This window comes from Amborella trichopoda, chromosome 2 (genome assembly GCF_054954075.1).
Source record: "Amborella trichopoda isolate Santa Cruz 75 chromosome 2, AtrichopodaSantaCruz75HAP2 v2.0, whole genome shotgun sequence".
In the NCBI taxonomy this organism is placed as follows: domain Eukaryota; kingdom Viridiplantae; phylum Streptophyta; class Magnoliopsida; order Amborellales; family Amborellaceae; genus Amborella; species Amborella trichopoda.
In genome coordinates this window covers 67960293-68015431 of record NC_142337.1, presented here as the reverse complement: position 1 = coordinate 68015431, position 55139 = coordinate 67960293, and the positions used below count along the sequence as shown (strand labels likewise).

Here is a 55139-nt window from a genome sequence, read left to right as displayed (position 1 = left end):
AGATTTAAAAGGTATTTTGGTAATTAATTTTTATCGAAAAATTATTGTTAATACTTTTTATAGGTGCGCTCCAATAAGAAGATGGCACATACCAAATTTTATATTCAGAAAAAATATATTAAAAAACTAAAAATAAAATACTTTAAAATGTCGTATATAAAATCAAACGGTGAATGACTCTCTTGATAATGATAAAAAGTGGATAATAATGATAAAAAGAGGATAGAACGTATAAATTGTATGGAGAACATGAAAAACTTTTCCATCACAAAAAGGGAAAGATGAATATTCCATAAAACCAAAATTACTTTAGTTAAAAAGCACAAGTCCACCTAAATTTAAAAAAAAAAAAAGTCCATCTAAAGTAGACAGTATATTTAGACAAGTCAAAGACATAAAGCCCTCAAAAGGCAATTAAGTATATTTAGTACGTTGTTAGCTTAAATTTTAAAGTACTTGTTGTATCAAAAATAGAAAAGAAGCATAGAGCGCTTGTCAATTAGGCATCCTAGAATCCTACAAAACAGAATGAAATAATTATTCAACTTCTAAATTCTGCCAGAATTTACACAAAAATCAAATCCCAAAGCCAATTATAAGATAAAAAAAACTGATAATTTGAGACACAAGTTGCCTTACATTAGGAAGAAAAGTAGAAAAACAGTCAACATTTTGAGACATAAAATAAAGGGCATTTCAATTAACTGGTTTCACACAACTTTCTTGCCAGCCAAAAACCCTTATACAGTACACAAAGGTGGCCTTATATTAAGAAGAAAACACAAATAACATAAAAAGGGCAGGCCAATTCAATGAAGGGGTTTTGTCTAAACATACTTGCCAGCTACAAACCCCCTAAATCACATACAAATATCATTAACTAACTGAAACTTCCTACTCTGCAACAAATCCTCTGCAGTTTAAGAGGCTTCCAAACCACAAGGAATCACTTGAGATTCACCCCCATTCACAATAGACCAACTCTTATGAGCATCCTCATAGTTTCCAATGGGTAAAGTTTCCTCTCTCCAAATTGCATGCACCTCATCCGTTCGAAATCTCTGGGTAAAAGTTGATTCTTCCAAAGGAGTAGTCACCCCATGCGCATAGGCAAGGAGGCCAGTGTAAGCAATCATGGCACCATTGTCTATGCAATATCTCTCATCAGTGGCAAAAAGCCTCCCTCCTCTCTCCTCACACATCACTCTCATCATCTCTTGCAATCGCTCATTGCACCCCACACCACCCACAATGAGAACGTCTTTCTTGTCGCAGTGTGCCATTGCACGCTCTGTGATTTCAACAAGCATCGCAAATACAGTTTCCTAAAACAAATGATGCAAAGTACATGTTAAGGTTAGGAGGGGTACAACACAGACTTTCTAAGAAGCCACCAATCTTGGCATCTCTCTCTCTCACACACACACACACACACATGTACACAGACACACACACAATCCTGTGCCTCTCTCTCTCTCTCTCTCTCTTTCTCTTTTGGGAGTTCTCAATATCTGATGTGTAATGATAAAGAAGTTTAAAATCAAACCATTCTATCCAGAAAACATCTTATATTACACTCATGCAAGTAACAGATAATCACCCGACTTCTAATAAATTCTGGTTTAGAAGTACAGGTAATTTTGACCATGCAATAACTAGATACTGATAAATTCTGGTTTAGTAGTACAAGTAATTTTGCCATGCCATAAATTCTAGTTTAGTAGTACAGGTAATCTTGATCGTGCAATAACTAGATACTACACATTTTTACAAGACCCAGATAGGATTGAAAGGATAGTAGCATTAAGATGTAATTTCATTAATGCCACCTGATTCTAAGAGCAAACTGAAAGTTAATGCAAAGGGATCGACACATTTACATTTACGAGGAGAGACATGTATCAAGTGCACCAAACAAATGACCATGTTATCCGGAGTGAATTTTTCGGTGAATTTTAAGCAAATGCTCGAAGTAATCCCTATTAATATAAAAATTTCAATTCAAAAGCAGGATATTTTCAGTCGTTTTGAGGCCTTTAACTCTCTAAGTTTCTTCTCACCAGAAAAGAGCTCTGCAGTGTCCTGCTTTAAACTTTGTTAACATTCACAAATGTCTTGGCCACTAAATTATCCACCTTTCCATGCAAAAACATCGTAAAGGTGGGGTACCATATGTTATATCATGCCAAAGTGTTTCTCTGTCATAAAATAACATGATTTTGTAAAGAAAAACCTTAAATTAACATTCTTTTTAGGTACGGGAAAGCTTTTTTTCCATTGGGCAAACTAGCTCAGTTGTGAATATCATGACTCGAATTCAACTCTTGTAATCTAACAATCAATTTCACCGGTACTCGGACTACATATAAATATGTGCACAGGCATCGGAGAGGCGTACAAGAGAGAGAGAGAGAGAGAGAGAGAGAGAGAGAGAGAGAGGGGCAGGAGATTTTAGTTCTACATCAAGGGGGGACAATATTTTTCCTGTTTTATAGAGAGAGAGAGAGAGAGAGAGGGGGGGGGGCAGGAGATTTTAGTTCTACATCAACGGGGGACAATATTTTTCCCATTTAAAACATTTCTACACTTTCACACTTGTTTTGAATTTGGCTCTTTGGAGGTACCTCATTTCTCAACCTAACAGCTGTTTACAGCCATCTTCGGTTCCAAATCAAATGTTTCTAGCATCAAACTTTTCAGTCTTGCTTTTTTTTTTTCTTTAAAACTTTCATGGTCAATTTCTTGTGATTTAGGTTTTCTATAGCATATTGTTTCAACAATGTCATGAAATCTAGCTAATTTTCAAGAATCAGTGGAATTCTGCATTGTATTTTCCAAACAAAACTAAAATCTCCACGTAAAAATTAGGTAAAATTCATAAAATAAAAAAGCAACAATCAATAGAGAGGTGAGTCTATAACTAACCTGAAGAGAGAAGCAGAGATCGGCAGGGGTGCACTCATTGTTCTGGAGCTTCTCTGCAGCAGTGGCTTCGATATAACTGAGGATCCCACTGAATGAGACGTCCATTCCCTTCACAACATAAGGCAGGTCCAGGAACTTTGACCCCTCTTTTGCAAGCTGTAATAAACCACCATAATTAGTTAACCTCATACACGAGAGAGAGAGAGAGAGAGAGAGAGAGAGAGAGAGAGAGAGAGAGAGAGAGAGAGAGAGAGAGAGAGAGAGAGAGAGAGAGAGAGAGAGAGAGAGAGAGAGAGAGAGAGAGAGAGTCACTTATAGGCTGTAAAGAGCACTATACTCAATACACATACATATAGGAAGAAAGAATTTCGCAAAAAACCAGAAACAAGGTTGGAGATGCAGTAAATTTCACCAGAAACCCAAATGCAAGAGACAGAAGAGAGCAAATTTGGCAAAACCCAACTCAAACCAACAGAGAAGAGAATGGGCCGATGGTTTGGGTGTTGGGGATTGGGCGAATATCACCCAAACCTGAAACAGGACAATCTGAACTGAATTACACACGAATTAGTATTGCAAGAAAATTTAAGCCAGAACTCAGCTTATTTCAGAAGGGAGAGAGAGAGAGAGAGAGAGAGAGAGAGAGAGAGAGAGAGAGAGAGAAAGAGACGCATAGTACCAGCACTCTAACAAAAAAGATAAGGGGCAAATTTCACCAGATCAGATACATTTCACAGAAAAAAAAAACACATAAATTCCAACAAACTCAGGTCAAATTGCCATGACTCACGAAAAAAACCAAAGTCCAATAATTTCAACAAACATTTCAACTAATTAAGTAAAAAAACACAATTCAGGTCAAATTCCACCAAATCCAGGTCAAATTCCAACAAACTCATGACAAGCTTAAGAACAAAAATCCAACTTTAATTCATTAAAAAAAAAATCCAAACCCCAAGCTATTCAGCAAAATCCACCTAAGGTAATCACAAAAAACGTCAAATCCCGTCCAAAACTCAGCAAAGTCCAAACCATAGTTGCCGGGATCTCCCAACCTAGGTGGCGATCATGCTCCGGGATCTTGCTCCAGCACTCTAGGAAAGGAACTTTTTAGGGTTGTGAATTTTTTACATTTTGGGCCAAACGAATCTTCTAGCCTTTCACAATCCCCCGATCATGATCCCAACAACTATGGTCCAAACCTAACCTCTCTTTTCCAACCAATTGCACCCAATAAAGAAAATAATAATAATAATAGGAAAGATAAAATAAACACTTACCTGCTCAATGTTATACCCCGGACTTGGATCATTCGACAACTTCAAAACCCTTGCAAACCGATCCAAACAGTTCCCAACTGCAATATCAATCGTCTCACCAAAAATCCTATATTTCCCCTCACTATAAGCAATCACCTGTGTATTCCCCCCACTAACATAGAGCACAACAGGATCCTTAGCTCCTGTAACAACACGACCCATCTCTATATGAGCGACACAGTGGTTCACCGATACCAAAGGCTTAGACCAAAGTAGAGAGAGAAGGCGTGCACCAACAGCACACACTTGTAGTGGAGCTCCCATTCCTGGTCCTTTAGTGTAAGAAATGCATTCTATTTGGTTGGGCTCGAGTCCGGCTTGGGCTAAGGCATCTCGAACCAGAGGAACCAAGTGGGTTAGGTGGTGGTGCGCTGTTTCTCGGGGAAGGAAGCCATGGCCAGGTGGTGTGATGTAGGTGTGGCGTGGATTGGCTAGGATGGAACCATCAATGGTAACGATACCTATGCCAATCTTGTTGGCTGAACCTTCCAGGCCCAGAGCGATCATGGTGGTCCCTCTCTCTCTCTCTAGCTTTTTTGCAGCTTAAGCAGTCATTTCCAGTGATAATCTCCACATTATATTCACACTGTAAAATTGTCACATTATATTCACACTGTAAAATTGTCACAAAAGAAAGAATACATAGTTTGTACTTTGTACTTTGTACTAATGAAACTATTTCAAAAAATTGTCACTTGATACATGAGACTACTTTAGGCAGATTTGATATACACAAAGAGAGACAATCATCTTTACTAACATGGGTTTGAAATCTAAACTTGAAGCTTGTTCCAACTGTTATATCTATGTATTAAAAAATATAACATCCATGAGAAGCATATCCACTCTACAGTGCCCACTTAAGCCTCTCCGCACACTAACCTTGCTAACGAAGTGATATCCATATAGCTCACTAAAAATAAATGATATGCACGCAATTGGTCCTTCAAATTCACAATTGACATTCACCTCAAAGTCCATAGCATTCCATATCATTACACACAAAACCAAAAAATGAACATCTTCTGGAATTCCACTTCAAAAGAAAAGCTGATTCGAATTCCTATTGAATCCAACAACACGCATTAGTTACAATAATGGACTTTCCCTTCTTGCAATGGACCAGTATCGACAAAGGAAACCGAACATGGGGATCGTATTTTCTATGAAGCAAATCATTTAGCATATTATGTTCCACCCAATATAATTCATGGCATAAACATTTATACTGGTTTACCTTCAAACTACTACATTCTGCTTGAAATCAGACAAAATGGTGCAAAAGTACAAGTCCCTAGGACTTTTCCACCACTAAATTAACAGCCAAAAGATAAAAATAAATAACAATTAAACCTGAAATCCAAGCGTCACATTTTAATGACTAAACAGAAACAAATAAATTGAAATAAGAGGATCATTGTGCAGATAAATATTATTATTTACATGTAAATTTGGACATTATAAAGCATAACATTTGAATGCACTCCTTTTAAAGTAATAAATTGGTGAAGTAAAAAAAGGTTGGATATCTGTCAGCTTTCTGAAACTCTACCCCTGAAGCCACAGCAAACTTAGAAATCAAAATTTTCATAAACCATGTTGTCTGTTCAGTTAACTAAAATCAAATATAATTGATTAAATGAAGTAAATTTTGGGTATTAACTACAAAGCCCCAATTTGAAGTGAATTTTTTGGTATCAAACCATAAAGCCCCATTTATCAGAAACAACATCAAAATCACCCCACAAAGATATAATAAAAATAATACAATAAAACATTGCAAAAATAGAAGGGTTTAGGACTTAATGGGCGATTACCTTGGGGGGTTTGTTCTGGGTGGAAAGTATCAGCACTGTAGAAAACCAGTCTTCCAACCAACAAAACCCTACTTTTTCTCTTGATTTAATTCATCAACAGTCTTCTTTGTTTGAGCTCAGCGCCACTCAAATCTTTCACAAGATAGATAGAGAGCTTCCTGGTGTGAGGGAGAAACATAGGCTTTAGAGAGAGAGAAACGCATGGAAGCCCTATTGAGTCAAGTTTCGAAATAAGACTTTCGAATTGGGGAAATTACGGTAATACCCGCCTGTTTACTTTTGATTCACAATTACTTGCCGCCGTTTAATTCGATATGAAATTCGATAATTTGGATGTGTTATATAAAGTTGGAGAAAATGTTTTTTGAAGTTTGAACTTGTTTAATTAAATAAATGTAGCCACTCAATTTCACATTCAAGATTAAAATTATTGTAGCCACCCAATTTCATATTCAAGGGATAAAATTATTGTAGCCACCCAATTTAACATTTAATGGTCAAAATTAATGTATCCAACTTGTATTAAAAAAAAATGGTCTCATTTTATATTTAATTTTTCAAATTTTTAAGTTTAAAGCGATTGGGGGATTTATAAATAGTTGAAAATATCGAAAATAAAATAGTTTAAATAATGTGTTACAAGGCATATTAGTTTCAAGATTTTAAATATTTTCTTCATATCTATACATCTTGTTGAGGTGAAAAAGATTGATTAGATTTATGTTATTTTTTTCAATATTCAAAACAACCTTTATTAGTTTTTTAGGAGCTTTTATCGATGCACTTAAGCTTGAATTAATGGAACAATGGTTGAATGCAACACCCTACTTAATCTTTTGAGATTGTTTATAAAGAGATCATTTACTTTTTGTATAAATATGTCATAACTATACTCACTCATTAGATGTCAAATTTGATGTCTTAGAAGTGAGTCACGAAGTGTGAAATTTATTTTTTAAAATTTTTATATTAATTTAGTGACGCTCTTATTACCACCCGTCTTGAAATTTAAATGACAAAATAATTGTGACCTTCTACAAAAAGTAAACAATCTCCGTAGATCTATAATATTTTAAAGACTTTGTAGCGTATATTTTCCCCTATGAAGCTTTAATGCACCTTAGGCCTATGCTATAGGGTATGCAACGAGCTCTAGACTACTAAGGCTGCAAAGAGCATGGGTTGGACAGTTGGACCTCACGCTGGGTCCAACCTAAGGTAACGTTTTATGACTTTTCCTACAGTGTCCCTAGGAAATCGCTCTTGCTGTTGATTTGATAGGGTGAAAATTGGAAACCCTTTTTGATAAATTGTACTAGTAATTTCACGTGTTAGATAATGGAAAATCTTGAAACTGTCTATAATACTGTTTATTATATATTTCATTGAGTTTTTTAAAATAGTTTGTAATTAAATAAAGCTTATTCCATTCATCCAACATAATACAAAATTGAGAAAAATCGAGGTTCAATTTTTTTAATAATAATAATAAAAAAAAAATGGCAGGTCGATTGACATACAATTCTTAATAATACATTGAAAATCAAATCTTAGTCCACAAAAACCACTTCATTCTAGCCCCAAGGCAACAAAACAATCGGCAATACACAATCCCTCGTATAAATAAGGACCTATGTAAAATTTATCAGATGAGCATTAAGAAGAATATAACATAATTTCATTTTGATTGTAAGGTAAACTTAATATACAACAAACATTCAACATAAAACATACTATCTTTATAGAAAAATTACAAAAAACACCTTAAATTGCACTATTTATGCAACTTACCCCATCCCTACTTTTTCTCTCACTTTTTTCCTCACAACAACCTTTCTTCGCAAAAACCCCCCAAAGTAAAAAGTTGTTATTTTTTAGACGGAAATGCCTTTCTCGTACAAACCAGATCAATTGGCGGGTCCCAAGTAGCGTATTGCCGGAGCGTGTTCTCATATGTCGAAGCACTGTGGCTCAGTGCTTGCAATGCCGAAGCGCACTTTCAGAATATCGGAGCGCATTTTTAGAATGCCGGAGCGCGTTCTTATACTACCGGACCGCGTTCTTCTACTATCGGAGCGTTGTGGCTCCAGAGCCTGCACTGCCTGAGCGTGTTGTATTGCCGGAGTGCTGTGGTGTGGATAAATAAAAAAGTGTGAAACAAGAGATAAAAGGACATGTGAAAACAAAAAAGGGTAGTTTAGTCTCTTTTTTTTGTTACTCTTGGGTTGGACGGTTTTTTACAAAGAAATGTTGTTTTGGGGGAAAAAAATGAGAAAAAAAGTATGGATGAGGTAAGTTGCCTAGATAGTATATTTTAGGGTATTTTTTGTAATGTTTTTTATTTTTATTTGTATTATACAATAATGAACAACCACAATGTAATTGTAATTATTTTTTATAAGTTCATAAAACATATTATGATTATTTCTTTTTTATAAGTTCATAAAACATATTATGATTATTTCTTTTTTATAAGTTCATAAAACATATTATGATTATTTTCATACTTTTGATATAATAATGAACAACTTCAATACAATTGTAATTACTTTTTATAAAAACCTAAAAAATTAAATTTTTGATAAATTTTAGTGATTTTTTTAATTTTGTTTTTGTTGAGAGCTTTCGATTCCAAAGACCGATTTACCGATCTGAGACGGCTTTTGCTTGGGTTGGCAGGTCCGCGTCATCCATACGGTTTTTTAAACCTTAGCTTTATAAAATCCCGGTTTTTTAAACCATAGTTTTACACAATCAAAATGTTCGGGGGAAGCTATAAGAGGTAGATTTCAAGCTCCCCTCCGAACCCATTCAAGGGCGTCTGACGAAAGGGATTTTTTCGCATAAAAGATCAGGTAGATTTTACTCCGTTGTCACTTCCCTGAAGGTTTCTCTTGTTTAATTTATTTGGTTATTTGCCCTTTTAGAGGTCCGTTAATGGGAGCTCACTCTCCATAACTCGTCAACAAGCATTTCTTCGAATGAATTTTGGACTATGTATTTTCTCAGAGAAAGTTCTATTGAGTTTTCGTCTTTCTGTTCGTTTTTCTTGCACGAAAAGATCTGTTTTGATAATTGTGTTGATTTCCCAAGTATGGGGCTCTTCCCGAAAAGATTAACTAGGGTATTGCAGTCAACCATTGTTCCATTCATTCATACGCAGGTATACAGGCAAGCTTCTTCCGGTAAGCTTAGATGATATAAAAACTAGACATTGGTGGGAAGTCCAGGAAATGGAGGGCGGAGGCTTTCCTTTGTGAAGGCATATATAGAGAGAGTGCACATAGAGAAAATAAGCCATGGTTTTTGTCTGTAGAAACATCTGATTCAAAAGAAGCTATTAGGGTTCTGAATAGTATGGAAGGGTTGAAACCTTAGCCTAATCTGCAACCTCAAACATGAGGATTAAATGGTGAGACCATTGGGACAAACATGGATAGTTTTCACCAAACCCTAATTTGACACGTAACTGTGGATTTTGCGATCTCTAGTCCTGATATGGATTGGACAATGCCAATACTTGTAATTTCACGAGGCTCGCAGACCCTAGTACGCAAAGCATACCAAACGGTTTACTCTATATCTTATGAATCCTATTCCATATTGCTATATGAATCGCAAACCCTGATATGTGGAACTGCCGATTTCCTTTCACGGTTTGCTTACGATTTGCAGTCTTTCCTGTGATGGGAATCTTGCAAACCCTAGTATGTTCTATAAAGAAAGTCTTGCATATTTGTACTAGTAAAGCCTTCCTATGGTGCAATATGGATCACTAAAAATCTTAACTCTCTACTTCCATAGTCAGTTCTGTACATTTCAAAAAGTTTGATTCTCACAGAACCCAATTTGTACTGGATAGTTTGACTTGTACTGATCTCGCAAAACCTAATCTGAAGACACATATCACAGAAGCTCCAATTTGTAATAATTCCTCCATGGTTTTCTGAACCTCTCTCTCTTTTTTTCAAATTTTGTTTTGTCAGAGAGTTTCTACAGAAGGGAGGAGGATCCATGGATCGAACAACTAGAGGTGGGGGACTGCTTGAAGGAGCCTATAGGCTTCTCATGCGCAGGAATTCTGTTTATGTCACATTCGTCATTCTCGGTGCTTTCTTTGGAGAACGGGTACATTTTCCAAACTCAAATCAGGTGTATTGAATATTTCTATTATGTATATTGTAATAATTATGTACTTTGTTGATCACTTTGATGCCTTAATTAGGTGTGTTGCATACTGATAATATTTTTTTTTATTGAGTTTGCGCCATGCTTTCATGTGATATATGTAATTTTCACAAATAAATACGATTACTTTGGTGAATTTAATCCTCTGAAATGCTCAATTTCGTTTAAAATAATATTTATTTTTTGTTTGTTCTGGATTTTTGTGGTTTGTCTCTTTCTTTCACTGAAATAGTTGATAATAATCAGAGTGGTAAGTTGAAGGGCATCTGAATGGGACATTTACTGCTTGTTACAAGCTTTTAAGATGCACCTATTTTATGAGAAAAAAAAAAATGTAATGTGGATGTTAGAAGGAAAGATTAATTTAAACTATTGGAGTTCCCTATAAGATAGGCTTTACTTTCCAATCTCTCTCCAGAAGTTTGTTGACGTGAAGTGTCAAACAAGTTCTTTTCTATGTGTTATGGTTCAATGCTTTGAAAATATAATCCTTCACAATTTTGGTAAAATGGAAATGCCCTCCTTTACCACGGATATCAGCCTGAAGTGACAAATGCAGTGTACTGGTGGTATTCAGCATTTTTGTGAAAACTGCATGGAGAAGATGTATTTTATTTTACTTTTTGATTAGTGGATAAGATATTATCTTGAATGTATTATTCCCTGATTTCCTGATGGACTTTGGGTCGTCCAATAATTATAACAGGCTTCTGTAATGATATCAACCACGTACCACAGGAGGGAAGAAAACTTGGTTGTAGATGGCCTGGGGGTCTTGACTTTGACTAGAAAGGACATGGTTCGATAGATTCTAGTATTCTACGAATGTAGTTTTGTTTACACCAATTAATTTTGTAATTCCTTCATTAATGAGGTTCTACTATTTATCATATACAATAAATAAACATATCTAGTTATAAAAAGGGGGAAAGAGTAAAATGATGGAAGCATTTCTTTGTTTGTGCTGTTGAAGTTACTAAAGTTACTAAACTAGCTAGATATGCTTAATGCCATGCAGTATTTTTTTATTCAATGGTACTTTTATTTGTGCTCCTCTGAAATGCCATACTTTTACTGTCAGTAGAAACTTATCTGTGAAGCTGTTTCTTGGGTGCAGGCGGTGGACTATGGTGTTCATAAGCTTTGGGATTACAACAATGTTGGGGTAATTTTCTCTAACGATCTTTTAGTTGTCTGAATATCTGGAACCCTATTTATTTTAAATTGGCTGGATAAGTCCTGGTCTTTCATGTTTAGGAATTTTGGTTGAGTCATGGTGCTTATTCCTTTCTGCCTTATGTAGATGATCACGTATTAGTAATGATAAGTATTCATTTATATGAATAGCTTTCTTAATGACAAAGTTCCCTTTTGCTGCCGATTAAAGGAAAATGACTTTCCTCTTCCTAAAATGTGTTATGATACTTTATTTGAATAAGAAATGTGTCATGATACTTAACAAAGTAAAGCATCTGATACAGGATTTGTTGAGCCTTGGAGCATAAATGTCATAATATGCCATTGATGACCTTTGACTTGGTGAATTCTTTTAAAAATAAATTTAGTTGAAACTCCTCTTCACTTGAACACTGAAGCATAAAAGGCCATAAGACATTGTGTCATGATACTTAACAAAGTAAAGCATCTGATACAGGATTTGTTGAGCCTTGGAGCATAAATGTCATAATATGCCATTGATGACCTTTGACTCGGTGAATTCCTTTAAAAATAAATTTAGTTGAAACTCCTCTTCACTTGAACACTGAAGCATAGAAGGCCATAAGACATTGTTCATGACCTTTAGTTTGTACTCAACTTTGATCATGAATCTACTTGAAACCTCTTTTATCATTTTCTGTGCTAATCGTTCTGTTCTGCCTTGGTGTCAGTTTCTTAAAATTTATAAAGTAGCCATTCTGCGGTGTTTAACATAGACACCAATACCGACAAGTGTTGGTGTCTATAAGTATCAAAGATATCTAATGTGTCAGCCTAAAAATCCGATATTGCTTGACACATCCATACATTTAATATTTTTAAATTAATAAATATGTTGTTTGTTAGTATACAAAATGTATAGTTTTCCCTTTATAACATATAAGAGGTGAAAGTGGAGGTATACTTGACAGTGGTATGGTAAGTAAATTTTGATAGGTAAAGTGTACCATGCCCTAGCCGACCCAAAAATGGGATGGGATATGGATTGGATGATGATGATGAAGAAAGTGCACCATACCCTAGTGGTGTATGAATATTATGTGACGTAGAACCTCCACAGTATGTTTCCAATGACAGTGGAGATTGACTTCGCCCGGGTGACTCATCTTGTTGCGAATTATGGTTAACCTCCACTGTTTAGACACAAACAGATGATGGAGGTCCGGGTGGTGTGCGATCTATCACAAGCCATTGGTGTATAGTAAGCTTTTCCTTTTTGTAAAAACATACTTTTTCAAAATGCTCAGTTTGGCAATGTGGACTTAAGCATGGAGTTCAAAATTCAGCCAAATCTTTGAAATCAGGCTTCTTAGTTTATGAATACTATTAAATTTTGAGGCCAAATTCAAGTTGACCTCCAGTTTTAATTTCGCTTCTGGTCAAATGTATTCTAAAAATCCTGAAATTTGAACCTTGGGGTGGATTCATATAAGATGCGGTGATCAGTAATACCTGGAAATCAGATCAACTTTAATTTTTTTTTTTTTTTTCAGAATCTAAAGGCAATTCTGAAGCTAGAAAATTCTCTTTGTGACCAAGCTCAGGGGACAATATGTGATATATATATATATGGTTGCAACCTTAAAATGTAGAATTAAGGTGCCCCTCAGACATCCATTGGAAAAGGCTCGCTGATTTGATGTTAGGAAAACCTCTCATTGATCATCTCGACATCGAGATGTATGAATATGAAAACAAAAAAGATTTTTGAGTCTCAAAAATAGTACAACTTGCAACACATTATCTGGACCGTCTATTTTCAAAATTTTCATTTGTTTATAGATCTACTTGATTTGAAGAATCTTTGGAGTTTAAAATTTTATAACTAGAGATGAAAATGGATTCTCAGATCATCCTAATAATTTTTGACACCTAAATTCCATCTTGTTATAAATTTTGGAGGTGTGCCTTACTTGGATTGTTTAAGATTGCAACCTTATGCGTACCACACCCATATGTATATTATATAGGGTGATCTGTGATATATGTATGTATATACGTACTTAATATGTATATGGGTTGATCTGTGATATATGTATGTACAAAAGTATGCATGTATGTATGTATATGTATGTACATAATTATATACATATGTAAAAGGAAGATTCAGAGGGGTGTTATGTCAAGGAAAAATGTAGAAAGGAAAAAGATAGGAAGAGTTAAAAGGTGAGAGAAGAAAAGAAGACAGATAGAAGGAATAGAAGATTAAGGCGAAGTAGGGGAACTAGGGGAAAGATGAAGAAGATGAGCAATATGATGAAAGGGAAGAGAGAATATTTACGCAGTATCCCAAGATCTGCACCTTCTTTAGCCAAATCATCATCTGTTGCATTGGCTCCCACCAAATATGACAAAAGTTGACTTGAAGAGGCCTGCACAAGTGAACTATATTGTCAACAATGTGAGACTATCTCCAAGGACAAAGAGATTTCCTTGAAGGCCCTAGGATAACATTTTGGAATCTCCTTGTACCAGAAAATGTTTTCCCCAAGATGGGTCGAATCTTTTCGTTCCTTCAAGAATGGCATTTGCTTCAACCTGAGATGAATCCCAAATGGCATGAGAACCAGAGAAAGTTCATCGTGTGTCCCATTTTGGATTTTTAAATATCCCCCTGTATCCATTGAGGCCGGGTTTCCTAGGGGAGCACCCAACATAACACCTGGGCTTGGGGACATCCAAGAGGTGGATCTAGACCTGAAAGGTCTGAACAGGAGAATGTTTGTACAATTGGATCTGAAGTTTGCTGTACAGAAAAATTTAAGGCCTTTGTAGTTTCTGGCCCAAGAGATAGTGATCTCTCGTACATTGCTGCTGTGGCATGTGCTGTTGTTTCGTGCCTCAAAAAATTCGGAAGTTCTTTCTTCCCAAATGGCCCATAGGTGGCGAGGATGAAAGGTTTCCACAAGAAGAGGCCGATTGTGTAGGGAGGTGAGTAGAAGGCTGTGAATAGCTTTTCGATGGAGGTAGAGGTGTCCCAGAGCCAATTGAAATTTTGTAGGTGCCTAGCCCATACCAAACTTGTAGTTAATCTTTTACTGTAGAAAAGCTTTACCAGACTGTTGTCAATTCCAGAGTCATTATAAATTGTTAAGAGGTTTGTTTGGATGAGGAGACTAGTGCAAGATTATGGATCGTGATTGATTTGATGTTACCATGCATGTGCATGTGCAAGTGTATACATAACATTAGTGGCTTTCTAGGATGTGAAACAATAACATCTGTTTTTCTTTTTCCCGAACATTAGTGCCTTTTAGAATTCATGTGGTATATGGTTGCATTATGCTTGTCGCAAAGTTATTGTATTTTAAATACTTCTTGTTCAGGGACTGCTATCAATGGCATGTCCATATTTTCCTCCCTGTAGAAGTTCTTTCTTTTTCTTTGTTGCTAACGATGGCTTGCTCAATGCCCCTAGTGATATATCGATATGGCTAGGAGGGTCTTGTCGTGCCACAGTGAAAAGGAATAATGGTCTCACTGTCATTGAGGAACTGGTTACCATTGACATGTACATTTAATATGCTGTGCAGTGCAACATTCTTTCCTCTTATAATCTCATCTTTAAAACTCTTAATGTTCTCAAAGATGCTAAGGATTTCTAATCATCACCCCACGAACTTGTTTTTCGTGCCACAATGAGTCGATGCTTGTGAAATCATAAAGCTCTCCTGCAGTTGCTTCTAATCAGGCAGAGCTCTACACCTAGGGCAGCATACAAACAATCGTACTGTCTTGTAAATTGTTGCCCTCTGCAACCTCTCTCAATACAGAAGATTGTTAGGTTGGTAAGCAATATCCAAGCAGCGCACTAAACTAAACAAGCCTAGTACTCCTGAAATGGTATCTTTCATGTTCCCAAGCTAGAAAATAATTAGGAGCCGCTAAACTGCTTCGTTACCAAAAGCTTCAATGCTTCTGCTTAAGGTGGCAATCTCCTGAAATTTGAGACACTTGCTATGGAGACCTTGTCAAATGCACCCTTTTACCTTGTCCATTTCAGTATGTATAATGAAGTATAACCTTGACAACCTCACTTGCCATGGCCAGTGCCCATGAGAGATGATGAAAGTTTTTTCAGGTTACAGTTTCCTTTGTATAAGTAAATTATAGCACGTCCTTCTTCAATGGAGATGGAAGGTTTTTCATTTGTTCTTTCATAGTTCAATTTCTCTTTAAGCCAACACTCCTAGTACCTTTGATACACACATTAAATTTATAGTTCTCAAATTTTCATCACTAATAAATAGACATGCTAAATGATTTCTTGCTCCTGCTGGAGCACATCGTCCATTTATTTCTTCACATAAAACACAATCTAGAATTATCTGCAGGATAGAATTTGTCGTGATGTAACATCTCCAACTCCAAGGCTGACCTCAATACAATTTTTTTCCCAAATTGCGCTCTTCATGGGCTTGAAAAAAATGATGTCTCAAGATTGAATAAGGACTGTCCAATTTTTGTAAGCTGAGACTTACATGTTAGACAAGTCAAAATCCAATATATTTTTTCAAACATGTCAAAATCCAATATTTTTCTTTTGAAAATAATCGAGTGATCCTTGGGTGGTTCCAAAAATTTCAGGTTAAATTCTCTCAAGTAGGTCTTTTGCCAGAGGGAGCAAGTGTAATTATGCTCCCATGAAAGCATAGCCTACGCGTTTGACAGAAATATATATGCAGTTATTCATTTGTTGATCATTGGGCATCAATCTTTATTTTTTTATTTTGACTTGGAAGGGGTCTGACCTTTGCATGAGATTGCATCTTTTTTATTAGCTGAACCTTGAAAAAAAAGCACGATGAAACAATTCAAATACAATATGTTAGATTTCTTGGACTTCGTGACTCACCTTAAGCCATCCAATTTGACATGAGTGGAAGGATTGTGACCTCTATGTACAAAAGATAAATGGTCTCTTGTAGACAATTCCTTGTATTATACCTAAATTTGAGAACCCTCTAATTATGTCACCTACTTATGCAATTGTTTCACGAATTATGTTTGCTTCCGTGTTCACATCTGTGTTTTGGTATACCTAGATTTATCATGTAATTCTGTTATCCCTGTTCACCAAGTGTGTTAGACAAAATAACCTGATTTTTGCTTAGACCTCTAACAATGGAAGGCTTTTTTTATACCTAGAATCTTTGTTAATGGGAGGATGGTTTTTCTTTAAACAAGTAATAATAGGGGCCACAACCTGCCAGCCCCGGCCCCAAAAATGTAGTGTGGGACCTGGACTCGACTGAACCTGACTGAAAATTTAAAATATCTATGCATTTAACTATATTTAAATATATTTCACATATTGGGATCTGAAAAATATTACCGGACCCGGGCTTGACCAGAACCAGACTCGAATAGTGTTCGGGTCTAAGATTTGGACCTGCACCCAACCCTCGGGGTCCAATTTTTGGAGCCATACCTGGACTCTGATGGGGTCCACCCCTCGGGCCTCTGGGTCAGGTCCGGGTCCATTGCCACCCCTAGCAACTATGCGTCACTATGTTATTATTTGTTTGTTAAGAGTCTCATTTCTCCAATAATACCGTGCATGAAATATTTGAAGAATCAATGTAACAAACTATTTGATAAATTTATTGAAAGCCATTTTATACACATACTTGGACATTTTAGGTGGCCACTCATTCTATCGTAGAATGCATTGGATATTACAGGATGCTCTTTGCCGTCCTACTTATTGATTGACTCTGCTGGTTTTCGTTATACATGTCTTCAATATATCTTTCAGAGTTTTTAAACCAGGGATTAATACCTTACAGTGTCTTCAAAATATCATTTGAAGTTCTTAAACCAGGGATTTATACTGATTTTTAACTGTTCCTAAATGCAGAAAAGGTTCGAGGACATTTCAGTCTTGGGAACAAGGACCTCCGAAAGCTGATCTTTTTTGCTTACCCTTTGACCTATGGCCAAAAAGCTAAAAAAAAAAAAAAAAATGTTCCCTGCACTCCAGTATGCTCAAATCATTTCCGATGCATCGAGTTTGAGTTTTTATGCGAGAACATGAATTATCTGTTGTATTAAATTGTTTCTGGATTTGGCATTGCTGTTCTGAATAAGTGTTTCCAATGCTTTAGTGCTTGATCCCACTGGCATTGATTCCCATTTTGGTTACATATAGGTAGTACAAGATTCTTGGAGAACAGATTAAAAAAACTCTTCTTTCTCTGAATTTAGTGAATTATATTGCATTAAGTTATATTTGGTCTATTCGTGGATCTGATGCTAAGCCTTTGCTTTCAACAAGAATTTGAAGCATGCGTTTGCTGGAATTTAGAGGAATTGTAACTGGCGTTCTACAGCTTCACTTAGAGAGATAGAGAGACAGCCCCTGAATTTTTTTAGTGCCTGATGATCTTGTAGCCAAAGTGTACTCTCTAATATTTACCAAAGGAAGAGAGAGAGAGAACCTGGGGATATAAATCGTATTGTAGTGACAAAGGTCATAAAATAATCTTTGGCTGAGCACTTTGGAACTTCCATGTGCTCAGACCCGCGCAAATTCGTGGCATACGTTTAATGCAACTTCTTTTCTCTCAAATGAAGGCTAATCAAATCCCTTCCCAAGTGTTCAAATCAGAATCTATTTTTGGATCAGCCATGTGGTGAAATAATCCAGATCGGTTGAATTGAACAATCTAGCCATCATCGTTAAAGCTTTTTTTCAATTATTTGAAGTCTATAGAAATGGTCTTTAAACTTTTTTTTAGACCTCTCTCAAGCCTGGTAAAAGAGGTGGATGGTTAGGTATGAAGCTTTTTGTCAAAACTTTTCATGATTATTGAATCTACATTTTTTTAAAAACAATTTGGCAACTACTGTATTAAAAATAAATGTACACAAAAAATTCAGCACCCATAGGACGAGTGCTCAAAATCAAAACCCCAGTAAGGGACCCAAAAAATCTGAATCTACAATTTGGATATGAATTAAAAAAACGACTAAAAATAAAAATGGGTGGAATGGAGTGGTTCTAAGGGCCATAGATTGGATCATTCACTCACCGAACACAATTGGGATTTGGTGAGTCCAATCCGGATCACTATTTTTTAATACCTTTCTCCCTTGTAATTCGAGATATTATAAATTTCATACATTGCTATTCAAAAATGTCTGCTTATACAGATCTCTTTGAAATTCCTACTTGCTTATGCAGAAAAATTACATAAGACTTCCCCCGGAACAGCCAAAAAGTGGAAATGCTTCACATTGGCCAAAATGAAGAGCCATGTGAAGTCAATCTAATAACATCAGCTCCCAAATTAATTTAGTCATCTCATAAATTTCCAAGGGTTGCCAAGCACACTTTGATATCATCACAATAAAGATTGCACAACATTTGCTCTGACAATTTGTTAAAGAAGTTCATGGACATTACAAATCATCTCACCAAAGATGCAGACGCTTTCTTTCAACATTTTCAAGACGAAGTTCATCAACATTTCTCAAGACGAAGTTCATCAACATTACACTCAAATATTATTACAAGAAACAGTTATCAATTGATCCACAAATTGATGGAAAGTAACCTGCTGAAACAAAATGCACACAAGTCATTTGATGTGATCTCCAAAGTGAAGCAGAAAGATATGTCTAAATCAAAGACTGATGCAATGAGATGGACACCCATACCAGAGCAATTAAAACATCAGCTTTCAGATGTCCTTGTTCCCAAGACAGGAATATCCTCGTACCTTTTCTGCGGATTTTCCAAATGAGGTTAAGACAAACTTCCACTGCCCATACTAAATATCACTCACAAGTCATGTTTTTCTAACCACCACAGCTATAACAATACCCCTCTACACTCAAAATAGAAAACGGAAGGAACATTAAGTTCTTAAATAGTTTATTATACCAAAGTTTCTTGAAAGTTTTAAATTGATTCAAGAAATGTCTGGATGATCACAGCGATAGACATAAATGACTAGTCATTAATGGAGATTACGGAGTAAGATAAATAAGACCCACAACGACCCTTTTAGATAACTTGTAATGAAGTACTCCAAAACAGAAGTGAAAAGTTGTACAGCCATGATCAGAAGAACATAAGTAGGAGCAATGCCTTATAGCGATCTGACAAACATCTTTAACCAAGAAGGTGTTTGATCGAGCCAGAAAGCCAAATTACCAAGTCCTAAACCGGCCAATATGCTTATTCTCGAACAAATACAATACAATTTTAAATTAGTCTTAGAAAGATCAGGATTTACTGGGAAAGGTTTGAGGTGGATCTCTTTTTCGATTGCATAAGGAGGGAACGGGGCCTGAATGTGAAATCAATATAATCTCAAACAATAGGAGTATTAAACAGAAAGTTTAGAGGTCATACCCCAACATTGTTGTAATCCCAAAGTTTATGAACAGCATAGTCCACAGCCTGTAGCAAAAAACGACTTCATAAATTAGTTTCTTTTGCCATGACATTTGAATTCACCACAAACAAAACTAGAAAGGAAGTGAAAAAGACAGCATTCACTAAATACTCCCAACATATCTAAGTGATACAATAACTTAGGCCAAATGATGAAAAAACAATGTTCTTTGCTTCTCCCATTTTTTGCTTCTTCCTGGTTCGAACCCCTGGACTGTTATGTCCACTGGTTCATGACTGAACTGGCTTGTACAATGATGTTAAAATATGTAGATCTCCGCCCTTTTTTTATTTTTGGTCATTTTTTCATCTTTTTGGGTTTTTTTTTGTCTTTGTTATTTTTATAGGGTCATTATGATATTTTGACTAAAATGAGTAGGATTTGGGGTTTTGAAAATCAATTTTAGAGAGAAGACAGAGCCGGTGATTTTTTTGGTCACCGGTATAACAACAAATCATTTGAAAGTCTCCTTAAACATTCAGCATCTCCACCTACCCCACATTTAGGCTCATCACATTTTTGTGGCTTGGTATAGGAGTATTTGGTGATCATCGTCGCGATGCATTGGCTATTCAATCGGGGTGGAATCTGTGATGCCAATGAAGCCGAAGCCCAATACTTATAAACTGGCCTATGGTTATGCAAAGTGGCGTAGGGTTTGTACAGTCAATGCCACTAAATGGGCTAAAAACCTCCTAAACTGCCCTTGGTGATTGCAAGAAATATTCACGGGGGTTCTATAGATCACTTCAAAGTTAACAATCTCATTTTCAACATTCTTGGAAAGAATGAACCGCCTCGAAGACACTCGAGCAAGACAAGGGGTGCTTAGGCTGTTAGGCACAACCTGTCCATCTTTGCCTAAATGGATTACAAAACACACTTCTTTTTGTTAAACATGGGGATTTATGGTGTCATTGAGGGTATGACCCTTGATAGAGCAAAATGGTGGACTAGGATTTGTGTCGCCGACTCCAAATAGTTGAGAAAAAAGGCTCTGATGATGATGACGACTTTGTTAAATCAGTTTTATTCATATATTACTTGTACAACATTTTTGTCAACATCTTTTTCAACCATAATTCAATCAGCACAATGTAGTTTCCCTATCAAAAAAAAAAAATTGATGGGGGAAAAATAGAACTAAATTAATTAATTCTTAGTTCAAATGAAGGTCATCAGGTAACTGTCACCACATTTTCCTATCTCAGTACATAACAGCAACCATAGAAAATAAAACAGTAGACACCCCAAAGATCAAGAGAACGGGGAATAACACAAATAAAAAAAAAAGTTTATCCATGACAGTTCTTTAGACATTTGTAAAACATAATCCACGCCCTAACTCATCACTTCCCCTTTCCGCTTTTGATAATGATAATGAAAATATTCAAAAGATAAACTGAAGTGGACCAAAATATAAGAAGACAATTGCATAGGTGGTTCACTCTTGTTCTTGGGTAGGTAAAAGGTATTTCAGTCTCCTCATGCTAAAGCTATATAGTCAAAGACAAAGAATGAGTAAATCAGATGATCAAATTGTCATTCAAATGGTCATATTTATTTGTGATATACAAAAACCAATCACCATCAGCATGATGTAAACACAAGAGAACACAAATATCACATAGAATCATTTATTAAAGGACCAAATGCCCATAAACATGAAACAAAGAATGAAATTTTATTTAAATCAAATTATCTTTCTAGTTTGAAATGCACCCTTTCTCCGAAGAAAGCACCAACAACAATGAAGGTGACATAAACCGAATTCCGACGCATAAGGAGTCTATAGGCTCCTTCAAAAAACCCTCCGCCTCCTCTAGTTCTTCGATCCATCGATTCTTCTCTCTTCTATGGCAACTCTATGGTAAAAAAAAAGAACTGCAAAAAACTGAAAAAAAGAATTGCATAAAATCACAGAGACTCTTTATATTGGAGTTTGTGATATTCATTTCATAAAAAAAATATAAATAAAAATAAAATTGAGTTGCCAGATTCAAAGACTCAAATTAAGCACAAAATTCTCAATACCCACTTTCTTCAGAATATGGGTTTGATATTACAGATTCAGGTCTATACGAAAACCATGAAAGCAAAGCATGGAACATGGTTTGTGATCACAAATTGCAGGATGAACTAGGGTTTGGTACGATTCAAATGGAAGTTAGGGTGAGGATTTACATGGTTTGTGATCACAAACTGCAGGATGAACTAGGGTTTGGTACGATTCATATGCCAATTAGGGTTAGGATTTCTAAGGAGAAATAACCATAAAGAAAACAAATTTAGGGTTTGACAAAATACCTGCTTCTCCAATTGACTTCAAGAAATGGAGAGAAGGCATTTGCCCCAGTTTTATTGGAGAAAAAACTGCGTAGGGGTATTATAGTCATTTTGAAAAAACGGTGTAATTATTCCAAATATAGCCCTAATCATCTGTTTACATTGTTGTTGACAAAGGAAAGAAGGCGAAGGGCTGTTAGGGTTGTTTTGGTAATTTTGCTCAATTTAAGCTGCCTTATGCGTGATTTTGCAGGGCCATTAACGACCCCACCAAAAGTTCGAGGGAGAAACACTTCATGGCACTGTAATGGCTTCGAATTGCAGAGACTTGGTGGGGAAATCTCAGCTTCTGTCTTGAAATCTCAGCCCCTTCGCCAAAATAGCGTCTAATTGTGAGGGGAGAGTAGAGGGATAAAAATTGGATTTTCCTATGAGGAGAGAGAAAGGCATCCTTGTGATGGCATCTTTGTTGTTGCTGGTGGACAGGAGAGAAAATTTGGGTTTTTTGGCCGGAATCTCTGGACATGAGAGAGAAAGTTGGGTTCTTTGGCGTGAATCTTTTGCAGTGAGGCGCCGTTAAATTGAGTCCTTGGAGTGCTGAGATTGAAAGAGGAATATTGGATCGTGAAAAGTGATGGGAAAAGTAGAGAGAGAGTAAGAATACACATTGAAACTCAACAAATACGCAGTGTTTAAGCCAGACTCGCCTGGAGAGCCCATGATAGTCTGGTGCCGAGTCCGGCTTTTTAAACACTGGCAAGACACTTTAATGGCAGTTTCACGCTCACCATGTCTCATCAAAAGACCCATTTTGAAATGGGTTTCCTTAGTTTCTTCTTTTTGTTCAGTTTCTTGCACAAGCCATGTTCAATTAGGCCCTCAAAAGTCCATAAATCCCTCAACTGCCATGGATTTCGAATCCTCCATTGATTTCCTGAGAGATAAGCTCTTGCCCAACAGATTAATTAGGGTTTTGGGTTCAACGAGTGATCCAAATTTAGCTGTTCAGATATTCAGATGGGCCTCTGTTCAAAAGCGCTTCCATCACACCTCTGAGACCTACTGTCAAGTGATATTAAACCTTGGTATTAATGGGAAAATTGAGGAAATGGAAGGTTTTCTTGATGAAATGATCAAAAGGGCGTGTCCAGAGACAGAAGATAAATTTGTTTTTGTGATTGAGGCCCTTTGTAAAAGACACAGGTTGAAAGAAGCTCTTCGGGTTCTCAAAAGCGTGCACTCTGTTAACTGTAAACCTACTTTAGTACCCCATAATCTTCTTTTGAAATATATGGTTGAAGAAAATGATTTGAATTCTGTTTGTTTTGTTTACAAGGAAATGGTAAAAGCTGGAATAGTGCCCAATGTTGAAACTTTGAATTTTATCATTGAAATTTTAATCAAAACTGGGAGGGTAGATTATGCGATGGACCAGTTTAGCCGAATGAACAAAAAGGGTTGTGACCCAAATATCCGAACTTTTGAAATTCTTATTGGTTATTTATGTGAGAAAAGTTGTGTAGATGATGCCTTGAGAATTTTAGATGTAATGCTTACTGCAAATTGTAGCATGAATTTAAGTTCTAGCAATAACATAATAGGTAGCCTTTGCAAGGTTAATAAGGTAGATGAAGCAATTAGAGTACTGGAACTAATGAAAGGTTCGGGTCTTTCTCCAAATGTGCTTACATACAGCCTTCTGATTGGGAGTCTCTGTGAAACTTGCAAAATTGATGGTGCAGTAAGGCTCCTTAAGGAGATGATAGGTTCTGGATTTACCCCAGATTCTGCAATTTATACGTTTTTAGTTGATGGGTTTTGTAGAGAAGAGAAGTTCTCGGAGGCTATTGTCACTTTGGAGGAAAATTGTGTGACTTGGCTTGCCCCCTATGATGCACTGTTGCAAGGGTTTTGTAACAAGTCTATGTTTCAGGAGGCCATCTTCTTTCTCCAGAGAATGATTGGATGTGGTTTTGCTGATAGTGTTTCGTGGAACATTTTGGTTAGAGGGCTTTGTACTAAAGGAGAAACTGCGACTGCTATGAGTGTCCTTAATAGAATGATTGTTTCTTCTTATCAGCCAGATGGTGGCACTTATTCTTCACTCATCTTGGGTTGCTGTAAAGTGAAGAATTACGAAGATGCTTTAGAGATCTTTGATTGGGTTATGAACAAAGATTGGGTTTTGGATGATATTGCCTATAGTGAACTTGTCGATGGCCTTTGCCGGGCCAAGAAGATTCAGGAGGTGGTCAAAGTGTTTGAGTATATAACCAGGAAAGGATGCATTCTCAATGTTTCATTGTTTAATAATATGATTGGTGAATTTTGTATGATAGGAAGAGTTCGTGAGGCCATCAAGCTTCGATCTTCTGCATTTTTCCATGGCATTTCCTCTGATGCAACAACATATGCGACAATTATCTCTAATTTATGCAATGAAAACAAATCGAAGGCTGTTTTGGTCCTTTTCTCTCAGATATTGAAGGAGGGATGTGTTTTAGATGAAAGAATCTACTGCCTTCTAATACAGGCCTTTTGCATGGATGACAAAATTAATAATGCAATTAATTTGTTAAATAAGATGAACAGTGATGGGTTTTCTCCAGATAATGAAACACTTATAACAATGCTTTCTTATTTGACGAACCATGCCAAGATGCACATGGTGGTTAACATTTTGGAAAGAGTAGTTTCTGTAGGAGAATACCTAAATTCCTCCTTATATAATGTGATTATCTGTGGACTATGGAAGGAAGGTCTAAAAAATAAAGCTTGTGATTTCTTGGATAGGATGGTGGAAAAGGGATACGTTCCAGATGTGGCCACTCATTCTTTACTTACTGGAAATGCTTCCCAAGAAGACTTGAATGGTTTTATGGAAACAACTGAGGATCCTCTCATGGATGACGTGGTTAGCAATATATTGGTTGAAGGGCTGGGAAACAATTAATGATCTTATGCTTGATGGATGTTGAGTTTCTAAAGCTTCATGTAATCCCTAATTAGCTCCTGCCCGTTGGAAAAAACGGAAAAAGATAACTTCATATTTAGGTCACTGGGGTTGTCGACAATTACCTGTTCAGAGTGTCAATGCCAGAATCCTAGGGTAGAACTGATTGCAAGCAACCATGAAAAGGAGTTTAGCTTTCAGCATGTGTAGGCAGTGACTTGATGGAACTATGCTGGCTGTTAAGATCTTGTTGGCAAAGTTGATTAGTTTGTTGCTCTCAGGTAAAATCTGTCCTTTAGTTGAACATTATTTTTGTTTGGTAGGCCCACTAATCTGTGTGAATCTGGACTTATTTACTTCTGCAATAGACTTATTCATTGTTGGATGCGGAACCTGACCTTTTTTGGTTCCCAAGGGAAAGTTATCAAAATACATCTAAGTTATTAACTATTTAACATTTTACCATTATGTTTTGGTTTAATTTCAAAATACACATGATTTTGAGGTGGAGCAGTAGAAAAGGGGTAAAATGTTAAACAGTGAAAAATGAGATTTTTTTTGATAAATTTCCCTCTTCCCAATAAAGATGCAGAACCTGACCTTAATATGTCTCACATTACTGTATGTTATATGTTTGATCTTCTTGACCTTTACTTAGACACTAAATAAAACAATACTTTTCGTTTTTGGGCATGAGATTGCCTTTGTTTTACCCTTAACTGAATTCAGGATGGGTGCAACATAAAATTTGTTAACAGTAACTTTATGCTTCTCGGACGATTCATCAGTTTTTTGTTGTTTTGGTTTATCATGTTGTGCTTGTTGTTATGTATGACATAGTTATCAGGTAGAAGTTTGGGATACAGGTCTAAAAGCAATTCTAGTTAAAGATGTGATAGAATTTGTTTTTTATTTCCTGGGCAAATATTGGGATTTTTCTGATTTGTTTCAAGGGTTTTAATGGTGCTGCGGATGGCCATTCTTGGGCTTCTTACTCTGAGGTGCTTGAGCATCTTAAAAGATTCCTCATTGAGGATGCGGCTATTTGAAACTTCGGTATGTTCTTTAAGATAGTGTTTCTTTCTTCTCTCTCACTTTTTTGGGAATAATTGAAGAAGTTTTTTCTTATCCTGGATAGTTGCCTTTTTTTTCTGAATTTGGTTATGCTGGTTGCATGCATGATTATTTGCTTCTTCACACTTAGACTGTGTACCCTCTTGTGTTGGGAATCTAAATTGTGTATCAGCCTTCTATGTTAGTGGAGCAGTTTGGCCCCTACTAGCTATGTTGTGGTTTTATCAGAAGTTAGGCCTCACTCTTCACCTGCTACTATAAAAGCAGTTTAGCTCTATATTGGACATCAGACTGCTTTAACAGAAACATCTGGACTCGTTCAATTGAACTCAATTTTTATGTTAACCCTTGCATTATTCATTAAACCGAAGTTGGACTGTATTAAAAAATTTATATTTTTATGATTGATGAATTCTTGAATAGTTTTTGAGTGCCAGACCCTGAAGCAATTTTATTTAATAGTATAACATCATGAAGTCCTTAAGTATTGTGCTTAAATTAGGTTGACGCCCCTTTGGATTGTATATTCTCTCGTAATACACACACACACACACACAAGGATATAATGCAAGGTTAGAATATTGTTATAAGGTTAATCACCTTTCTATCAATCTGTTGGACAGTGATGGAGGGAGAATGCGTTCTAGCAATCATGTAATTAATTCAATTTTATATTCCACTCTGTTGATTCTGCTTAATAACCCATTCCCTAGCACAACCACGTTCATCTGTATTTTGAGAGAATTCTCCCCTCCTTTGATGGCTACTTATCAACTTGGCACCCTGACTGTCATTTTGAGCAATGAGGCCTGACATTTATAGTCATGATGACAGGCTTGCACATCCTGGAAGATAGACACTTGACGGAATCCATGTAGGGGAGAGGCCATAAAATATTTTAGTGTCCCAGTATTCTTGTTCGCTTCCTTTCAAGCTAAACAGATTAAGTTGGTCTTTGATAACTTTCACTGCAGTTTCCTTGGGAAAATCCGTACGGCTGACTTTCCTGGATTCTGGGAGGTAGGTAAAAATTGGTAGCTTGAAAGCTGGGAAGCCTGTTTGATAAATTGTGGTGCTGTTATTTTCACCTGTTTGGAATTGGGAAAGCTGGAAACTACCTGTCTTAACCATTCATTATGTATTTCATTGAACTGATGTGTGGAATACATATTTTCAATAAGATTTTCTTGCTAATTTACCAAGTTACTAGCAATTTAGGTTCGCTAATTATCGCAATAATGCAATTGACCACCGGGTAAAATGAACCTGAGCTCTTTATTAGCTACCCCTACACCCTCACAAGTATATATCATTTCTAGCATAATTGGAAGAGATAAATTGGGGTTCTGCAACTGATCTCACTATTGTAATTGAAAAGTAGGGTAATCATAAGTTGACACTCCTTTTTGTTTAAGAATACTAAACAGAATTTTCACTATTAATACAATATTCGATTATACCCACTACCGATGTCGTATGCAAAGCAACAAACAAAAACAGAGAAAGATAAAACAAACAGGCCAAGAGACCCATTAGTTTCAAGAAAGACGATAACAACTGGAATCCATAAAGAATATGAATGATCTTCCACTTTCTGATTGTAAGTATCTCAACATGAGGAGTGAGATTACAAGAAAATTGAAATCCAAGACTACAAAGGAGATGCAACAGAGAAAGTAGGGGAAATGGTCAATGCAATGGCAACAAATCAGAAAGAAAGAGAAAACATGGAACAAATAACTTGACAAAAGACACAGAAACACCAGAAACAGAATAAAAAAATAACCATGTAATGAGAAATTTTTATTAAAGGGATTGTATACAATGAGACCATTTACCTTTGATTCAAGGAGGTCACCATTACTTATAACCATTCGATGTGAAATCTGATGGCTTGGATGTGTCACAAAGTTCAAGAAACTTTCGTTTGAACTTTGAGTTCGATCAATGCCAGAAATCTAGCCACCCACATTCACATCCAACGGTCAAGATTAATTGTGACCACCTTGTACCAAAGATAAATGGTCTCATTGTATACTTTTCCAAAAAATAAAACCTAAATAAAATAGAAAACTACCAGTCTTCACTACCAAAGATTCAGAAAATTGCTGTTGGTTCTTTTTCTACAAAACCAGCAGCAGATTCAATCTAGGTTTCCATATAATTTGATGTTAAAATGAATTAGAATTAATCCAATAACTTTAATAAACATAGATACTTATATTAGGAATAATTTGCAGCAGAAATAATCACAAAATTTCGACTGTTTTATCACATTTTAGACTGATTTTGCTAGTGCAAAATGCAACAGCAAAAAACACTGAATTTGATCAAAATAAATGTTAATTTGGCTACTTAAATTCACTGAAAATCCATATGAAAGATTTCTAGTTCTTGAAATATCATATAAATAAATCTCTAATAGCCAACAAGAAAGATAAAATAAACTCGTATAGCCAGCAAGAGAAAAAAAAAACACCATATAACCAGCAAGAAAAAAATGAAAAACCCAGCAATGAACCAGGGAACCATTCACGATTCACAGCAAAAATCCAGCATGAAAATAAATAAACTTATATAGCCAGCAAGAGAAAAGTTATAAACCGTATAATGAGCAAGAAAAAGAAAATCCAGCAACAAACCAGGTTTTGCGCAACAAAAAACCAGCAAGAAAAAAATTTGTTCTTTGACATTAACAGGAAGAAAAAGAAACCTAAAAAAAAGAGAACTCTTTGTATATTTGGGGTTTCTTTTTCCTTGAGCTTAATAAAACCTAAATAATAAATAAATAAACTATCTAAATACAGGGTTTTCCTTCTTTGAGCATAACCAGGGGAAAAACAAAAAACAAATATAAATGCTCTTTGTAGATTTAGGGTTAATCTTGTTTGAGCTTAATAAAAAAAAATAGAACGCAAGTCAAAACTAAAATCTCTTGTAGATATGGGGGTTTGAGGAACACAATATATTCCTCTGAGCGCCTAGTTTCAGGGCACCAATGGGGAAGATGAGGGCAACAGAGCACCTAACTTCAGCACACTGCAATGTATTGCTGCTCAATGGTTGAGCTTCGGTGAGAGGTAGAAGGGCGAGTGACCATGGAAGAATGAGAGAGGCTCAGGGCTCCATTGGGTTTTATCGGGCTAGTGTAGTGTCTATTTTCCCTGAAAGTCGCATTGCAGGAGTCCCCATGCGCGGCAACATTACTTAAGAGAACAGTAACTTGGGAAACATAAGAGTTCCGACTTTCCCCAGTTTTGCTGCTCTCAAACTGGGGAACCACAGTGCAGAGGAAAGTCTCCAACTTTCCCAAGTTTACGCCGTTATCAAATGCGGCCCAGATGTTGAGGGAAGAACATGAAGGAAATGCTTATGGTTCTATTATTTTGTTGTTGTAGATCTAACTGCTGTTTTGTATGGCCTTCTAGCCTACCCCAATGGATGCAATCCCTATTCATGTGACACTTTAGTCCACTCCCTATCTATGGTTTGCATGCCAGATTTCCAGTAGTAGGCCAACTGCATGAGCAGATCATGGTCACCCTTCTTCTTTAGAGGCAAAAAAGAGCTCTAAGACTGAGCAATGCAATTCATGGCAGCTGCTGTCACAGTGAAGTTTTGTGTCTTTCTAATTATATTCCACGATGTGCAGTGCACGTGTAACTCAGTAATACTGTCAATATTGGCCACAAATCTATATACATCTTTGATTGTCTTCATTTAGTGCAACTTGATGCATACCCCTTTGATTGATCAATATAATTCTTATTTTGCTTTAAAAAAAAAAAAAAAACAGAGTGCAGTATGTCATCTAATGTAGCTTCGAACCATTTGTTCTTTCTCAGCTAAAATTTACAGAGCTTAATGTGGACTTGTTCAGAATGCTTCAATGTATGGAGTGGGAACCAAGTGGCTGTTTGAAAAGGTAGGTGGAGTCGAGTGAAAGTGCTTGTGGTGAGGCTGGAGTTGCTATACCAAAGCGATTCACATATAGTGAGGGTCCAGTTCATCATCCTTTGCCACCAAATCCACGAAAAGCCATTTTGTATCTTCCAGCTGTTACACAGTTCACTTCGGTAACTCTGGTTGAGTAAGCTTAGTATCTTAAGTATAATCTGTTTGCTACTGCTCTATTTACTTTGTTTCCCGTGCATTGTTGTTGCTGCTCTCTGTTGAACCTGGGGTTTCATGAGCCGAAAATCCCACCAGGTATTTCAGGTTAACTAGAAATGGAATAATAAGCAAAAAATAGTAGTACTGGAAATGTGTTCTATTCTTTTCATAAAATAAAATATCTGTTTGGAGCAAAGCACGTGCACGTCCCAGAGGCAGGCATCAGTTTGTGTCAGCATTGTGTAACATGCCATCGTTGTCCTTGTGTTTGACACCTGGTGCAAGAGCTCGTGCTGCAACAGGCCCAGAAGCAACTCCTCTGAAATCTTGTTGATGACAATTCAGGTAATTGTGAATATGGAATTGCGGGCGAACTCCTCTTCAAAAGTAATATGCCTTCATGACTCCTGCTTGCTGCATGTCCAAGGCCAGAGGGAGGCTGTCAGACCGGAAGTTAATGAGAGGACACATGTTTCTTATCACAGTCATATTAACCTGAGAAACTGTTTAAGACCCTACAGCCTTTGTATTTCTTGAATAGCTCTGTGCCCTATCTCTTTGTAAAGGGCGAGCTCACTATGTATCCCTAGAGACATCTTTGGTCGGAAGGCTGGGAGCTAGTTAGTAATAATGTAATGCATTAATTGTAGCTTGACAAATACAATTTGTGGATGTATGTGACATTGTTCTTATCTCACTTCTAGCAATATGTGATTATGATCCAATCCTTGTGAAACTTTAGGTACATAAGACTATCTATCTTTGGCACAAAAATGTCACAACCACTTTTAGCTATAGTATGTAAAATTGGGGAGCTCAGGGTGTACCAATTGCTGCCAGTTCAAGTCTCAGGCTTTGTGTGGAGAAACAACGCTCCACTTGTACAATTTTATATCAGATGAATTGGGGTGTTTGTGACCGTTGTGTACAATAAGTAATGGTTGCATTGGAAGTGCACTCCCATTACTTTTGGCTCATGAATTTTATGTCATAGATTTAAGTTTGAAACTAGAGCCACATTCAAGGTGAGGCATGCAAGATCATGCAGACTAAAGAACCATTTTGTTAGAAAATTGGTTCTACCCCCACCCCCCTTCTCTCTCTCTCTCCTTTTATTTTGTTGGAAAACAATCTCTCTCTATTTCAAGTGATAGAAAAGTCTATAATGTCATTACATGCTCTAACTCTCTTTTTTTCTATCTTCTAATGAGTTCAATGGCCATATGGCATACTATTCTCATGTGAATTGCATCATGCATGATCTTAAAGCTTACAAACCTGGAAATGTTAAAGTGTCTGTCGAATGTGTATTCTTGTAAGGAAAATTGTTCCTTACAGTTAGCAATGGGTTGGGTGGCCTCGTAGCAAAATTTAGGGCCGGGCTACAAAATGTGGCGTGAGGGTCAGGCTTGGACAGGGACCTAGGCTAGCCCCATTTTTCCCTTATCTTTTCTGTTTTTATTTGGGTCTATTGGGCCTGGACAAGGGCCAGGGCCTCTTCCACGCTGTTCTGGCTGGACCAGGCCCGGGTCAAGGGACTAGGGCTGGGCTAGGACCAAATTTGGTTGGCCCAACCCATTGCGGTCACACTACACCTAAAAGTGGCTTAAAAGATAGTGTACACTATAATAAGATAAATAGTTTTATTGTATATTTTCCCTAAAGAAAAAGTGTAAAGCTTTTGTTAGACGCATGCAATCTATTACAACACTCGACATAATTATTGAACCGATAAGGCCACTAGAATAAATATATAGCAAGGTATTCAAATTCCTCCGGACTGGGGTGAAGGAATTTAAATACACTTGATTTAAAAACGTTGAGGCTGAAGATTTTATAAGCTAATGGTGTAGGTTACAGTATAAAATTATTGGCTAAAACTAGTATTTATAGAAAATTTTCTAGACTGAAATTTGGTACATTTTGATTTTAAAAAATGAAAATAATAATTATAGGTTCTTGAAGGCCAAGATGGTCCATAAAAAATCATGACTCATTTTCTCCTTGCCTTTGCCGTGATTTACATTTCCTTTTTTTTTTTTTTTTTGGATGGTCTAGATGATGTTTGCATGTGTGAAATTTTAGGGTCAAAAACCCCCTCTAACAGAGTTGTAATACATTGTGCTCAGCAGGGGTTAACTAGTTTCTTTACTTTTTTTAAATTTGGAAAAGGTTTATGTAAGGTTGACACTTTAGAAGAATTAAGGTGCACACCAAAAATATCTTGAAAATGGTTGTTTCGATATTGGAAAAACATCTGATCGATCATCTCAACAAACAAGATGTCAAAGAAAGATTTCAAGTCCAAATATTGTAATATTATGATACATTATTTGGACCGTTAGTTTTCAAGATTTTCATGTGATTATAGGTCAGCTTGATTTGAACCATTTTTTGAGTTTAAAATTTTATAATTAGAGATGAAAATAAATTCTTGTGCCAACTTAAGAATTTTCGACACCAAAATTACACCTTATTATAAAGTTTATATTATATTTTATTACAAAATTTGGAAGTGTGCGTTGTGTTGATTGTTAAAGGATTCAAACCACACCCTTAAATTTTTAATATGAAAAAAGTTTATATAAGGATGCATCTTTATTTTTAAAAGTAAGTTTGCATTAGCCTATACCATTCATTTTATTTGATAGATGCATATTTGATATTGTATCAAAAGACATGTTATTATTTAATATTTTTTTAAAAGATATATCAAATTTACACTGTTCAACTAAAATAAATAGTGTGTAACACTACAACTCCACTTCTATAAATAAAATTGCATCTTTATACAAATAATACTTTTTTAATATTTATATCCCTAATAATTACACTATCTAGGTAATTTATAACCCTTAAGTTAATGAGTTGGATGGTGAAGGGTAAAGTTAAACTAGTGCGCTAGTCAATGAGACCCATTTCCCCTCATCATTAGCCAACACAATGATGACATGGCACGCACCCTCTTCAGTAGTTTCTTATTGGGCTTGGTGGCCACGATGACCATGATAAACGGTCCGGATCAAATGAAATGCACAATGCTAGAATCAAGACCGCTCAATCCACAAGAGATTGAAACCACACAAATCCTTTTACTCTCATCTGTATTTAGTTTCACAGCATATATATATATATATATATAACACCACACCCACTACCTAATCAACCACAAAGAGCCATGGATCGTTGCCGGCCTCATGCGCTCCTAGTAGCCCTCACAGTTGTGCTCCTCACTGCAAGACCCTCTCGGAGCATGTGCCCCGCCTGCACCGTGTTGTGTAGTGGTGCTCGCGGCCCTTGCGGCATCACCAACTACCGTGGCGCCTGGCAGGATGGAAAGTCATGCGTTGTCTCGAGGGTTGAGTACCCAAGCACCGAGGAAGAGCTCGTCGCCGCTGTCGCCAACGCGGTGCGCGAGGGCCGCCCCATCAAGCTCATGGGCCCCATGTCCCACACTGCCAATCGCTTCCCGTGCCCTGGTGGCGACAAGTCCGGCGTGCTCATTAATACCAGGCATGGCTCAAAAAACTTTCAAACAGTTGGTTACATGATTTATGTGTTAGCTACATTTGTTTAACTGAAACTAAATATATGATATTGTTGATAGCTCACTGACCGTCGTCTAATTAAATATCAGATGATCGGTTCTAAAACTATGTGTTTGGCGACAATTGAAGGCATACCCTTATTTATAACATGATTACAATCATGCCTGGTAGATGGCACAACCATGTAAAGTGCATTTTAGGAGCTTTTTTGTTAGACATGATGCCTGTTATATTACGGTATAAACTGTATAATACCCCGTTGTAATGGGGCTCAAAAACTCGAAACGGATCAGATGCAACATCCGTTATAACACCTGTTATGTCTCTTTCTTTAATATTAATTATGTCTAATATCGTTTGAAAATATCCTGAGAGTCTAATCAAATTTAATTTCTAAGGCATGTCCCATTATATCCGTTATATCTACTGCTTTTTTGAATAACGCTTATGATAACATCCTCTTAAGGAATTCAATCTCACTGTAACGGCCGCTATAGATCCGTACCTGTCACGACCGTTATAACGAATCCCCAAACTTTGTAGCAGGGACCTCAACTCGTTCGTATCCATCGACCAAGCCGAGCTCATGGTCACAGCTGACGCAGGTGTTAAAGTGCGTGACCTCGCAGCGAGGCTCGCGAGCTCGGGCCTCACGCTCACGCAAACACCCTATTTCGACGCCGTCACGATCGGGGGAGTCATCAGCATGGGTGCGCATGGGAGCGGGCTCAGGGGCGGGGGCGGGGCAGTGCATGAATACATAGTCCGGTTGCGCATGGTGGTTGCTGCACCACCAAACAATGGGTTTGCTAAGGTGGTGGAATTGGGTGGTGATGATGAAAGTAGGCACTTGTTCGATGCAGCTAGGGTTTCAATTGGCACTCTTGGGGCCATATCAAGAGTAACATTGAGGGTGGAGAGGATGTTCAAGAGGCAAGTGTTTTTAAGTGTTAAAGGGGATGAAGACTTGGAAGATACTCTGGTGGAGCATGGTAAGGAGCATGAGTTTGGCGATATAACATGGTACCCATCACTAGGTAAGGTGGTGTATCGGATCGACGATCGTGTGTCTAACAGCATGCCTGGACATGGGAGAAAAATGGAGATGGCTTTCAGGCCTCAGACTGTTGACTCCATTGTCAAAAGACGACTTCAAGGTTCTATTGTTTTTATTCTAATCTAAATCTCATTTGTGTATATCATTAAAATGATTTAAACATCTCAAAAAAAAAAGAAAAATCCATCAAAATACAAATAAACTATTTAATATTCTATCCTTACAATTATTCTAACTCATAATTATTTGTTTTTATCGAGATTTAAAAAATCAATAATCCAGATCGCAAATCCCCAATCGGGATCAGATTTCACACTAGCCGTTCTAGATCCTTTCATATATCGGATTCATCCAACCCCCTATTGCATGAAGTTTCAAAATTTTCAACCAAAGGGTAAGGGCCCAAATCCCCATTGACTTCCCACTTTTTGAGAATGGCCTCAAGCCTTGATGGTAGTATTGTTGAGTCTTATGGTGAAGTATATAACTCCATTCCCACCAAAAAGTAGGGGCCTAAATACCTACTAACTTACCACTTTTAGGAAAAGAGCCTGGGCTTAATTGGTTAACGCTTGATGATATACAACGCTACGTCCTAAACTCAATTCTTACCAAGGGTAAGGGCTCTCTCCCCAATGACTCACCTTCGAGAAAAAAAAAAAAAGGGCAATGACCCACCCCATATTTCTCCATGGATGAAAAGTTGCGTCCTCCCCACCTAAGTGTAAAACCTTGTATTAGGACTTTTTATATAGGCAATTTAAAATTAAATCAAACGATATGGGTAACGTGTTAAATTATTGATCTCTCAGGAGTAATTTGATCAGTTTACCAAAAAAAACAATGGTGTGGTCAAATCAACCAACTTATCCACAATGTGTTTACCATTCAATATTATTTCAGTTTGAGTTTCTCCTCAACTACCCTGTTAACAGTATCAAAATGTCCATCTACTAAGTTTGGAACCTTAAACGGATAAGGGTATTCTGATAAATGACTGGGACCCAACTATAAAAATGCCCTTTGATGCTTTGGGTTCCGAACCCGGAATAAGAGAGTTTGATAAGAATGCCAAAATATGAAAATGCCCTTGTAGATTATGGAGAAGTGTTTTGTACTAACCCACTATTAATAGGGATGAGCTGTTTCTCTTCTATTAATATTTGAAAAATGCTACCAAATATGTTTTTTCTAGATCAATAAAGATCATGTGGAGATCTTCTCTTAATAAAAATAGCAGAGCATCCACCCTAAGTTTTACTTATTGAGGCCCATATTGAGGCAATACATATTAGCTAATATCTCTGTCAGTGTGTGTTGGCGCAGAGGAGCAGATCCAAGCTAGCAGAGACTCCAGACAGCTCTGCAATATCTCCAAAAACCAATTTCACCAGGGAATCCATGCTGGTGCAGGGTTTCTCAACGACGGAAAGTCCTTCCATGGCTTCCCGGTGGTCGGGTTCAATAACATGATGCAATCCTCCTCCGCCTGCCAAGCTTGCGACCAACATTGCAACAATGACGATGGACAACTCTCCGGTGATGATCAAGTCTGTGCTTGGGACCCACGGATCAATGGTAGCTTCTACTTCCATTCCTCGATTGCAGTGCCTCTGAGGCATGCCGCCTCCGCCATCGGTGACATAAAACGCCTTGCCATCACCAATCCTAACACGCTTTGCGCCGTAGATTTCTATGGCGGATTGCTCATGCGCTTCCTCAAAAAGTCCCAGGCTCATTTAGGCAACAAAGAGGACGCCATCCACATGGAGTTCTTCTATTACAGGTCTCTTCATCATCCCTTCACAAGCGTGTTTGGATGGATGGCTAAACATGACTATAAGTACGGGTGGCAACAGGCCAGGCCTTGCCCAGGCCACCCTTAGCTCTAGTCCGGTATGGCTTTGACCTGGCTAAAGAGGCTCTGGCCCTATCAAGACCCGGCCGGACCAAATAGAATAAAAGAAAAATCTAAAGGAAAAATAAGCCGGTTAAGGCTAAATGAAGTCAGCCCTATTACAGTCCTGGCCCAGGCCTTGGCCGTCGTACCCTTGGGCTGTTATATCCCAGCCCTCAGGCTACATTTTGTAGCCCAAGCCCTAGTTTTTTAGGGCCAGACAGAACAGGGCAGGCTACCCGGTGCACTGCCACCCTAACTATAAGCATTATTTTAATATAGTGCGGAACATATACACGTTTATTCAAAGGGCTAAAAAATGCAATTTAGGACAAAATAGGAAAACATGTTTTGCCTTGGTTCACACCTATTCAATCAATTCAAACTTGCCTTTAGCCTGATTGGCATAAACAAACCATGTTAGGCAGGGAATGGTTTCAAGATGGTGGTGTATCACCGCTTGAGTCTGAGTTAAGTGTCTAGGTTTTCATTCCCACTAGATTGTGGTATAACACTGCCTGATTTTCAGCTATGTGTATATGTTATCATTGCCACTGACGCATTTAGAAACCACTAACTATTTGTAAAAATGGAGTGTGTATTCCCAAAAATAAAAAACAAGCTAATCCACCTTATTTTGTTTTTTTGGCTTGATTTTATATTAATGAAAATGGGAAGGGGGCCGACTTTCCCTTTCGATTACCCAAAAAATAAACTAACTTCTTTTATTTCCCTGACTACAGCTCTCGTCGGCCCGAGGAGCCGCGATGGAATGAGCACATAATGGAAGAAATGGAGCAAATACTGCTGTTCAAGTACAGTGGAAGGCCTCATTGGGCTAAGAACAGGGTCTATGCTTTCAAGGGAGTCACAGAGAAGGTAGCAGACTGGGGGCAATTTGTTAAGGTGAAGAAGGAGATGGACTCTTTGGGCTTCTTCTCGAGTGCTTGGTCTGATACGGTGCTGGGGCTGGGGAGCATCGGCCGGGTTGAGAGAAGGCGCCCTCGGTGTGCTCTCGATGGGCTTTGTGTGTGCGAGAGTGACCTCGATTGTGCACCGGAGGCGGGCCTTGTGTGTGCAAATGGTACTGTATGGAGTCGTGCCCGAGTTTGCCGGCCGTCGAAAATTTAACTAAAAGAGGTGTCACTAAGTGAGGCTCTTGTTTCTTCATGCTTCACTTACCTAGTGTTTGCAATGTCGATGTCTGCAACCTGTTTGTTGTTCTGCGGAACCCGAAAGTAATTTGGAGTTCTTTTGCTTGTTCCTTTTTTGGGTAAATTTTTTTTTTTTTTTGTTTTTTTGAAGAATTTGTAGTTATTTTTGGGGTGAACAATCTACCCGAATAATAATTACATGTTTTGCTTGCACTCTATGGTAATTACTAGCGGAATGTATACAACAAGAACATTTATTTATGGTGTATGTTGGTCACAATCATAATCATATATGACTGTCAAAATAAAAAATTTGTTTGATTAAGGTATATCACAAACTTTGAAAATATCTATTTATAACTTTAAGCCCAAGCAATCTTATTTACTTTTGTAGAAAGTTGGTTGCAAGCACCTCTAGCTATCAAAGTCATCAAATAAAACATTTGATTGGGGTGTCACAAGCTTCGAAAACTTCTATTCAAAACATTAGGCAAATTGATGGTATGCCTCCCATTTTCACATTCAGCTTCTTTATACTAAAAGTAAATAAACTTTGTATAGGTTTTTGTTTAGGGTGCGGTTTGTATAAGGTTGGGACCTTAAACCATCTAATTAAGGCATACCTCCAAATTTTATCATAATATGTAATTTTGGTGTAAAAAATTCTTAAAATTATCTCAAAATCTATTTTCATGCCTAATTATAAAATTTTAAACTTTGAAAGCGAATAAAATTAAGCAGATCTATAAACATATGAAAATCTTGAAAATGGACGGTGCAAATAATGTGTTACAATATACATTATTTTTAGGACTCAAAATCTGTTTTTTTTTCATATTCATACATCTCGATGTCATGATGATCAATTAGAGGGTTTTTTAACATTAAAACGACATTTTTCGATAGAGTATTGAGGTGCATATTTAATTATACATTTTAAAGTTGCAACTTTATATAAACTTTTGCCTTTTGTTTAGTAACAACTATTAAAAATAGCAATACAACATGCTATGTAGGCCTAAACAAACTAATCACTTTTATAAAAATGGCATTGCTCCATCCGAGCAGCCAATGATGTTGCTAACATCGTGTTATATGAAGAAAAACAATACAACATGCAAGAAGACCCTTGATCGCCAACATTTAAGAAGTTTTTTAAAAAATATTTTTTATTTTTTTTTAAAGATTTGTTAAAAAATAATTTTTGAGGAAATTTTTTGTAAATTTTCCTTGAATATTAAGGAATTTAAAAAATGTTTATGATAGTCTATATTTTATGTTAACGTTGTACTTTGTCAAAGTGTGTTTAGTAACTTAATTTTATCTCTTTTTTATATGGAAAAAGTTTATATAAAGATGCAATCTTATAATGTAGAACTACAGATGCACTTCAAAACCTTATAATTCTTTGTATATATAGGTTTGTGCTATGCTTTGAGCCCCTATACTTTTTCAGTTCTTACTATATTATATATTAAAATATATTTGAATAAAAATTTACTAAAATATTTTTATAAATTTTAGGGGTATTTCTCGCTAGCTATTTTATTTCTTTCCAATCATTCTTTTTATATTTTTAACAGGTGCATAATGTGAAAACTACAAACATCCAAGACTTGGGTTGGGAATTTATTAAAATATCCAGATGGATTATTTAATATTTTTTCAATTTGCAACTCTTTCAACTCAAGATTATATATTTATGTGTGTATTTTAAAATTAAATAAAAATATATGGGTAAAGTGTTAAATTGTTCATCTCTTCTTATAGGTTCTTTGATAAATTTCAATTCAAAGCCCTTGTCTCTGAGGTGGAGTTTCCATCCCCACATATGTGTGTTAGATATTGGACGGGCTTGATTAGAATCAACATGAATTGATGATTCAAATAAATATTAAAAAATAAAAAATAGAATATAAAGTTGATGATTCAAATAAATATTAAAATAAAAACACAATATGAATTATACATTGACCGAATCAATCCAAATGATTGATCCAAACAAATATTAAAAATAAAAAATCAATCCAACTCGATGATACAAAATTACAAACAAATATTAAAACTAAAATATAAAATATGAAGCGAGACCGAAATGTAAAATATAAATTTCAAAATTCTGTGAAAGGTCATGAAGTATAAAGGATTTTCCAAAATCTGTCCTATTTGTATGCCATTTTTACCTCTTCACATTGCATTACTCTGTAGTCTGCGCATTTAACCAGAGAAGACACACAGAGAAGGGGGAGATTTTTGTGCGGGAAAATGAAGGGCCAGTGGTCTCTCTGGACTAAGATGCTCTGTCATCACGTAGTTAACAAATCTTCGCAAATGTCTCCCTCAATATGTTCAAGATTAGGGTTCCAAACCTGCGATCATCGTTTTCCAGACTGGAACTGGGCATCATTTTACTCCTCAATGGAAAAGCCTCTGCGTTTATATTCAACAGGTATTCAGAGATCACTTAACTTAGAATATCAATACATGTTTTCCTTTCAATTGAGTTCTTCTCGAATAGGTTTCGCCATTGATTGTATTGAACAACAAGTAGGTATTCTACTGTATAACAATCCAAACTGGTAAAAACTTTGCAATAGGATTACATGAATGTAATTTGAACTGGTCCGAATGTAAACCCTGGTTTTTTTTAAAATTTTGTTTTGCTTAAACCCTAGTTTTTTTTAAAAAAAATTTATTTATGCTCTTGATTCCGTAAATCTGGATAGACAGTTCAACTGTTCGGGACTCGCCTAAGTCCACTTAGACTCGGGAGAGTTTCTTGTACAACTCCGGGCATATAATTTTTTAAAAAAAAAAAATCTATTTTTTAAATTGTAGAAATGTTGTATAATTATTATTTTTTATATGATTTTGATGTTTTTGGCAAATATTGGTGAGTGTTTTGTGCCATAATCCTTTTTCTTTTTCTTTTTCTTTTTTTTTTCTATTTTTTGAATTTTAAAATGTCCCAAATTGTAAATAAGTTTTTTTTAATTCCATTTTTTGTACTTTAAAAAAGCTAATTTTAACTTTTTAAAGTTGTTATTGATTTTATTTTACTTTATCTACCTTTTTTTTGTTTTTTCAGATATTTTTTATTTTTTTTAGGGCCTTTTGGCCCTGTGCAGGAGTTCACCAAGCTGAGTTTCAGAAACTATCATAGTTGAGTTAAATTTTATGCTCTCTTCTAATAAATATTTAGATAGGTAGTTGTTCCTGACTGTCTTAATTTTTTCACCAATATATATATATATATATATATATTTATTTATTTATTTATGGGAAAAGTTTATATAAGGTTGCAACCTTAAAATATAGAATTGCATATGCACCTCAAAAATATATCGGAAAGACTGTTTTAATGTTGAAAAACCCTCTATTTGATCATCTCGACATCGAGATGTATGAATATAAAAAAAAAAAAATTTTTGAGTCTCAGAAATGGTGCATCTTCCAATACATTATCTAGACCGTCCATTTTCAATATTTTCATATGTCTATAGATCTCTTTGATTTTAACCATTTTTAGAGTTTAAAATTTTCTAATTAGATATGAAAATAGATTTTAAGATAATCCTAAGAATTTTTTACAACAAAATTACATGTTATGATAACATTTGGAGGTGCGCCTTAATTGGATTGTTTAAGGTTGCAACCTTATAGAAACCGCACCCTATATATATATATATATATATATATATATATATATATATATAGTAATGATCCTATGAGACCCTCCCACACCCATGTGTGTAGGACCTTAAAGGATCACCATTAAATTTGGCACAGATCTCTAGAAAAGTCAAATCCCACACCCATGTGATAACTTTTCTAGAGATCTGTGATAAATTTAATGATGATCCTTTAGGGTCCTATATACATGGGTGTGGGAGGGTTTCATAGGATCATTACTCATATATATATATATATATATGGGTTATGTTAGGATGTTCACACTTTAGAGCATTTTATAATTGTGGTCAACAAACTTTGGACACTTTATATCCTTGTTTGTATATATATATTTGTGCTGTTGAAATGCTTTGAGTTTTGAATGAGACAGTTTTCATGAAATTAAGGGAATTTGAACAGGTCTCCATTATTTAATTCATATTCAGAACATATTAAGGGTTCACAGCATAATTATTCTGAAATTCCAGATTTGGAGCCTCAATTATCATCAGACCTCATCAGAATTATGGAGCAAAGACTGTCCGCTATAGAATATCGAAATGCCTACCTTCAAGATATAATTGCCAAGGTAACCAACCTAATGATTCATTTATTGAATATGGCAATTATTTTGGTTTTCTTTGGTTAATGGTTGTCTCTTCTTCTGCTTTATTTAAAAGACACTTTCCCTAAGTAAGTTCTTCTAATGTCATTGACCTGTATGGGTGTTTAATTCATCTTTTATGTTGTTCCTTCTTAAGAGTTTTGGGTTCCAAATAAAAAAGAATAGGAATAGACTTTTATATGCAACCATGGTAGTCTTAGGTAACCTAAATTGCTTTGCTTTCTTCCAAATTCTACATCAGTGTTTCAAGAGTCAACCGAGTCTAGGCACAAAAGAAAACCCTAAAAATATTTAAAAAAAGTAAAAAAAATCACAAAAGATATGGAAAATACCATTATGTTATTTAGAGATATGTTTTTAGATGATTTGGATGGTCTTTAAGATGATTTGGGAACTTTCTTATTTATTTATTTTCTTTTTCTTGTTATTGTTTTGAAGTATTCAAGGTATAAATCAAAATATTCAATAATCCATCTTTTGTGGATTTTTTTTCAATTTCTTTAGTATTCTAATGATTTCTGTTACCTCTTTCAACTTCTTTAATATTCTAATATTCTAACTTTGTTTTTTTTATTACGTTATTGGCGTTGTTCATACCTTGGCCTAGTCCACTCGGACTCGGCCGACTTACTTGCCTAGTCCTAGGGCCAAGTACCTTAGCCCAGGTGAGCTTTAAAACACTGGGCTATATTATGCTCTTTCGTAAGGAGAGACAGGGAATGTCTCATTAGTTATAGAATGTCAGGAAATGAAGATTAATTTGTTCAATTCCATCAATGGCAAAAAGGGTTGGGATAAAGTGTCTGGGTTGAGAGGGAGATGCTTTAACCTTAGAAAGTAGTCAGGTACCAAGTCAAAAGGGTACTCTTACTGACTTAGATATAACTGTGAGGCTTCTAGTTCTACCAATTAGGCAAATCCATTCATGCAGTCGATAGAAACCAATAAGACGTATAGCCCAATTCATAGTGGGTGGAAACATGGGTATCTTTGCCAGCGTCTCACTGTTCACCTGTATCCATCAATCTAATTATACATATGGTTACATACATGTGAGGGTTGGCGAATTATACTTAGAAACATATATTTAATTTGATAGATTCATACACATTTATATATATGCATACATATTTATATATATTTATACATATATTATTCTAAGTAGCTTTTGATGAGGTCTAATATAGCGTGGAAGGTGTAACTGATACACTTGTTTATAATTCCATCATGAATTCCTTCACTTGTTTTGTCTAGATTCATTGTTGGAGGGGACTCATATGGGGTGCACATTAGTTTTTTTTTTTTTAGATTAATTATTGAGATGAAGAGAGCGTGTGAGCAAAATTTTGGGTTATACAAATGCCACAAACATGGTTTTCTAGAAGTGTGGTTGCATTATACTATGATACAACCGTTGCATGAAAGCACTGCCCATATATATATAGGAAGATACTACAAAACGCCTATAGGTGAAAATGAACAGTGATTTCGCCTACCCTCATCACTGTCCAAAGTTCATCACATGGTCACGATTGTTTAGCAGTGTTTCATTTTTCATTTTTTTAATACAAATCATAATGACCTGAAATTTGGAGCGTGTGTTCATTAAAAATAGGCAAATCTACTAAAAATATCAAAAAAATATTTTACATGAAAACAATTGACCAAAATACCCCCAAAATGTTTCGGGGGTATTTTAGTCAATTTTTTTTGGGAATTATTTTTTTTATATTTTTATTAGGTGCGCCTCACTAAGATGTACACACACTTCAAATTTCAGATCATTCCGATTTGTAGAAAAAAAATTGAAACACTATCGGACAGTCGTGATCGTGCGATGAACTTTGGATGGTGATGAGGGTAGGCAAAATCACTGTTCATTTTCCCCTATAGGCGTTGGGATGAATTTTTCACATATATATATATATATATATATGTGTGTGTGTGTGTGTGTGTGTATATATATGCATATAAATATAGATATAGTATGAGACCGTTTACCTTTGTTACAAGGAGGTCATTAATACTCCTAGCCCTCTGATTTCAAATTGGACCACTTGGAGTGTGTCATGAAGTTCAAGAAAATTTGCTTTGAATTTTGAACCTAGTCAGTGACACACAACCAATCTGAAACTAATGAACAAGACTAATTGTGACCTGCTTATACCAAAAGTAAATAATCAGGAAAATATGCACTTGGTTCAGAGCAATTGCTAAGATAAAGGTATTGAGCATAGCTGATCTTGCCTTGTGCATCTTAGTTCTTGTGAAGGTGTCTCATTTAGTTGCTTCATAGTACATCTTTGATCTGAAATTCTAGGAAGGAGATTCTTAGCTAAATGTGGTTGAAATAATTTCAAATTTGTTAATAATTGTCACGTTTGCAATTTTGAAACTCATTGGTCATGTATAAACCACAGATTTTACCAAAGCTAAAAGGGAAACTACAGAGCCAAGTGGCTGAAGTAGGGGGAAATAAAATCCCTCAATATCCAAACAAGCAGTCTTTTCCTATGCCATCAAACAGTAGTTTACTGAAGCATATTTCCATTGTTGTGATGCTTTCAGTATAACTTGTAGTGATGTTAATTTGGGGATTCATGTTTCAAATGGGATCTTCATAGTTCTTCAGCATTTCATTTTCTTTTAAACTTTTACTCGGATTGGGTTTTATGCATTTTCCTTTTTTGAGATCTTTATATGTGATGCCTCCCTGTTTTCCTTTCTGTTAAATTTGGATGCTTACTTAAAGACAGCCAGAGGTCTCAGCAGGAGAGTTTTCAAGTGCCAACAAGGAGCTTAAGAAACTTGGGGGTTGTATGGACCTTATAAATGAATTAAGGGCAAAGCAGAAGGTAATAATTTATATTTGTTAGCCTTAGTTAGTGATTCTTGATTTGTTCCTATGAGTCATTATTCTGAAATAAACATCTGTGTATGCAAGGAAAAGTAATCATAAGCACATTGAATCGATACTGGAAAATTTTGATGCACCACAATGATTAATAATGGCTTGTTGTAGCATCGTGTTATGTATACTCAGTTTAATCATGGTTTCGTTTCATCTGCTGCAGCTTAGTTTGTTTCCTTGAAGTATCACAGTGTTGTTGAGTTAAACTAAAATAGCTGTGCCATTATTTGCTATGACATAGATAGCAAAAACATATAGTGCAATGTTTAGACAGTGGATTTATTCAAGGTTGTATTGTTGGTTTAGATGACTTTGTGGCTTTGTGACTAGCTAGAGGAATCAGCATGTTCTGAGGTTGTGAAACCTAGAACAGTGTTGAATAGTAAATGGGAAACTTTCTATGGACGGGGCAATTGTTTTCTACTGTCATAGCAGATTTATTAGTTGAATGGTGGTTCTTACACTGGCTACGACTCTTGACCATCTATTTGTGCACCCATCAAACACCCATCAGATCGATAATTTAAGAGCCCTTTAATCAGTTTTTATTTTTCTGGAGTAGATCACACGGTGAATCAAGATCTGTTTGCAAATTTTGGGATCCTAAAAATCCTCTTAACATACTTTTTGGGGCTTCCTTTGATTCTGTAGAAATGGGCGTCCATAGATAGCTTTTTCTAATAGTGGATCCTGCGGAAATTGAGATTCAAAGAATTTGCATCAAAAGTAGATCAAGGTTTTGGTGAATTCAGTTTCCCATGTCCACTCTAGATTCCAAACAATCACAAGAATTGCATCTTTTATGGTTGTTTGATGTTTTCTACTCTTTTATTTCTTTGTGAATTCTGGTTATGGAAGCTTTCTAAGTGGATAAGTTCATCTCCGTAGGAAATTCATAGTTTGAAATCATTAATGGATGAATGCCCTGATGATAAAGATATGCGTGAAATGGTAGTAGAGGAGTTAAATGAAGCAGTGGAAGAGGAAAAGAGGTTGCAACATCTCCTGCTCAAATCCTTGCTACCGAAGGATGGTGCTGATGAAAGGGATTGTATATTGGAGGTGAGAGCAGGTAATGTTATTATGAGATTCACTGCATATTTCAACTTGCATCAATTATTCAACTGCTACTCTTCTTTTCGATATTTTATTTATAAGCAGAAGTCCCTTTAATAGTTTTGTGAAGCTTACCGTTGTCCATACCCTTTGAATTTTTGTAGGGACTGGAGGTGAAGAAGCATCATTATTTGCCATGGATCTCTTCAAAATGTACATTACTTTATCTAAGTATCCTCAGCTTTGTATGTAGGGGTGTCACCTACTGAAATGGAGAGTTGGTTATTTTGATGTAGTCTGTGTTTTTAATGATAAATCGGAGTCAGGTATGAGAGATACTCACAAAAGAGGGGTTGGAGATTTGAAGTCGTAGATGTAATGGAATCTGATCTTAAAGGCTACAAGGTTTGACGTCGATCTCACATTTGGAATTCGTAGTGAGAATGGATATTACCAATATTTGTTGTAAGCAAGAAATTTTAAGTAACCCCTTGTATTTGATTTTTAGAAAAACCTGTTACATATTTCTATTTTACAGGAAGCTAGTGGAGCAATTTCAGGACCTGGAGCATATGGAAAACTTAAATTTGAGAGTGGCATCCATAGAGTGCAGGTATCCTCATCACTAGCCTTTTATTGATGTTCAAGTTTGACTTTCTATGTTCCCAGTTTTCATTGATCTGACCTTTTTATTATTGTTTCATTTATATTCTCCTAATTGGCAGCGGGTTCCAGTAACCGAAAAATCTGGAAGGGTGCATACCAGTGCTGTCTCTGTTGCTATCCTCCCTCAGGCTGATGAGGTGCTATATATCTGTCTTTTTTGAAGGTCCTTAGTAATGTAATAGGTTGTTTGTTGGTGAACAACTCATTTCATCTTGGATAAAGAAGTCCCAAAATCCAAAATTCTAGATCTTTTACACTAATGTATTATATTATGTTCTTTTGCTGTTCAACATTTGCTCCATGGTCTATCAATGCGAAATTGCCACTTCCGCATTTGTTGTGTGTTGAGGTTTACACTGTTTGTGTTTATGTTTCTATCTGGAAACTAGTTGGTGTTCTTGTTGAGGTCTTATACAGCATTCACCCTTATCTCTCTCTCTCTCTCTCTCTCTCTCTCTCTCTCTCCACATGCATATGCAGGTGGATGTACAGCTGTGTAATGAGGATTTGAGAATTGATACTTACAGATCTGGTGGATCAGGGGGTCAGCATGCAAATACGACTAATAGTGCTGTTCGTGTAACTCACATTCCTACGGGAATAATGGTGTCAATTCAAGATGAACGATCACAACATATGGTAAGAACGATAATCATCCATCTTGTGCAATTTCCAAGCATTTGCTTTTGTGAAATAGTACCAAACAGTTTCTGGCATTAGAATCTAGGTTGAGTCAAGACGTGTGTTATTTCATGTTAATTAGGTCTCCTTCTTTTTGTCTTGGTACCCCTTTTTCCTCATGATATCTCCTTGGATCTTTCATTTTGGACTCATTTCCAGTGATGATCGGACTATTCTTCCACAAATATGTTACTTGCTTCCATTTACATTACCATTTTGTGTGCTCCCATTCCTTGTGAGTTGGTTAAAATATGCTAAAAGCAAGTTTGAGGATGAGTAGCATCTGATCATTTAATGTTAGACTAGATTTGCTACTGCTTTGCAAAAAATGGTGGCTGCTGAGTTTTGGTATTAAAATATTGGATCCATCATCAATGTCACAGGGGTTAATCCAAATTATTGATCCATAATGAAAGAACAGCCTCCAAATGGTCATTACTTTGTGAAGATCAATTATTCATTCATTTAGTAATGATTTTGAAAATTGGGGGCACTTCTTCATTTTCTGTTGAAAAGGGGCTCTTTTGACACTTCAGAGAAGGATCAGAGTTTGAGATACTTTCCCCTTCCAGTTCAACTGAAACCAAATCCACGAAGATTGTATTTATGTGTAGTTTACTTTCCTTAGGTGGATTACACCATAATCTAGAAATACACATTGAAAAGCAGTGTTCATTGCTCCCAGTCCCAAAGTGTTCTACAAATTCTAGCTCAAAGTAACAAGAGTTATTGACTTGGTCTGGACTCTAGAGCCACTGAGTTTAGTTATGTACGATACCCTTGGGTTTAGTTATGATATCCTTATCTTCTAGCCTTTTACGTTCTTCTTTTGAAATTAAATTTCTTTTTTGGATTTCTTGGGTGCCTTCCACAGAACAAGGCCAAAGCACTGAAAGTTCTATGCGCAAAACTATATGAGATGGAGAGGACTAGAATTCAAACAAGCCGCTCAATACTTCGATCAGAGCAGGTAAGCAAACTTCCCTTCTTCATGGATGCCCAGTGAAGTTCCAAACAAAGAAATGGTTATAACAGCCGTTTTAACACTTACAAGAAATAACATTGCCATTATGGCAGTCATAACGACAATGGTGGTTAGCCGGTTTTACCACATAATGTTTTTCAATATTACCTCTATTTTCTATTTTTTTGAATCAATAGTGTGCGCTCTGAAGTTTCATGGACCTTTAGAATCTATCTCCTCCCTAATGTTTTTTTAAAAAAATAAATCAGGTATGGATAGATGGATAGTTTAGATTTTTTTCCCTCTTTTTTTTGTATATTTTGCAGATAGGTAGTGGGGATAGATCAGAGCGCATTCGCACTTATAACTTTCCTCAAGGGCGTGTGACTGATCATAGGGCTGGGATCACCTATCACTCCATAGACGATGTTATGGAAGGGGAGAGTTTGGATATTTTCATCGATGCTCTTCTGTTGAAGCAGGAGATGGATGCAATATCTTCATTCAGTTCATTATAATAGTAGGACAATTATAACTGTGTTTATATTTTTTTATTTTAACTAGCTTTTTCAGCACTTAAAAGTAAAATAGGGACTATTGGCTTTCTACATTGATTACATTTTAGTCAAAAAAAAAAAAGGACCAAATTTTAGCAGGATTTTGGCTTGAGAAAATTTTGGAGTATCAGCAGATAAAAAAGCAGTCTGTGGTAGTCTGCTAAAGTTTTGTAGAGCCCATATTATTGTGTGTTCCTTGAAAAGATAGCCACTTAACTTCATAGGAAAATGACCTCATTACTGGATGTTGAGATAATTTCATTTTAATTGTACTCTTTGTGTGTGTGTGCGCACGCACATGCACGTGCTTGTTCTTTCCCAATTTTTACAGCTGGATTTCTGCCACGGCAGGTACTTTGCAACTGTGTACACTAATATATATATATATATATATATATATATATATATATATAGAGAGAGAGAGAGAGAGAGGTTGAAATGTAATTTTAGAAAGAGAGAGAAGGGTTGAAAGAGAGTTCAGCTTCTTGAAACGTAATTTTTGTTTGGAGTATCTAAGATATATATATATATATATAGAAAAGATGGGATTAGTGAATATATGAACCCAACGGTCTATATTGAATCTGGACCGATCTGACGATCACAGATGTTTAGTAGTGTTTGAATTTTAGTTTTTTTTTTTACAAATCCAAATCACTTGAAATTTTAAGCACGTGTTCATAAAAAATAGGTAAATTTTAGAAAAATATCAGAAAAATATTTTATATGAAATAAATTGATCAAAATATTTTTGAAAAGTTTTGAGGGGTATTTTAGTTTTTTTATTTTTTACTAATAAATTTTTTTTATATTTTTATTAGGTGCGTTTTGATGAGAACATCACACAATTAAAATTTCAAGTGATTTGGATTTATAAAAAAAAAAAAAACTAAAATTCAAACATTACCGGACATCCGTGATTGTCAGTTAGATTCAATATGGGTCGTTGAGCTCATATGTTCATATGAATTAGTGGGTTAATCTCATATTTTTTTTATATATATATATATATATATATATATATATATATATATATATGGAAGTGTTATTATTGTTTGTTGGTGGGGATTTTTGTAATTATACAATCTCGGTTGGAGATAGAGAGGGACGGTAGAGAATGCTCCTTGAAATTTAGTGTCTGTTTGTCGGTGGAAATTATTGTAATATTACAATGTCTATTAGGGGGAGGAGAGAGAAAGGGAGAGAGTGTTTCCTCCTTGAAAGTTAGTTTTTGTTCATTAGTGGAAATTATTGTAATTTTACAGTCTCTAGAGGAGAGAGAGAGAGGGGTAAGGATTTCTCCTTTTGAAAAGCCATGTCTTTTTGTTGGTAGAAATTGCTGCAATTTTACGTTGTCCAGAAATGATTGACCTTTTCGTCATGCGTTTTGAATCAGTGATACCTCTATCAATTTGACATGCCTACTTTTCAAAACTTGCGACAAATAAATTTACGATCTATCACATTACTGGCTACTCTTTGAAACGCCTTTAATCCAATCAATCACGATAAGATTCTGGTTACCAACTCCACTAAGACCAAATTATGCTTTATGCCAAGGATAGCTCTGGACTTTCATATAAGTTAATTGTGTTTTTGCCATCGGAGTTTGGTCATTTACCTTAACTAAGAACCTTAACTATAATTTATATATGTTTGGGGACGTATAGTCATTCGATCTTAGTTGGCATTAAGTCAATCGTATGTTAATAGAGTTATTTTTTTAGCTCAACGACTAATGTCACATTATAGTTAGCTCGCTGTGTTAATTCGTCATATTAAGATGTAACAATTTTATTTTCTACTGATCTTGACTGTGTCTATTAATGGTTCTATTTATACAATATTTAAAATGTGCATATAGTGTGCTCCGACAATAGATACTATATATTGACTCACTAGTACAAAAGATGCTTTCTCGATCTAAAATTTTGGATAACTTTAGAATACCTTGTCTATGTTCAAAAAGAAAAAAGATTTTTTTCCAAAACTTAGGTCTTGAATTGTCAAAATCAACTTTTTCCTTTTTGAAATTATTCATATATACTATTTACAAAATCTGGGATAAAAATAAATAAATTTAATTATCCCATCAAATATACGATCTATGTTCATTTGGCAAAAATACTTTTAGGGTACAATTTTAAGAATTATTATTTTTTAAGATTGTTCCTTAGAATAAAAATAATTTAGGTGTAAAAATTAACGACATCTATATAATGAGATCATTTGCTTTTGATTCAAGGAGATTAAAATCATAAAAATTATATTTGAAATCAAGTGGTTGATGATATATCATTGGTTGAGCTTAAAGTTCAAAATGAAATTTTTTTAATATTATGATACATTTTTATCTAATGAATTTTATATCTAATGGTTAAAAATGATTGGGATATCTTTGTATAAAAAAAAAAACACTTATAATATACATTCTAAAAAATTAAAGTCATACAAATACGACTAATACGGTTTTTAAATGTGCGTTTCATTACATCATCAAAATACTATTGTATGAAATCACTTGAATGTGTACTTCATTACATCATCAAAATACTATAGTATGAAATCACTTGAATGTGTACTTCATTACATCATCAAAATACTATAGTATGGAATCACTTTTCTAATTTATATTGCTTTAAATATAAGGCAAGTAAAGAATAAGATCATTTACTTTCGATACTAAGTGGTCATATTAATCTTGACCATTGGATGTGAAATTGGATGGCTGTAATTATTCTATTGATCCAACCCATACTTCAACAAAAAAAAAAAAAAATTTGAACTTTACGACGCATCCCAACTATCAAATTTCAGTGGAACTGGGATCACTTTGATATAAATGGTTTCTTTGTATACATCCCTTTCCAATTGGTCTTTGCTCGGATTTTGTCAAGCCGTACTGGGCTCAGACTTGAGGACAATATCCTCGATCCACAATTCCAGATTATGCCGGGCTTGGTCGGGCCCGATAAGTATCAAAGTGTTGGAAGTCCGATAAGCTAGAGAGAGAATACCCGCTTATTTTCTCTCTCTAAACCCTCCAAAGTTGGCACCCTTCAGAACTTGAGCGAGCATCAGAGAACCAATGCAGAAACTAATGGTACTACTCTTTCCCATTTGTCCAAACGCTAAGCCTAATTTAAGATTCCACGACACCGAGAAAGAAACCCTAACCCTAAAAAAGGTGGAGACCTGGTATCTAGGGTTTTGAGCTGGAGTCCTCTAGGGTCTGGAGGGGGCGTTCCCAAGCTCTGTACCGATGCAACGATGACGGAGGATAAGCCACGAAAATGCAGCCTCTGCAAATCTCAAGAACTTCCATGGCTTTTCAATGTTAAGCACAAAGGTACCTTTTGTCGTCTCTGCACTTCTTGCTTGCTGATATCTCATTTAGAAACGTTTTGCCCTAGTTGCTTCGAAGTTTACACTGAGGAGGCGCCATTAAATGATGGCGTTAAGTGCTCAAAGTGTGTCTCAGTTTCGCATTCGACATGTGTTTCTCCCGAATGTTTGCCTGCTTATGCCTGCGCTCACTGCACAAACCCTAACTTTCCTTTCACGAATAATGGTGATTCTAATAAGAAAGGGTGGGGAATTGATGGGAACTTTTGTTCTATAAATCCTAATTCTACTCCAGCCATGAATCTCTCGACTGCAAAGGTTATTGTGGCAGCCGCTGAAATTTCTTCTCTCTCTATGAATAGAATTGCAATGGCTGCTAGGGGTGAAGCTGATCGAAGAGCCATGGATTCTTCGATCGCAAAAAGAAGGGCAAGAGATGCTCTTGTAAAATCCCTTGAATTAGGAGAAAAGGAGGATAGAAGGGTTCAAAAGGAGAAGGAGGAGAAGGATAAACATGGTGGAGTTTCTTCGTCTACTAATGCTATTTTGGGTACTCAGAGCTGTGTTAAAATGGAGAGGGAAGAGAAACAGAAGCCTTTTCCTGCTTATGTTGTTGGGCAGCAACACCTTCAAAACCATGTCCAGCCATCACAAAGAAGTGTACCATTGATGAAGGGTTCTCCCTCACCTGCGAGAGATGGAGCGGAGGCCTTTGCTGTTCGATAAAGGTGAAATCCAAAGATGGGTCTTTTTTTTTTGTTACATGTTTTGCCTTTTTTTTTTCTCTTTTGTAGTTTATATTGGAATGGATGACAAGGCGACCAGCTAGAAAGCTGGTTGGCCTTGTTTGGGTAAATAGCTTCTTCCTGTTGCTGTGGTTGTGTATTGGGAATGTTCTTGTTGTTGTTTCATTAAAGTTTAGTGGTAATTTTATAAAGTTAAACATTTAGTTTTTCCCCTCCTATTTGATGTAAGCTCTTTTTATAATGATTTTTAATTAATTACTATTATTATTGCTATTATTATTTTGCTGCTTTTGTGGAACTTGGAAGCAGCCATGTAGGAACAGTCTTTTGGTACAAGTGGAAGTCAGAAATTCTCCTAATCTTGTAGATACAGGGACAAAACTTATAGGATTTATTCTAAATATTGATTGTCGTTACGGGTACAAGGAGTCAAGGAGTCACATGAATATATACTATCACAAAGAGAACAAAAATGATGCTAGTCGACTAACATACCTTACTTAGATGGAAATCTTGGAATTGTGAGCACAATTGATAAGAGTCCAGCACAAGTGAGAAATGTGCAGTGCAGATTCTTATAGGCTATAGCATCCTGAAAATATGTTTATCCTTCCAAGGGATGAAAGTGAAAGAACCACTTATATAGAATGGGTAGTATAAGTCCCAAGCCCAGTTGCAGTGACAAGTAGTGAGACCTTCATGTAATAGAGGAGAGAGAGTATATAGTGGGACCTTTGCAGTTCTTATTTTTGTGACTTTTTTTTAATAAAATGGGTGTGGACCCTCTCAAAACACCTCATGAGTTTGACAAAAGAAAAAGAAAAAGGTTTTAATCGTCCCTATGTGACAACTTCATTATTTACATTTGGGTTCTTTTAGTATTTTGGATATGGTATATGCTGTTTAATTATTTTCTTCATTTTACTTTTTGAGGGTAAGAAGTAGGCCATAATGTTATTTAGTCATTTTTTTTTGTTTAATGGGGAGGCCAGAGGCTACATACACCATTACCCCAAAATAATTGCAATAAATTGTGTAGACGCAAAGAGAATAAATGGGCCACAAGTAGTCTGTCACCTTTTTAGATTTCAGGAACGGCGGAGTCTCTTGGTTGTAGCGGAGACAATCAAGGAACTTTGGATTACTATTAGGGTATGGTGGATTAGATGGGCCATAAAATTGGTGATTTGAACTTGGTCAAAGCACAATAATTTGGGGTCTTGGGTGAGTGGAAAGCTCAATCCCTATTGGAGTTATCAAAGTGGTTAAAGAAGAACAATTAGCTAATCTAACAGAAGAGGACAAGCTTAGGAAGGTCTCTCACAAATTATGGGGAGATGTGGTAGAAATCACTAAATCATCTAACACTAGAAATGCAGCCAGCATTTGAAGTTTAGGTTAAGTGCTTAAACGGGTTATAGTTTGGGGATAGGGTAGTACTGGATACGATCAAGACTTGTATTAGGGGTAAGAAATCAAACCTTCACAGTTGGTTGTATGCCTGAAAATGTGGAAAGAAGACTCATGTTGAAAGTGATAGAACTCTGGTCCTAGAAGATCCTTTTTTTAATGGTTACTGGTCTTAGATGGTCATGCATGGCATTGTTTAAGAATCTATGGAGGTTGTGGGATGTGATTTTTGAAGGAGGTTTTCTTGAGTTTGTGTGAAGGTGAGGATCATTATAGATATGAATGGAGGTTCATCACTTTGCTAATGAATGTTGAGGGCAATTGACATCTGTGACTCTCAACAAATCAACTTGGTTGGTAGCAAATATGAAAATATTGGTTGAAGTTCTAATTGTGAGGGCAATGGATGCTTTGTATGAGGGGCGTGTAGATATTGACATGGAATGAATGTTAGTATCTGAGGCATTAGGCATGAGAATGGGAACTGCAAGGTTGATATTAAGCATGTTGTAACTATGTGGTCTGGTATACCTCAACCACCTGCTAGGGGGG

General features: G+C 36.0%; 6 protein-coding genes across 31 annotated transcripts; 5 read left to right on the top strand and 1 right to left on the bottom strand.

Moving 5' to 3' along the window:
• Nucleotides 1–670: 670 nt before the first annotated feature.
• LOC18430103 (Actin-like ATPase superfamily protein) lies at nt 671–6217 on the bottom strand. 2 transcript variants are annotated; one of them, XM_088859737.1, is made up of 4 exons: nt 6062–6217; nt 4206–4857; nt 2926–3081; nt 671–1325 (listed from the first exon to the last, which is right to left on the bottom strand). In XM_088859737.1, exons 2-4 carry the CDS (start codon nt 4749–4751, stop codon nt 921–923), a joined length of 1107 nt encoding a protein of 368 aa, XP_088715863.1. In that variant the 5' UTR covers nt 4752–4857; nt 6062–6217; the 3' UTR covers nt 671–920. The 2 variants fall into 2 exon arrangements, with proteins under 2 accessions (XP_088715863.1, XP_006840328.1); XM_006840265.4 differs by having other exon boundaries at nt 4206–4830.
• Nucleotides 6218–8826: 2609 nt separating this feature from the next.
• Nucleotides 8827–17696, top strand: LOC18430104 (ubiquinol-cytochrome C reductase UQCRX/QCR9-like family protein). Its single transcript, XM_011623557.3, has 4 exons — nt 8827–8916; nt 10048–10189; nt 11367–11414; nt 17328–17696. The coding sequence occupies exons 2-4, from the start codon at nt 10076–10078 to the stop codon at nt 17376–17378; spliced, it is 213 nt and encodes a 70-aa protein (XP_011621859.1). The 5' UTR covers nt 8827–8916; nt 10048–10075; the 3' UTR covers nt 17379–17696.
• A 4666-nt stretch (nt 17697–22362) lies between these two features.
• On the top strand, nt 22363–31023 carry LOC18430106 (uncharacterized). Of its 7 annotated transcripts, none has more exons than XM_020664750.2 (4): nt 22370–25392; nt 26065–26167; nt 30031–30275; nt 30644–31023. In XM_020664750.2, exon 1 carries the CDS (start codon nt 22877–22879, stop codon nt 25109–25111), a length of 2235 nt encoding a protein of 744 aa, XP_020520409.1. In that variant the 5' UTR covers nt 22370–22876; the 3' UTR covers nt 25112–25392; nt 26065–26167; nt 30031–30275; nt 30644–31023. The 7 variants fall into 7 exon arrangements, with proteins under 7 accessions (XP_020520404.1, XP_020520409.1, XP_020520405.1 ...); XM_020664746.2 differs by adding an exon at nt 27020–27205 and having other exon boundaries at nt 30031–31023; XM_088859736.1 differs by having other exon boundaries at nt 22730–25392; nt 30066–30275.
• Nucleotides 31024–33462: 2439 nt separating this feature from the next.
• Nucleotides 33463–38167, top strand: LOC18430107 (putative truncated L-gulonolactone oxidase 7, mitochondrial). 3 transcript variants are annotated; one of them, XM_011623558.3, is made up of 4 exons: nt 33463–33811; nt 34393–35003; nt 36230–36689; nt 37544–38167. In XM_011623558.3, the coding sequence occupies exons 1-4, from the start codon at nt 33477–33479 to the stop codon at nt 37929–37931; spliced, it is 1794 nt and encodes a 597-aa protein (XP_011621860.1). In that variant the 5' UTR covers nt 33463–33476; the 3' UTR covers nt 37932–38167. The 3 variants fall into 3 exon arrangements, with proteins under 3 accessions (XP_011621860.1, XP_020520578.1, XP_088715861.1); XM_020664919.2 differs by having other exon boundaries at nt 36215–36689; XM_088859735.1 differs by lacking the exon at nt 34393–35003.
• Nucleotides 38168–39824: 1657 nt separating this feature from the next.
• LOC18430109 (Peptide chain release factor 1) lies at nt 39825–49408 on the top strand. Of its 17 annotated transcripts, none has more exons than XM_088859727.1 (11): nt 39825–40403; nt 42115–42215; nt 45004–45106; nt 46051–46234; nt 46383–46431; nt 46545–46623; nt 46757–46831; nt 46944–47021; nt 47365–47523; nt 48440–48535; nt 48856–49408. In XM_088859727.1, exons 3-11 carry the CDS (start codon nt 45071–45073, stop codon nt 49045–49047), a joined length of 948 nt encoding a protein of 315 aa, XP_088715853.1. In that variant the 5' UTR covers nt 39825–40403; nt 42115–42215; nt 45004–45070; the 3' UTR covers nt 49048–49408. The 17 variants fall into 17 exon arrangements, 9 of the variants coding, with proteins under 9 accessions (XP_088715853.1, XP_006840334.4, XP_088715855.1 ...); XR_016050303.1 differs by having other exon boundaries at nt 39831–40403; nt 45008–45106; nt 46051–46224; nt 46515–46623; XR_002280286.2 differs by having other exon boundaries at nt 39831–40403; nt 45008–45106; nt 47426–47523.
• Nucleotides 49409–52154: 2746 nt separating this feature from the next.
• Nucleotides 52155–53393, top strand: LOC18430110 (PHD finger family protein). The gene has a single exon (XM_006840272.4). The coding sequence runs from the start codon at nt 52357–52359 to the stop codon at nt 53155–53157; it is 801 nt and encodes a 266-aa protein (XP_006840335.1). The 5' UTR covers nt 52155–52356; the 3' UTR covers nt 53158–53393.
• The last annotated feature ends 1746 nt before the right edge of the window (nt 53394–55139 follow it).

What these genes read in the sequence shown, in the direction of transcription:
- LOC18430103 (XM_088859737.1), bottom strand. Translation starts at nt 4,751, where the DNA reads ATGATCGCTCTGGGCCTGGAAGGTTCAGCCAACAAGATTGGCATAGGT. An exon ending in CGGGGTATAACATTGAGCAG is followed by an intron (nt 3,082 to 4,205) that starts GTAAGTGTTTAT and finishes GGTTTATTACAG; the next exon opens with CTTGCAAAAGAGGGGTCAAA. An exon ending in ATCTCTGCTTCTCTCTTCAG is followed by an intron (nt 1,326 to 2,925) that starts GTTAGTTATAGA and finishes CATTTGTTTTAG; the next exon opens with GAAACTGTATTTGCGATGCT.
- LOC18430104 (XM_011623557.3), top strand. Translation starts at nt 10,076, where the DNA reads ATGGATCGAACAACTAGAGGTGGGGGACTGCTTGAAGGAGCCTATAGG. An exon ending in GTGCTTTCTTTGGAGAACGG is followed by an intron (nt 10,190 to 11,366) that starts GTACATTTTCCA and finishes TCTTGGGTGCAG; the next exon opens with GCGGTGGACTATGGTGTTCA. An exon ending in GGGATTACAACAATGTTGGG is followed by an intron (nt 11,415 to 17,327) that starts GTAATTTTCTCT and finishes TCCTAAATGCAG; the next exon opens with AAAAGGTTCGAGGACATTTC.
- LOC18430106 (XM_020664745.2), top strand. Translation starts at nt 22,877, where the DNA reads ATGATAGTCTGGTGCCGAGTCCGGCTTTTTAAACACTGGCAAGACACT.
- LOC18430107 (XM_020664919.2), top strand. Translation starts at nt 33,477, where the DNA reads ATGGATCGTTGCCGGCCTCATGCGCTCCTAGTAGCCCTCACAGTTGTG. An exon ending in GGCGTGCTCATTAATACCAG is followed by an intron (nt 33,812 to 34,392) that starts GCATGGCTCAAA and finishes ACTTTGTAGCAG; the next exon opens with GGACCTCAACTCGTTCGTAT. An exon ending in TGTCAAAAGACGACTTCAAG is followed by an intron (nt 35,004 to 36,214) that starts GTTCTATTGTTT and finishes TATCTCTGTCAG; the next exon opens with TGTGTGTTGGCGCAGAGGAG.
- LOC18430109 (XM_006840271.4), top strand. Translation starts at nt 40,220, where the DNA reads ATGAAGGGCCAGTGGTCTCTCTGGACTAAGATGCTCTGTCATCACGTA. An exon ending in AATTAAGGGCAAAGCAGAAG is followed by an intron (nt 45,107 to 46,050) that starts GTAATAATTTAT and finishes TCATCTCCGTAG; the next exon opens with GAAATTCATAGTTTGAAATC. An exon ending in ATGAACGATCACAACATATG is followed by an intron (nt 47,524 to 48,439) that starts GTAAGAACGATA and finishes TGCCTTCCACAG; the next exon opens with AACAAGGCCAAAGCACTGAA.
- LOC18430110 (XM_006840272.4), top strand. Translation starts at nt 52,357, where the DNA reads ATGACGGAGGATAAGCCACGAAAATGCAGCCTCTGCAAATCTCAAGAA.